This window comes from Gastrolobium bilobum, unplaced genomic scaffold (genome assembly GCF_033153095.1).
Source record: "Gastrolobium bilobum isolate Gb01-03AN ecotype WA unplaced genomic scaffold, APGP_CSIRO_Gbil_v1 utg2195, whole genome shotgun sequence".
Taxonomy (NCBI): Eukaryota; Viridiplantae; Streptophyta; class Magnoliopsida; order Fabales; family Fabaceae; genus Gastrolobium; species Gastrolobium bilobum.
In genome coordinates, this window is record NW_026895782.1 from 1,150,498 (window position 1) to 1,212,500 (window position 62,003).

General features: G+C 33.4%; 9 protein-coding genes across 15 annotated transcripts in view; 4 read left to right on the forward strand and 5 right to left on the reverse strand.

Annotated features, from left to right (window-relative positions):
- Window positions 1-1,283: 1,283 nt before the first annotated feature.
- On the reverse strand, window positions 1,284-6,646 carry LOC133295886 (AP-4 complex subunit mu-like). 2 transcript variants are annotated; one of them, XM_061494776.1, is made up of 14 exons: window positions 6,515-6,646; window positions 6,223-6,317; window positions 5,476-5,679; window positions 4,815-4,931; window positions 4,587-4,715; window positions 4,331-4,456; window position 4,198; window positions 3,860-3,954; window positions 3,659-3,763; window positions 3,487-3,581; window positions 2,355-2,442; window positions 2,151-2,211; window positions 1,993-2,066; window positions 1,284-1,645 (listed from the first exon to the last, which is right to left on the reverse strand). In XM_061494776.1, the coding sequence occupies exons 1-14, from the start codon at window positions 6,570-6,572 to the stop codon at window positions 1,547-1,549; spliced, it is 1,347 nt and encodes a 448-aa protein (XP_061350760.1). In that variant the 5' UTR covers window positions 6,573-6,646; the 3' UTR covers window positions 1,284-1,546. The 2 variants fall into 2 exon arrangements, with proteins under 2 accessions (XP_061350760.1, XP_061350759.1); XM_061494775.1 differs by lacking the exon at window position 4,198 and having other exon boundaries at window positions 1,285-1,645; window positions 4,345-4,456.
- Window positions 6,647-9,259: 2,613 nt separating this feature from the next.
- Window positions 9,260-11,905, forward strand: LOC133295956 (mitogen-activated protein kinase homolog NTF3). Of its 2 annotated transcripts, XM_061494894.1 has the most exons (3): window positions 9,260-9,635; window positions 10,029-10,454; window positions 10,889-11,905. In XM_061494894.1, exons 2-3 carry the CDS (start codon window positions 10,032-10,034, stop codon window positions 11,582-11,584), a joined length of 1,119 nt encoding a protein of 372 aa, XP_061350878.1. In that variant the 5' UTR covers window positions 9,260-9,635; window positions 10,029-10,031; the 3' UTR covers window positions 11,585-11,905. The 2 variants fall into 2 exon arrangements, with proteins under 2 accessions (XP_061350878.1, XP_061350879.1); XM_061494895.1 differs by lacking the exon at window positions 9,260-9,635 and having other exon boundaries at window positions 9,677-10,454.
- Window positions 11,906-25,967: 14,062 nt separating this feature from the next.
- On the forward strand, window positions 25,968-27,479 carry LOC133295894 (bZIP transcription factor 44-like). Its single transcript, XM_061494789.1, has one exon. The coding sequence runs from the start codon at window positions 26,640-26,642 to the stop codon at window positions 27,090-27,092; it is 453 nt and encodes a 150-aa protein (XP_061350773.1). The 5' UTR covers window positions 25,968-26,639; the 3' UTR covers window positions 27,093-27,479.
- On the forward strand, window positions 27,453-30,052 carry LOC133295843 (ethylene-responsive transcription factor ERN2-like). The gene is made up of 5 exons (XM_061494704.1): window positions 27,453-27,470; window positions 27,737-27,759; window positions 28,720-29,009; window positions 29,052-29,470; window positions 29,999-30,052. Exons 1-5 carry the CDS (start codon window positions 27,453-27,455, stop codon window positions 30,050-30,052), a joined length of 804 nt encoding a protein of 267 aa, XP_061350688.1.
- Window positions 30,053-32,746: 2,694 nt separating this feature from the next.
- On the forward strand, window positions 32,747-36,451 carry LOC133295925 (uncharacterized). Of its 3 annotated transcripts, none has more exons than XM_061494852.1 (5): window positions 32,747-32,952; window positions 33,866-33,936; window positions 34,050-34,385; window positions 35,194-35,225; window positions 35,334-36,451. In XM_061494852.1, exons 3-5 carry the CDS (start codon window positions 34,055-34,057, stop codon window positions 36,285-36,287), a joined length of 1,317 nt encoding a protein of 438 aa, XP_061350836.1. In that variant the 5' UTR covers window positions 32,747-32,952; window positions 33,866-33,936; window positions 34,050-34,054; the 3' UTR covers window positions 36,288-36,451. The 3 variants fall into 3 exon arrangements, with proteins under 3 accessions (XP_061350836.1, XP_061350837.1, XP_061350839.1); XM_061494853.1 differs by having other exon boundaries at window positions 33,869-33,936; XM_061494855.1 differs by lacking the exon at window positions 33,866-33,936.
- A 1,340-nt stretch (window positions 36,452-37,791) lies between these two features.
- On the reverse strand, window positions 37,792-42,483 carry LOC133295869 (26S proteasome regulatory subunit S10B homolog B-like). Of its 2 annotated transcripts, XM_061494736.1 has the most exons (10): window positions 42,316-42,483; window positions 41,548-41,667; window positions 41,032-41,168; window positions 40,722-40,883; window positions 40,465-40,551; window positions 40,301-40,387; window positions 40,081-40,218; window positions 38,400-38,591; window positions 38,224-38,322; window positions 37,797-38,111 (listed from the first exon to the last, which is right to left on the reverse strand). In XM_061494736.1, the coding sequence occupies exons 1-10, from the start codon at window positions 42,413-42,415 to the stop codon at window positions 38,037-38,039; spliced, it is 1,197 nt and encodes a 398-aa protein (XP_061350720.1). In that variant the 5' UTR covers window positions 42,416-42,483; the 3' UTR covers window positions 37,797-38,036. The 2 variants fall into 2 exon arrangements, with proteins under 2 accessions (XP_061350722.1, XP_061350720.1); XM_061494738.1 differs by lacking the exon at window positions 38,400-38,591 and having other exon boundaries at window positions 37,792-38,111.
- Window positions 42,484-45,300: 2,817 nt separating this feature from the next.
- On the reverse strand, window positions 45,301-50,000 carry LOC133295919 (uncharacterized). The gene is made up of 7 exons (XM_061494843.1): window positions 49,626-50,000; window positions 49,388-49,530; window positions 48,492-48,763; window positions 48,230-48,384; window positions 47,711-47,973; window positions 47,019-47,081; window positions 45,301-45,617 (listed from the first exon to the last, which is right to left on the reverse strand). Exons 1-7 carry the CDS (start codon window positions 49,861-49,863, stop codon window positions 45,369-45,371), a joined length of 1,383 nt encoding a protein of 460 aa, XP_061350827.1. The 5' UTR covers window positions 49,864-50,000; the 3' UTR covers window positions 45,301-45,368.
- Window positions 50,001-53,679: 3,679 nt separating this feature from the next.
- LOC133295844 (BEL1-like homeodomain protein 11) lies at window positions 53,680-55,959 on the reverse strand. The gene is made up of 5 exons (XM_061494705.1): window positions 55,920-55,959; window positions 54,848-55,701; window positions 54,379-54,758; window positions 54,216-54,276; window positions 53,680-54,024 (listed from the first exon to the last, which is right to left on the reverse strand). Exons 1-5 carry the CDS (start codon window positions 55,957-55,959, stop codon window positions 53,869-53,871), a joined length of 1,491 nt encoding a protein of 496 aa, XP_061350689.1. The 3' UTR covers window positions 53,680-53,868.
- A 1,714-nt stretch (window positions 55,960-57,673) lies between these two features.
- The window catches only part of LOC133295903 (BEL1-like homeodomain protein 7), a 4,827-nt gene continuing 497 nt past the window's right edge, over window positions 57,674-62,003 (reverse strand). Inside the window, exons 2-5 of one of the 2 annotated variants that reach the window (XM_061494809.1) lie at window positions 60,106-61,042; window positions 58,950-59,302; window positions 58,766-58,826; window positions 57,674-58,615 (exon numbers count right to left, since the gene is read on the reverse strand). In XM_061494809.1, the coding sequence (XP_061350793.1) occupies window positions 57,974-58,615; window positions 58,766-58,826; window positions 58,950-59,302; window positions 60,106-60,903 (1,854 nt within the window). In that variant the 5' untranslated portion in view covers window positions 60,904-61,042 and the 3' untranslated portion in view covers window positions 57,674-57,973. Of the gene's footprint in view, window positions 58,616-58,765; window positions 58,827-58,949; window positions 59,303-60,105; window positions 61,266-62,003 lie in introns of those variants that run through there. The other variant, XM_061494810.1, reaches the window with a different exon arrangement.

Below are 62,003 nucleotides of genomic sequence, written 5' to 3' on the forward strand. Positions count from 1 at the left end.
AGTTTATTATTATTATTATTTTTTGTATAGACTTACTTAGTTTATTATAGTCCCAGAGGATGCATTTAAATTCTCAAAGAAAAAAATAAAATAAAATAAAAAAAGTAAAGAGGTGCATTAGCAGATATGGACCACACCTGAAGGAGACAGCTACCACACCTGAAGGAGAAGGGACCAAGAGTCTTGCTTCTTTGCTTGGTGGTTTGGCGAGTGGGGACTACCATCAATTGTTGTGTCGCCGCAGTGTCATCTACTCTCCTCATTTTTTTGGAAATACAAATTATCTATGTTCTTGTTGGAAATATTGCAATCAATTACACGGAAGGAGGAAATAATTAAAAAAAAACACACACACACAAATTTACTCTGTTCATTCTAGTCATTTTCACTTCATCTCATATAATTATTATTTATGGATACAAGCTCAAACTACAGTCAAAAGAATCTAAGGCCCAAAATAATAGAAAACCTCTGCTGGTTTTTTGGGTACTATGAACCGACTAACCATTGGATGGACTAGGCATCACTGCTAATTATCAGGAATCATGCGCATAGAAAATTAATTAAACTGAATATCAGGCGGATAATGGCTACTATTCAGCTGAAGATTAATTCCATTCTTGATTTAAATCAAGTATATCCGCACGTAAATCAATCACCTTGACATTTTCAGTATTGATTAATTTCACCCGATTGCCATGAGTATACGCGATTCCTACTATAAATTAATACCAAACAGAGACACATGAACAGTTGCGGTACATGCCCCCAAATAAAAGGTCAAAAAACTTTGCCAGAACAACAAATCCAATCCTTCGTTACTTTTACTTCAAAGATGTATGAGCCAAACTTTATTGCAGACAAAAAACGGTGAACGCCATTTTATAAGATCTAGGTTGGCTGGCTTTACTCCACTTTTCAATATTAATCTTTAGTAGGCTTTCGCAATAAGACTTTCGCACCTCACTTTTTCCTAGTTTTACGACTTTCGGCTTTCTCTCACTTTTTCCTTTTTGAATTGTGGTTCGTAAGTTGACACACAAGGCCAAGGGAACCGAATTCCCGTCAAACCCAGCTCAGGTTCAATGGCATATATCTTCCAAAGAATAACTATAATTTAATCCATCACTGAGGCGGCTCACCACATCGTAAGACCACTGAGATTTAATAAAGTCTTTAATCATCTTAGTCTTTAGTGACTAACCATTCATCTCTAGAACCAACCAAATTACAAAACTTTACTATCACTGCCTTCCTCATAATTTATGTCTAATACATTTTCATTTTCATTAAAAATCACTAATTTTAAGAACTCCTATCACCTTTCCACTTAGCCAATTCATTATCTAGTGATAATCATCTTCTATTTTAGCGGTCAAGGGCCTGCCATCTTTTCACCTGATATGCTGCCAGACCCCAAATTTAATTACAAATCATTTGACTAAAAACAGTACATGTAATTTTCCTCGAATAATTCAGCAATACATGAACATAAATGAGTTGGAAAAACAAGTATCTTTTGAATTTGGACTTGCAGAAATTGGAATTACAACCGAGCAACGTATGAGTTTGCTTGGGTTACATATCTAACCCATCGATATGGATTGTGTGTTTTTGACGTCTTTGCTATTTGCAAGTACTTCACCTGCACCAACAAATGCCATCTTAGAACTATTTATGATGAGAGAGTACAAATAAACTAGAAAGAAAAACAAAATTTGCAGTAATAAAGAGGAAAGTTGAATCTAATCCTCGAATCATGAAGGGATAACACAGTTTCACTTTTAGCATCCAGTAACTCAGCTACAATAAAACCAACCAAGACATATAACATTTAATTTCTAGATTAACAGTATAATTGTGGCACTATATCATCAGAAAGATCGGGCACAATTTTCAACTAACACCTATAAAAGTCCAATACAGTCTATCTAGCTTTATTTAATAAATGTAAAAGAAAATGTAACTTCAAAAAAATCCTTAGCATTTTACCTGAAGCCTTGAAGCATTGTACATAGGTATAGTGAAAGTCATGCTAAGAGGCCCTGCTTCTTTCATGATATTTCCTGTGTTCATTACAAACACGATAATTCATTACAAAGAAGAATATCTTTTGACATTCAACCAAAACAGAACTATCAGCATTTTACCATGTAACTCCTGTGAAAATGTCAGCTTTGCTCGTAAAGTATGTTCAGATCCACCAACAACCTGTAAGAGGTGGACCAGTCTAGCTATTAGTAATACCCATACAAGCCTCAAATAACTAACTGAAGAATCCTTTATGAACATCAAATAAATCAGTGTTTTAAAACATATTCATTATTAATGGAAAAACAAAAGATCAATATTACCTTTTTTAGGCCCCATTCCAATCTTTTATTTGCTTCCTTAAAATCAGTTGTGTGTCCAACTGCTCCAGGTTCCAACTCAAAATTAACACTGAAAAATTGAAAATAAATTTACATAGAGGGTGTAAGAGCAAGTAATCAGGATGGTATTTTAACCATGCTAATGAATGGGCTTTTTAGCCTGGTCTGTCTAACAAATTAAAAACAAAAGGTAGCATGTTTGGTAAATCAGACTCCCGCCACCCCCATTTGCATCAAGAACAAATCAGCCTCTGGAATATATACACAGGCATAGTTCCCCTCCTTATCTCCTTGTCCCTCTTTTACACAGCCAGTCACCAGTGAGGCTGTGCCATTACTACCAAAATGGCATCAGTGTCAGTGCTAGTAACCTCTCTGCCATTTTTTTGTTTTTTGTTTTTTTTTTTTTTTCATTTTGCATGTTGAATGTTTCGAGTTCTGATTTATGATTGGAGACATTCAGCATTAGGCATTGAATTTTTATCTTGAATGCTGAGGTGTGGGAATACTGAGAGCTGGAAAAGGGATGGCTTACTAAGAACTGGTAAAGGCAAGGTATTAGAAGTCAATATGGTGAAAGTGGCTACTGTTTGTGTTTATATGCCATACTTGATTCTTAGTCCTCATATCTTTTCTTGTTCATAATCTCTCCTCCTGCATTCCACCAATGACAAGAAAATATCATAAGCAACCAAGCATGACAGAAAAGGAAACCTGTTGGCCGGTGATTTTCTGGTTTTGTGGTGAATTAGTTAGGTCTATCTTTTGTGATTAATGTAGTCCAGTTGCAAAAATGGAACAAACATCAGTTGCTTACTCACAGGTTGCAGTAATTTTGCTAACATACTCGTTTAACAAAATAATAATTAGAATAAAAAATTATGAGATACGCTATTTGCTAATACTTTAATTTTTGAAAAACATGATGATTTTTTCTTTCTATTATGTGTTTTCAATTTTTTTTATTTTTTTTGTAGGCAAGTTAAAAGCTATCTCATTTAACCCACCTAATATATGGGTCCTAGTTACTTAAATCCTAGCCCATTATTGATAGCTATACACTAAATTGTTCCTATCAACTCATGTATAATGATCATGAAGAAAATTCAAATACCGAGCTGTAAATGTTGGCAGTGGCATCTGTAACACAACGGAGTTAGCATTGATGCTTGAGTTGAATTCAGCTCGCACTTTAATGGTCACTTCAGCCTATGAAAAAATAGCAGGTCGTCAGAATGTGCTAAATAACAAGAAGATTTAGAAAATTAGAGAGAGGTCAAAACCACCTTGAGGGATCCTGTTTCTTCAATCAATGCATTAATACGAAAGGGTGGCTTAAATGGTTGAGTCATACGGTAATTCATGACGGGAAATTCACCATCTGGTGGTACCTATCGAACAATGGCATAGTAATTAGTCAAAGGACTCAAAATTATAACATGCTTTTGTATTATCAATATATGTAAGCTAATGTACTATGCACTTACCAATGACAAAGTTCGGTCAACGTCAAAACTATCAAGGTGTACAGACTCATGGAAGTTACAATCATCTAAAATCACAGCACCTGAACCTCTATAATCTGTTAAAGATGATAGAAAGAAATCAGGAAAGAATGAAAAGACAGCAAAAATTGATAGGGATATGAAAAACCAACTAATCAACAACACATGTCTCTTCAAGAAAATTATCCATTCATCAGTGAGTCAACCAACTAAGACTGACTAAAAACATCCCCTTATTGACACTAGACAACATAGAATGTTTTCAATATGTCAAGACTTTAAATATTCAATAGAATAAGAGAATAACAACAAAGGAGTACCCTATGTGTTACTTGATAGTCAATAATATATGTCAGACAACAGTCAACCACCAGAAAAAGCACATGGTAAGGAAACCATACATATCTTTTTTAGCATTTCGAGTTTCAATTTTCAAGGGGAACAAAATATAACATAGATTGACCTACCACTTGTTCCAATACTCAGGTCCTCATTAAGAGCAAGTCGAATCTCTGGGTTACCAGTAAGATAACTCTTCATTTGAATGGTGCCATCTATCTCACTAGTAAGTATAAATCCCTGTTTCCAACAATAAATTCATACCAAAATATTTCAAAATTTTGCAGCAGTATATGTATGACAAAAGGAAGAAAGACACCGTAGCAGATAACATGGAAAAACCATATCAAAAGTAGACTTAAATACTCACACTAGAGTTGAATGTAACACTTATTTTCTCAATTACATCAACGAAGATCTCCTCCCTCTTCCTACCACCAGGTTCATTAGCAACAACAGATTTTGTAATAGCTGTGCCTGGCATTCGTTTGGTCCCTTGCTGCAAATATAAGAGCTTAACAAGTCAATAAAACCGAGCATAACAACCAACGATATGCCTGCAGCAAGTAACTGACTGTCTGACTCTACAAATAATTACCATGAAAATGGAAGCAGGACCAAGGGGAGGCATCCGTGCAGCATCAATCATGATTGGTTCATTGAAAACATATGACTTCAAAAGCTCAGTGGAGGTTGTTTGCACATAACCAAAATCCTGGAACAAATGGATTTTAGTGTAACTAGATATATCAAACACAAAATGCTGCAGTTAGGGACAGAAAAAAATGAGCAAGCTTTAAAATGGTATGAAAAGAAATAAGCATAATTCAATTGTTTACAGTGATCAATTGATATGTTAAACAAGTAACAAATTCAGTTTCAGTTTTCACTTTAAAGAAAATGAATAACCCATATACCAAAGTTAGATTAAAAAAATGAAGCATTTTTACAAATTAGAAAGTTTCTCTGCCTCTCCAAATGTGACTAACAGGAAAAGATTACAAGAAAATTTTACAAAAGTGCACTTTCTTATCAATCTGTCACATCCTACATGGTGATTTGAAAATTGAAACTTGTTGATGAGAGAGTTGGCATAGCAAAGAAACACTAAAAGTATAAATTATCAAAAGCATTCAATGGTCCTGTGTTAGATTAACTGAGGTAAGCATGATTTGTTTGCCAACATGCCTACATGGTTATTTTCCGCAAGGAAACCATTCAAAAATCAGTTCAAGCAAGGAAGAATAGCAAATACTTACAATCACTTCATCCAGCAATTCATACACGAGCACAAAGTTCTTTCGAAATGAATCTTCATTAAGAACACCAAGGTAATCCTTGATGACACGTGCAATTCTTTGTAAAAGTTCCAAAACAAGAGAAGGGGAGACATTGACTCTAGTTGTAGCAACAAACAGCAATCCAGCAACCTTCACGTGGAAGTAGTTCACACCATCTACATTCTATAAAAAACAGACACAAGACATAAAATAAAACGATCAGGTTAAAAAACAGGGGAAAATATATTAAATCTAATACAAATTAATATTATTATTATTTCTTAAATATTCCTCCAGTTTTATCAGTCAATGATAAACTCTCTCTCTCACACACACACACACATACACACACACAAGAACAATCAACTCTCAAAAAGAAATGAAATGAGTCGAGTTCCTTTAAAATTTCAGTCATCACAAACGAGCCTTGAAAATCCTACATTTTTTTAGGAATAGAAAATTAATAGAATGACAATAGGTTGTAAGTTCAAATCTCTGCGCGAGCATGTAGGCCAAAAAATATAACTTTTCGAAAAATTTAGAAATAAGTATCAAAGATGGAAAGGGGGAAAGGAAAAAATAAAAATGCATTGATGGTAATCACATCATAAAAGATAAAACATAAGAAATGTAAATCAGTAATTGCTAAATGGCGAAGTGTTTGAAGTTTGCAGAAGAAATGTGAAAGGGAAACTGGATATTTGACATCATGAATGAAATACCTACAAAAACAGGTGGAGCATCTCCTTCAGCATCTTCTTTCCAGAATTTGACTTTTCGGAAAAATGTCTCAGCACTTCCTTTTTGTACTTCGCCGCGATCTGCATTTATTTAGTTTAACACAAACGACAGGAATAAGTTAAAATCCAACTGATATATGAATTAGTCACAAATGTTAGGGAGGTGCAGAGTGGATCAAATTTCATCAGAAACAAAAATAATTTGAAGTTCGAATTTATATATAGTTACGAAATTGAAGGATATGATGAAGAAATATTGGAGTGTTAATAATACTGACAGTCGCGGAAGACGATGTTGTCGCCTCTCTGTGAAAGCACGAAGAACTGAGATATCATCTTTGCTTTGTTTTGTTTTGTTTTGTTTTGGTGTTCAGTTCAACTCACTCTTTTACCTTTCGACCTCGTCTTTCCTTCTTCAACTCAACTCAGCTTCCTCTATCTTTACTTGATCCAAGCCCGTGGTTGAAGTGGGACCACACTTCCCAACAAACGCCTTGCCGTTCTGCCACGCACAACCCAGACGGCCCAGAAATTGGCAACTTTATATGACCCATGTCGTTTTTACATTTAAGGTTTAAATACATTTTTATGTTAGGAAATCTCCTTATTTTGTGAAAAAAATAAAATAAAATTCTTCTGCGACCAACTATAACCCTATATTTGGGGAAGTATTTTAGGGAGTTTATTGGATTAGGATTTTAAAAATTTATTTTAAGATTAAAAAATCTTATAAATTTTAAAAGATTATCCAGAACTGTAGTGGTTTTAAAGACTTTTTTTACCATCAAAATTTTATAATATTGAATTTTAAAGAATTTTAATAAAATTTATAAGATTTGAAAGGATAATATATAGATTTATAAGATTTTAAAAAATCATTTGAATTTATTTAAAATTAAAAGAGTCAATAAAAATAACAACGAAATGCGATGATATTAATAAAAAAATAAAACCTAATATAACATTCTCATTCAGTAACTTTATATCTTACTAAGTAGTAGCTTTCCACATATCTATATTAGCTCTTCATGCATTAATATCTTCTCATTTCTACTATTGGGTTTGACCAATGAGATAAAGATAATAAGAGCTGTACATATATGATTGTAAGACCCACATCATTATTTATTAAAATAATTTGAAATTTGTATATAAAACCTAAAGTTCTTGATAAAATTTTGTTTAAAATTTTTTACAATTGATCTTAGAAACTTTGGGATTTTTATTCTACGGGATGAGAGTTTTGTAACCATATATCATATGCATTTTTCAGTGAGTATTATAAGAAAATTTTGAATATGAATTTATGGGTTTTATTGTATGAAAGTTTATAAAATTTCTTAAATTATTTTCAATCGATATATTGAAACGTTAAGTTGCTTTGAGGCTTTTGAATGACAAGTTTTTAATGATCTATTGACACAAAAATTGTTTGAAATCGTTTCCTATAGTTAAGGAATTTCATTCATGAATGTATTGTTACGAAACATAAGTTTCATATTTTGAAAGTTTTAATCTTTATTTAAATTGATCTTGTTTCATTGATATAAAACGAAAATTGGTTTGTAGAGTTTTTGTTCGTATGTTGTTTTCCCACCGTTTTATGTTGTTTTTGATACAAAAATCACATATTTTTGTGCCATGAAAAATCATAACCATAGCTTGAGAATTTGTATTTAAACTTTCAAAAACTCTCAAAAATCTGCTGTTTCTGAGATAAATTAGATTAGAATCTTGTTGTATTGGTATTTCTGGGTTGTTTTGTAATAATAATAGCTCAAAAATCTGTCATTTTTGAGCTTTAATGAAACTCTCATGACGGAACCTGATTTCGAGCGGGTCGATCTGTCGGAGAAAGAAGAAGACAATACAACAGAAAAAATCTCAATAAATCATAGGGGTTGGGGTGAGATTATGAAAGAGACATCTTATTTATATTTCTCACTAAAAGGTCTCACGAAATTCATACCATAGAAAATTCATTAAAATCGTCAGATTTTTGAATACCACAAAATTATTTTTCTATTGTTTAAAATCCTGATTGAATACCATCGAATACTTTGTAACTTTTTTTTAATCATTTAAAATCCTAATTGAATATCAATGAATTTTTTGGTCCAAAAATAATCCTTTAAAATCTCAATTCAATATACCTCCATTAAATTAAAAAAAACAATAACAAATTTTTAAATAGTCGCGTGGGAATTTTCTTGTTTTTGCCTTTACTTTTGCTGTAGAGACCAAGGGGTGGGAGAGGAGACATAGGTATTGATCGCGTAAAAATATACAGTTGCGATCATACCAGCACTAATGCACTGAATTATATCATAATTCAGAATTAAGTGTGTTTGGACAAAAGTAATATCTAGGATGAATTATCTAGAAAGTCCTTGTGTTGCATCTCTTTTTTTATACGGGAAAAACTACTCTTATGTTGCATGTGATAACTTTTTTTTTATACGTCCTTCGATAACTGTGCCACCTTTTTCTTCTTCTTTTTTTCAGATGGTGGAGCCCACAACACACGAGATTAATAAAACCCTTTTTATATTTTGAAAAATAAAGCTACAAAAAAAGGATATATTTTAAATTAAAAATACAATAACAGATTTTTAAATAGATAATATAATTAAAAAAGCTATACTCTCAAATAAAATTATTTAAATTTATTAAATAAGAGTACATTTTTATATAGTAAATACTTGATGTGGAGTCGTACCATTATCCATTAAGATAAATTATTCAAAAATACTTTTAGTGTATTAAAAAATTAAAGCTGCCATTCTAACGTCGTGTCTACGCTACGTTTTCTATCGGGTAAATCTTCAATAATTTGTATTATTTTATTTTATTCATGTGACGTTTTAAGATTTTAATGAATACATCAATTATAAAAAAAAAATAAGTTAAATAAAAATCAAGTGGTAGAACAAACAACTTATTATCAGTATATTATTTCATTATTGTATTAATAATAAAAAAACAAGCAGCCAAAAACGAGTATCACGAAAAAGGACGAGGGAAGAAACAAAACAAAGAGAGAAGAAAAAGAAATATCAAGAGGGTAAGTGGTAGTGCTATGTGTGGGTAATGGAGCAAAACGCGGGTGTGACTTTGTTGTGAGAGATGCATTACCTTTGAGAAACTCCAAATATCCGTTGCTCTCTGGTTTTGTCGTGACAACGTAAGGAATCTTGATCGCTGAGAAAACCTATGCAGCCCCGAAGAGATCAAACATGCCCAACACATAACCCATTCAAACGTGTTAAAATCTGCTTTTCCACTCAACTTCACTAAGGAATCGACCCTTCCCTGAAGCAATTTTGTGCCTATGAAATCAGATTCTTCGGCTGAACTTGCATAGCTACAAGGATAAAGCTTTGTTTTTTCACATAAAAGGTAATCCTTTTCTTTTAAATCCCTTCTACATTTGGAAATAGAGTGGCTTTTTCTCTTTTTTTTTTCTTTTTTTTTTGGGGCTTAATTAATGATTACCCTGGAGTGCCTCTGCTTTTAATTCTGTTATTATAAATATATGCTACAGATCTCTACATGGTCTCATCTCAAGATAAATTAAATAAAATTTTGGATTTGGATCTAGGTGTTTAATGGTAGGTCATTTATGTTATGGAGCTTTTAAGTCTCGTTGAATTGTATTAATTAAAATTATTATAGTCAGGACCGAAGGGGATGCTAATATGCTACTTTGATTCTTTCGACTACCCACTTACACGAAAACTTTCTGAATTGTGATTGGTTCAAAGTCTTGTACTTGTTGATGTTAATTTGCAGGGAATGGCTACTCCTGTTGAGCCTCCGAATGGGATCAGAACTGAAGGAAAGCATTATTATTCCATGTGGCAAACCCTGTTTGAGATTGATACAAAATACGTGCCCATCAAGCCTATTGGTCGAGGAGCATATGGAATTGTGTGCTCTTCTGTCAATAGAGAAACCAATGAAAAAGTTGCAATCAAGAAGATACAGAATGCCTTTGAAAATCGTGTTGATGCACTGAGAACTTTGCGTGAACTGAAACTTCTTCGCCACCTTCACCATGAAAATGTTATTGCTTTAAAAGACATCATGATGCCCGTTTATAGAAACAGTTTCAAGGATGTCTATCTGGTTTATGAACTCATGGACACGGATTTGCATCAGATTATTAAGTCTTCTCAAGCACTATCTAATGATCACTGTCAATATTTCCTCTTTCAGGTATGAATCTTTGGCCCATTATTAGGGTCACTGAGTATTGTTATATTGGCTTCAAATATGCCTTTTTTTTTTCTACGTGGTGTTCATAATGCTTACTTTCGATGCAAGTTTAGTATTCTAAAGTTGACACTAAGCAAAAAAAAAAAAAAACATTTGTGGAACTCATTTGTAAGTTCGTGATAGTCTTGCATTGGTAAAATCCAACTAATATGTCAAGATTTGTAAGCTTACAAACTTGTGGACTCTCCACATTTTAAAAATGTTTTTTTTTTCTGATGCATTTTACCATACTATCTTTTAGATCTCCCTGGATTTTCTGAACCTGTAGTTTTTCCTGAAGAACTTGCATCAATCATGATTTGGTACATTTGTAGGACTCTCTGATCATGCTTTGTTGATCATTGCATTTACCAATTGAAAGTTCTTTGTTGCAGCTGCTTCGGGGCTTGAAATATCTTCACTCAGCTAACATCCTTCACCGTGACTTGAAACCTGGGAATCTTCTAATTAATGCAAACTGTGACCTGAAAATATGTGATTTTGGGTTAGCACGCACTAACTGCAGCAAGAACCAGTTCATGACTGAGTATGTTGTCACTCGGTGGTATAGGGCACCAGAGCTCCTACTCTGCTGTGACAACTATGGGACATCTATTGATGTATGGTCTGTGGGATGCATCTTTGCAGAGCTTCTTGGGCGAAAACCTATTTTCCCTGGTTCAGAGTGTCTCAACCAGCTGAAACTGATTATCAACATCCTTGGTAGTCAAAGGGAGGAGGATATTGAATTCATTGATAATCCAAAGGCAAAGAAGTATATCAAATCACTTCCATATTCTCCTGGAACCCCCTTCTCCCGACTCTACCCTAACGCGCATCCATTGGCAATTGATCTGTTGACAAAGATGCTTGTTTTCGATCCAACAAAGAGGATTAGTGTCACTGAAGCGCTTCAACACCCATACATGGCCCCTCTGTATGATCCTAATAGTGACCCTCCAGCCATCATTCCAATTGATCTTGACATTGACGAGGATCTAGGGGAAGAGATGATAAGGGAGATGATGTGGAAGGAAATGCTTCATTACCATCCCGAATCTACCATGGAAAATGCAGAGTTGTGCTCGTAATCTTACTTTCTTTGTTTTTAAGTTCCCTTTTGTTGGTGCCAAGAGAGTTCTAATATCATAGCTTGCTTCAAATAACTAGGAGGGCTTTGTCATCAATGAGCTCAATATATGCTCTGTTTTCTCTTAGTTGAGAGCAGAGAAAAACAGCAAAAAGGTGGTCATCCTGAAAAATCATGTATAACTGTGTTTTGCTGGTGATGCATGATAGTTTTTAACCGCCATGTTGAGAGATTGATTATATCTTTAGCTCGGTGTTGTAGCTGCCTCGTTTGAGTTTGTATATAAACATGTCTTTTGTCTTTCATAAACCATTTTGTAAATAAAGTCTAATGTTTATCAATAATGTATTATTATTTGAAGTACAGTTTTTTTTCTTTTCTGCAATGTGTACATCACTTGTGTATGTGAGGGCTCAAAAAATGATCTACTTTGGCTTTGAGCAGAAATGTAAGGAGCCCTTGGTATATAAAACTTCTTGGTTGCCTCGGCTGAAAGAGATTTTTGGTAAATTAGAAAAGTCCAACCTCAGTAATCAAAACATCTGATGAACTTGTAACTTCTTTCCATGCCCTCTAAAATTAATATTCGCTCGTGGTATGAGCAAGTCCCTTAACTGCAAGTTTAACCTTGCCACTTAGCTATCGTTTGTGGGTGGTGAGGAACTTGTGACAGTATTCCTACTTTGACACTAACACCGCTTAGCAATCCAGTTCTCGTAAGACACATAAATTATTGAGTAAATGCACTTAACAATTCCTTGATTTATGTTAATATGCAATAATGGCAAATTTTTTAAATGGGGTAACAAGATATTATACTTTGGTGCTTGAGTGAGTGATGAAAAACATAGATACAAAGTCCAAGGAGTATATCTACCTCAGCTTACTAAAGGACGAGTTTAATTACCAACTTTGGGATTTGAGTAAGAGAAAAATTGTAAGAAGTCGAGATGTATGTTCTTTGAGGATGAGACCATTAAGGACATCAAGAGGTCTAAGGTTCAAATTGTTTCTCACTTGGACCTCATATTATCCTTCAATCAAGATGAATTGGGGGAGAGTCGGTAAGGTCAATAATATTGTTGCGAATGTTAGTCATGGAAATGATGAGCCACCGACACAAGAACAAGATGAGTTGGCTGAGGCAGTGCAAAACTACGAGCAATAACCTTAAGCTCAACCTCAAACTCGACAATCTAGCCGAAGATATTTTGCTGACGAATACACTATTGTAACAGAAAAAGGGAACCTCAAAGCTACAATGAAGCAATGACAAGTAATAAGAAGGAAGAATGAGAAAAAACCATGCAAGACGGGATGCAATCCTTGCATAAGAATCACACCTTTGGCATGGTCGTATTACAAAATGGTTGGGAGCTTTAAAGAATAAATGAGTTTACAACTCAAAGTTACGGAGAGCAACCCAAACCCGAGTTACAAAACTCGAATTGTTGTGAAAGGATATATGATAACTTCTCCATAAATATTTTTTTTATTCTGATTTGTTAAAATTGATTTATTTTTCAGTTTCACGAAATGATCCCATTGCTTGGGAATATAGCTTGGAAAAAATTAAAAATAAATGACTTTTTTATTTTTTTAATTCCCTAGCAACTTATTTATTAAAAATAAACATTGTAGAAGATGTTATTAACATTAAATATATACTACTTGTTAAAAATGCTATTTGTGGTCAATTAGACTTTAACGGACCTACCTCAGGCTCACTCTGCAGTGAGAATCAACTTAAGTTCTAGATTTTATAATATGCAAAACATGCAAGTCCAAAAGGACAAATTTTATTTTTATTTTTTGCTTTTTTAGTTTTTCTTTCTTTGACAAAGTGAAATATGATAAGAAGAGAGAAGTTATTAAAGCATTTTATAATTTATTACAAATAAATACTTAAATGCTAATAACATTTGAATATAATGATAAAAAAATAATATTTGTGTAAAAAATGATAGCTTGGACTTTAAAAGATATAATCGTTAGAAAAATTATATTAATCACAAAATATTCAAATAATTAGTATATAAAAATATCTGATGAATAAATATTAATATCTTATCAATTAATAAATATATAGTTGCAGGTCCTTGTATTGTAATAGCTTAGTTGACTCTTGATTACTATTTTTTATGTTAAGTTGAAGTTTTCTTTTCTTTTCTTATTTATATTTTTTTAATACATTTAAAATTTTATTTTAAAAAAATCCGAGGGCGCTACCCTCGAACCCCCTCCACTAAATATGCAGATATAAATAAAATTTTCTGAATCTGCCACTGCATATACCCAAGGAGAAAAGAAGCAAGCTTGACAGTAAATTAGAGAAATGCATTTTCGTTGGGAATAAGGATGACATCAAATGGTACAAGTTGTGGAATCCTGATACTCAAAGTGTAACATACAACAGAGATGTTGTGTTCAAGGAATCTAAGTCAAATGAGATTTTTCTGAAAGCTTTTGAAGAGCTACAAACTGTGGAGTTAGATATGAGTTTGAAAGATGACGCAATACAGTCATATATCGGAGTGAAAAGTTCAAATTCTGAAGTTGCTGAACATAACGTGGTTGAAGATGAATATTTTGAAACTGAGGTTGAAGTTGAAGCACCAGTGTTGAGACGGTCCGCAAAGGAAAAAAGACTATCTGAGAGGTATACACCTGAAAACTATATCCTATGTGCTAGTGATGATAGTTGTGCCCCGAATATTACAGGTGATGATCCAATCATTGTAAGACAAGTTAGGAACTCAGAGGATGCCAAACAGTTGGAAGAAGCCATGAAAGATGAGATAAAGTCTCTGGTGAAAAATCAAACTTGGAGTTTGGTGAAGCTACCTATAGACCGAAAGGTGATTGGTTGCAAATGGGTGTTCAAGAAAAAGGTTGGTGCCAATGCATAAATTGAGCGATACAAGACTTGTTTGGTTGCGAAGGAATACTCACAAACAAAATGAGTTGACTATGGTGAGGTGCTCTCACCTGTTGCAAAGTTGAATTCCATAAGACTCATTTTATCTGTGGCAGTTGCATATGATCTTAAGGTGGAGTAGCTGGATATGAAGACTGTGTTCCTTCATGGTGATTTGAAGGAGGATATTTTCATGAAGCAACCAGAGGGATTTGCTGTAAGAGGTCAAAAGGACCTAGTCTTCAAGCTGCATAAATACCTATATGACCTGAAGCAGTCCTCAAAGATGTGGTACCTATAGTTTGACATCTATATGGTGAAGCTTGGCTTTGATCGTTGTGATGTTGATCATTGTGTCTATGTAAAAAGGTTAGAAGTTGATTTTGTTTTAATAACTTTGTATATTGATGACATTCTACTTGTTGGAAACAATTTGAATATGATCAGCACTATCAAATGACTGTTGGCAAAGCAGTTTGAAATGGAAGATTTAGGCGCTGCAAATGTGTTCATCAGAATATAGATCAAGAGGGAACGTGACAAAGAAAGGTTATGGCTGAATCAACGGAAGTACATAGAAGATGTGCTAAAGAAATTCAAAATGACTAACTGTAAATCAGTGTTGGCTCCCATGTCTACCGGTTCCAAGTTGTCGGCTGATCAGTGTCCTAAGATTGAAGAAGAAGAAGAAAATATGACATCAGTTCCTTATACAAGTGTAGTTGGAAGTTTGATGTATGCCATGATTTGTGCTCGTCTAGATATTGCTCAAGCAGTGAGAGTATCTGGTAGGTATATGTCCAAGCCAGGAAAGGAGCATTGGACGGTGGTGAAACATGTGTACCGTTATCTTTGTAGTATATTTGACCTTAGGTTATGCTATGAAGGCGTGAAATCTCTAGGGGGTAGACGTTATTACAACCGAGATGCTTTTTGGATGTTGATTAGGGAGATAACATTGATAGTAGTCTACAAGTGGATATGTTTTTTCCTTATTCGACGGAGCTATCAGCTAGATGAGTAAAAGGCAGTGCATGATTACTTTATCTACTACAGAGGCTGAGTACATGGCCTTGACACATGTTGTTAAGGAGGCTATTTTTTTGCGGAGGTTGTGCAAAGAGTTTGGCTTTGCACAATGAGAGGTGATCGTTGGGTGTGACAGTCAAAACGCATTTTCTTGGCCAAAGAACCCAGGTTTCCATGCGAGACTTACAGTACCATTTCATCAGAGAGAAAATTGAAGACAATGTTGTATTACTGGAGAAGGTTAACACAAAGGCAGTGCTGACTTTCTGACCAAGGCAGTGATTTCAAAGAAGTTTGAATGGTGTACAGTTGCATTGACACTAAAGAAGTATGTGTAGCATTCACCAAGTAGTTTGTGTTTAAGCTTATGAATAGATGTTGTTAGTATTTTCTAAATCTTATTTACATTCTCTTGTAAACTGAGTTACTTATGACGAGTGTAGTGAAATAAATATAGTATAAACAAATTGAATATAGCCTACATTAAATGAAGTAAGATAAACCATTGTCTCTATTTTTTTTTCCCTCCCTTCCTCTTTTATGTTTTCTCAATTTGTGTGTGAAGTTTCAACACCTTTGCTGTACTCGACTTTCGGGTTTAGAATCTTGCACTTCATTTTGTGAGATTCCCATTTTGGAGGGGACCACTTTAGCCTTTTACATCGCCAGCTACAAAAATATCAGAAACACTAACCCAACTTCACACTTCATCAACAATAATTGAGATGAACCTTTATATTTATGGCAATCCCCGTGATGGTGAAATTCTTCTAATATTAGTCTTGGTGTTTGTTTTCTTGGATATGTAAGATAATCATAAGCATAACAAGAAAGACACAGCTTTCTAGCCTCTTCAAAACTGAAAGGTTCGTACGTGGAAGAAAATTCGGTAGTGTTTGATTGAAGGTTTATTTTGGGATTGATGGAAAAGTATAAGTGGATATTGGAAAATACCACGTTTGGTTCAGGTTTTTTCAAAAAATACCAGGCAAATAGGATAGATGAGAAAATGACTTTTGTGTTGATTTTTGGATGAAATTCACTGTTACAGAATACCACTTGAAATGTGGTATTTTGAGATAACTGGAGAAGTGAAAAAATAGGTGTACAGTTTCTCCCGAACATAAATTTTGCATATTTAAATAAATTTCCCTGGTAATATTTGGGTCAACCAAACAACTTTTTTTACATTTTTCTACCAAACTTATTTTCCAACTATTTCCCTATCAATTACATTTTTCTTAGTAAAAAAAATTTCTCTCCGATCAAACAATACCTTCAAGCCAAATATGAAATCTGGAATTAGATTTCCAACAGTCACTATACTTTTGTTGGCCATTTAATGGTCGATATTGTACGTACTAGAACAATTGGCTATCAATAGTGTCCAAAACCCTTAAAAAACATTTTATTAGACAGTAAAATATCAATAATATATAATTCAAGTTTGATGAATGTGAAAAATTGGACGACGAACTGTACCGTGCTGTTCTTTTTAAAAATGTAGAGGATTTTTCAACAACAACAAAAGTAAAAGAAATGTAGAGGTCTTCATTCCCATGGTATATATTATAGGGTTTTATTAATCTCATGTTAAAGGAGATAGTTATCTCATGTTATAGAGACAAACTAGTGGGCTCCACCACCTGAAAAAATAAAAGAAAAGAAAAGAAAAAGATGACACAGTTATCGAAGGGTGTGTAGGAGAGAAAACTTATGTCATGTGACATAAGAATAGTTTTTCCCTATATTATATGATCTTCCTTCATGCTAGTGTAATATATAGATATATCAAAGTTTCATTTTTAAATAAATTTTTATGGGATAAGATTTTTACAAAAATTAGTTAGATCAAAGGATCACATCAGTAAATCGTTAATGCTCGTGAAATTTTAAACTAAAGAGAAATTATTTTATATTTTTTTTTTTATAAAATTATCCTCCTAAACAATTAAATAGAAGTGGGAAATTTTTAAGTTATGCAATAAAAATCATTATTGAAATTAAATGGAAAATAATCGGGGCATAAATAATTGAATTTGATAAGATATTTTATACTTATAAAGTATTTTAATTTATTGATAATAAAAAACATAATCATCCATCTAAATTGACCTCTACAGAAGTCTCCAACTAGTGAAGCCATTATGATTTAATTAATACGTTGAGGAATTTGAATAATTCACGAGAGACCATAGTTTGTTTTTTTTCATTTTATTTAAATATTCCCCATCGAGTAATCATGTAATGTAACAAACATATTTGATGTTAACATTTGATGTTTTAAAAGCCCTTCCCCGAAGTCATTGTCTGATAACAAGGATAAACAAAATTACAAAATTCGTGAAACGTGAGCTGTAAAGGGTCAAAAAGTTTTTTTTTTTTTTTTTTTTTTTTTTTTTTTTTTTTTTTGAAAAAGAGCAACCATTAAGTTCATGCCTAAATCATAAGTATTATTAATTTAGTTTGTAAAAAATTAAAATTAACATTAATTTATTCTTTCAGTAATAAAAAATAATACTAACCTAATATAATCTTATAATTTATGCATAAAAAGATAATTTTAATAAAATTTTTAGAAACTAATATATATATATATATATATATATATATATATATATATATATATATATCAAATGTCTTTCCGATACTCAAGTGATATCAAAGGATTTAATTACATCATTTTATTTATGTCTTGCTAATTTGTTCTGCCTTCCCTTTTACTTAGGGCTGGCAATATGGGCCGGCCCGCCCCGGCCCGTTTTGACAAAATGGGTTAAAAGGAGTAACCCGGCCCGTTTTATGAGTGGGCAGGCGGGCTACGGGCCAGCCCGCCTAAAATAAAAAATATATAAAAATAAAATACAAAAAATTAAATTCTGCATAAAATCACATAAAAAATCTGCATAAAAGCATACAAAAATCTGCATAAAATCCTAATGTGCTTATGAAACCAAGAAGATCAGTGTTTAATAATCTGCATATAAATATGCATCTTTCATTCCAAAAATAATAATAAAAAAATAAAATCATATCAGGATAAAATAGAGTAACAAAACAAGTAACAAAGTGTTGTATGAGCAGTCCACAACAATTCAAAAAAGCCACTTGAATGCAGAGAAATCTAAGATACGGAGCTACATAACAATTGGGTAACCTAAAAAAAAAAAAAAAAAAAAAAGGACTTGGCGGGCTAGCCCGCCCCGTGGCGGGCTGACCCATATGGGCTGGCGGGTTTGGCGGGCTGGTGGGTTGAAAAACTCAACCCAGCCCGCCCCATTTGGCAGGCGGGACGGGCCAGCCCGGCGGGCTCAGCCCATTTTGCCGGCCCTACTTTTACTTTACGATAAAGGTAGTGATGATGTAGGACTGTCCGTAAGCATGTAACTAAACTTTTATTTTGGAACTTGGAAGCGAAGGAGGGAAGAAATGCCCAATCAAATGAACGGTTGTTAGAGAATAATTAAAAGTGATCATAAGATCACTAGTTTAATCCTCAGAGTCTATTATTTTTGAGTGAAATTAAAAAATAAACAAAAAGTAGATTAAAAAATTAAGTCTATGCAATATTCATACTTCAAATCTAAAAAACTCTCGTGTAAGAGGATGTATTAAAAAATAATATAAGTCAATAAAAAAATCTTCATCTAACACAATTTTGTATTGAAATGATTCTTTAGCACGGTTAAGCTTAGAAATTAAGTTAGGTTACTAATCCCCGTGAAAAAAGCAATGGAAGACGTCAAAGAAAGCCAGCCAATAAGGTAATTTGCTTTGTTTTATCTCGATGAAAAAAAGGTTATTTGGTGCTCAAATATATTTATTATCTTTCTCGTTCAGCCTAGGATAGTTCAATTATTTCTTTGCACCTCGCAGGTCGCACAACCACCGAATATATATCATACTTTTTTTGGGAAACGTTTTTCTCACATTGCATGAGATAAATTATCTCATGAGACGCATAAAAAAATAAATAAAATTTACTAAAAAGAGGGAGAGAGAAAAAACTAAATCTTATTTACTTTTTTGTGTGTTACATTAGATAATTTATTCTCATCCAACCTGAAAAAAACATATCCCATCTTTTTATAGTAATTGCCCATCTTATTTAAACAGTGCAACCATTGTTTTGGCCTCGATGTACTTGGCATTCACTGTTCCCTTTAATTTGTTTTTTTTACCATATAAGACTTAATTTTTATTAATTTATCGACCTATAAACAGTTTTTAAAAATCCGGCTCGGCTATCGACTCGGCTGAAGTCAAGGGTCACGGGTTCAATCGGGGGATCACGAGATCACTGCGGTAACCTGATTTTATATATTAAAAAAATATAAATTGTTTTGTCTGGAAGATAGAGATGTCCAACCGGTAGCTGATATATTTTATATACGATCTAGGTGTCCTCTCTTAGGTGTCTATGAATGAGATACCTTTGATGGTAGGCAGATTACTATGCACAATAATAATCGACATAGTCAAAACGTGAGGTGTGTGCACAGTGATAAGCTAAGAGAGAGGGTTTAGAGTGTGTGTACTTTATTGGTTTAACCCCTTATTTATAGATGGTTACTTGATAGGAGTATACTTCTGGGCCTCTCAGGAATATTGGGGGGCCCAAGTCCAACTGCTTAGCTGTCTGGATAAGATTGTTATTAATAGAAAATTTCTTTCCTTTTGTGTTGTCCTTTATTAGTCCTTCTAAAATATGGGCATTTGTCAGGTCCATAACATAAATATATATATCCTATATGAAAATATTAAAAAACAAATCACCAATCATCAAAGATTGAAAATATACTTAACATAATTTTCCAATTACAACCACAAGTTAATATTACACAACCTAATTAAAGTATCAAGATACCAAAGTACAAAACTCATATTCTAATGATACCAAAGTATCAAGATACCACAAGTCTAGGTCGCTGGGAGAGAAGAGAACGATTAGATTTAGGTTTGTAAGTATTTTTATTTTATTTTAATAAAACGACATTGTTTCATAGAATTTTCTTTAAAAAAAAACATGCAGTGATCCCCTCTGACCCGGGAGTCACTGAAACCGGTCAGGTTTTGGGGGTCGATGTGCATATAAGGTCCATCTTATGACTCTAACCCTCAGAAGGGAGGGGTCATGGTTGACCCGGGTCAACCCGGGAGACGAGGTAGGGTTTTAAAATACTGCCTATAACCATTCAATTATAACTGTTGTCTTAAATCTTATAAAAATTAAACATTAAAAAAGTAATGTATAAAAAATATATAATCAAATGTTTATTATTTTCATATATTTTAAGTACATATCATATTAATATTAATTAATTTTAAAATAATGTAATTTAAATTTTTATGATAAATTTTTTTAATGTAATTGTGTTTTTCAATATAAAATTATTCAATAAAAAATATTTAATGGCATGGACATTAAGCAGCATGAAATACATAATCTAAAGCCTAATTAATAGTTTTAAAAGATGTACATAAAAACAGGCAAAGAGGATACGGTTCATTATAATATAATTCAATAAAATGACAGATCTACTAATGAGGTCATTCGTGACATTTGAATCCCCAAATTTGCTCTTTACTTTTAGCATGCGAAACCATCACTCACAAATCACTACAAAAAGCAAGGTTGCTATTTCAATTTATGACGCAACAGTCATCTTTATTAATAAAAATGTATATCTATTGTACGACCTCTATGGTTTTAATTTGAGAATCTATTAAAAAATCCAAAATCGTTAAAAGAGAGAGTTAAATATGGAGTCAATAAAATTTTATAACCAACAATCCAAATATCCAATGTTGAACAATTTTGTGGAAACAAACATAGTAAAGGACGTCTATTACTTGGGATTGGAAAGTTTTTTCAGTAGTCCATGAGTACGGAGAACCTACATACTTTTCCTAAAGAGATAAAAATTTAGGACATATAAAAAAAATAAAAATAAAGATAGAGATTCAAATAAGATAAAAAGATCATTTTAAAAAAAAGGTATACTGAGTTAAGTATTCTCCAAATAACAAAAAAAAATCCCGTGGGAGTGGTTCGTTCGGATATTAGTATATAACTACTTTAAAGTACATAAATGCCAGAAGGAATTTGTTAATTTTATATTGTTGAAAATATCTTATCTTATGTCATTGGTCCCTTTAATTTTATCTTCACATATTTCTCTATATGACATCACGAAAATAATTTTCTTTCATTTATTACGCAAAGTGTGTTTACCCTCAGGAATCTGTCCTTGTTGTTCGTTTTTTATTTTTCTTTGGGCCTTGGGGCCCAATCCTTAAAGGTTTGTGATGTATTTTTAGAAGCATGTTAAGTGACGTGTTTCGTGTCTAGTTGGCGTCATGTTGATACGGGACAGCCACAATGGCAACTTACTATGATGGACATGGGCATAATTAAGATATTCTTAGGTATATTCAATGCAAGTTGCTTACTCTCATCGTGTATCTTTACATACTATGGAAATTGTGGCGCATTAATTATATGATTTATTGTTGTTTTCACTATTCATACACCGATAATTATTCGTATAATAAGATCAAATAATAATATACATAATTAACTAAACAACACGTATTTAACTATATAATACAAGAGAAGTAACTTACACCTAATCTAACCCATATATTAGTCTACTAAAAAAAAAACAATATATTAAACTAACATATATTTTTTAAAATAATGACATGTATTACTATTAACTTTTTAAAATTAACTACGGATATCTTTTTAAATTTATTTTTTTAAGTGTTTCTTTTTAAATTAATGTATTTTTTTTAAGTTTAAAATTTCTTAACCAAAGAATAATGACTTAAAAGAATTTTACATTAAAAAGTGGATAATGATTAGATTTTTTTAAATTCATAATCATCTTCTAATATCCGACTCTCTCTTTTTTGTAGTACTAGTAATACATTCAGTGGTGGGTCCAGATTTTTTTTTTTTATGTCTGCATATTTAGTTGCGGAGTTCGGGGGCAACGCTCCCCAGAATTGTTTTTTTGTAAAGAAAGTTTAAATTAACGCTTGAACCCGTTCATAATCTAGTTACTTCCTTAACAAGCTGCAGGCAATAGTTTGACTAATCATTTGCCCTCTAAATCTTATCAATCCTCCAAAACAAATATGAGAATATACTCCAATACATCCATATATCATCATTCTATTTTATAGTGGTAAATAAAAAAGTTAACACTACATGTACAGAAGGCAAGCAAAATCACAGTGAAGACCTCGTCTCTAGATATTAATTTCTTTGAGAATGTCGGACTTGCAATCAATCCTCTTTTTTTATAAAAATGAAAAAGTAAACAAAGGATGACGAGAGCATGTGAATGGGTACGTGACAGGGGAGGAATAATAAATTTTCTCTCTAATCAATTTGCGTTGCTACTTTGTTTTAATCATCTCCGTACGTTGCTAACTAATATAAGAATAAATATCTTTTTTGGTCCCTAACAAAAAATTTGGTCCCACTTTAGTCCATTATAAATAAAACATTAGTCACCTGGTCCCTATGAAATTCAAAGTAGACCCATTTTAATCTTTATGAGGAACTAATGTAAGTTTTTTTTTTAAATTTGTGAGGGACCATGATTTAACCTAAATTGATTCACTTTGAATTTTTTAAGGACTTCAAGACTAATTTTTTTGTAAAAGACTAAAATGGAGATCATATTTTTTGTTAGGGATTTAAAAAGACATTTACTCCTAATATAAATATTAAATCAAGAAAAAAATAAGTACATGCAACCAAAAAAAAAACTAAATCCAAAATTTTTATGTCCACATTGGCGGACATTTGCCCCAACTTGGATCCGCCAGTGAATACATTAGATCACCAGAAAAAAAAAAAAAAAAAAAACCTCATCTTCGCGGCGTTTCAGTTTTGGTGTTGGATTTCTTGCATTCGAGTTTTCGCCACCAACGAAATCAAAGCAAATAATTTTTTTTAATAAAAACATTTAATTCTGAGAAAGGAAACTATTTACAAATTGAATAACTAATTAAATGAACTTTAGGTTGAACTCACGTCACATGCTACTATGCTAGGCTGTAGTTCTCTTAATTTGAAAATTGTTCAACTAAGTCACCAACCCTCTTCTCGTGTGACGAAGGATGACCAAATTAGCTTTTTTAATTTTTATGACTTGTCTATAGACTCTATACCACCTCCATTCTTACATCAATTTATTATTTACCAATTTAGGTGGGAAATTTAGATTTTTTTTTTAATTCTTAAAGTGACTTTTTTACCCGTCTACTGTAGTTTTTTTTTATTATTATTAATTTAGTATAATTTTAATTTTTTTTCTTCAAATGATACAAATTGTATATAATCACTTTCAAGTATAGATTTTGTTAGCAAATTTTTTTGTAACAAATTGTTGTTCTTATGTTATATATGACTTAAATAATATGTGTTTTTAATATAATATGGCTAAAGGCGTGGTTATATGTTACCATCTAAGCAAATTTTTAAAATATTATATGCCTATAATTATATTCACGAGTCACAACTTATTAAAATTATTATAATGACTTTTGAGTGTGACTATAAGCCATAAATTATCTTAAGTCGGAGATGACTTTATTTAAAATAATTTATAAAAAAATGTTAAAAAATTGACCTCTACATTTAAAAAATAAGACTTTGATTAATGGATTTGGTATTTGTTATTTTAAATGACATAAGTTATGTCATTTTAAGAGAGAGAGATAGACACAGAAAAATAGAAATTATGGGAGAGAGAAAATGAGTGATTTTTTTAATTTAAAATTCAAATTTTTTGTGTCAGTATCTCTCTTAAAATGATATAACTTTCTGTCATTTAAAATGACAAACACTTTTCTCTTGGTTTTCGAGATTTAAAACGAAAAGTAAAATTTGTTTAATTAATTATTCTTTTATTTGATTGTTTTGAAAATTCGTTTTTTTATAATTGATTTTTTTTTAAATAGAACACAATTTAATTGTTTTTATTTTCATAGGTGTGTTTTACTCAAATTCAAAGTAACACCAATATTGACGCTGCCACCATTACCAAAGCCATCATCGCCACCTTTGAAATTGTGATTGCCGTCGTTGTCGGAATTACCACTATCGCCCCCTGTCACCATGCTACAAAAATATCATCGAACTTATAAAATTTCATTTTTTTTAAAAACTCATCAAACAAGTTTTATAATAATTTTGTTCAATAAAATGATTTCATGAAACATTAAAAAAAAATAGATTCAAACGGGCTCTAAATTTTGACAATTGTTTACAATTTATTATTTTGATAAATTAAAATAAAATCACAAAATAAAATAAAAATAATCCAAATGTCTAAAAGAACCTCTAAAAAAACCATGCTCAAACACACTATTTTGCAGAAAAACACCTCCACTTAACGTCAGGATGAAAGAGAGGAGAATAAAATTTAAAATGTACTGTCATATTAAGATACAAATTTAAGTCATTTTAAGTTAATCGATTATACTTTGATTACTTTTTATGTTCTCTCATTTACAATATTTTCTCTTTTTCTCTTCTTCTCGTCTAATGGAAGAAAAAATATAAAAAATCATGAAATATATATTAAAATACAGTCATTTCATTTAATATAATACAAAATTATCTTTAAAAAATCATTTTTCTTGTATTGTAATTTATTTATTGAAAAAATATTTATCCTTAAAGGATATAATGTTGTGTCATTTTAGATTATAACAGTTGATTTTTGTCAATCAACGATTATAATTTATTATGTCAAATTAATTAATAATAAGTTTGACTCAATAAATTATAACCGTTAATTGACAAAAATTAATAATTAAAATTTAAAATAACACAACCATTATATCTTTTAAATGGACAAACTTTTTTCCTTTTATTTATAGGTTAAATGATTGTGACATAATTTTGTGTCATTTTTAATGAACCTATGTTATTTTGGTGTGTTTTAGGTATTTTTTACATTTATTTTTTTTATAAAATTAGAAAAAAAAAACGCAAAAACACACCAAAAAAATATAATTTTATTAAAAATAACACAAAATTATATCATTTAAAATTGGGATTTGTATCTATCATGTCACATGACACAAAAAATTTCTTACATACACAACATTTTGTGGGGCCCGCACTTTTTAAAGCAAAAAAAAAAAAACTAAGGCACGCAAAACGAATCTCTATAACATTACACAATCACTTTTCGTACTATAACTCTTATAAAATCCTTTAAAATTATAAACAATTTTTTCCTTTATTTATTTACAATTAAATTCGTCTCGACCTCACATTGCCAATCGTTTCTATCTTCGTTCCTGTTCTTCTATTCTTCGAGGAGATTCCGATGCTTTTTGCTTTTTGCTTTTTCCCCCCATTTTCTATTCTTAATTTACTTTATTTTTTCCTTTGTTTAGTATATATTTTCTTTCACTGTCTGTCTGTCCTCGTTAACCTGTTTTATAAATTGGTCCTCCAATTACCTATTCTTCTTCCCCTTCCCCTTCTCCTCTCTTCTGTTCAACCCCTTTTGTTCCTCTAGATTTCCTCTTCTACCCTCTCCCTGAAGCTTAGGCTTTGTTTTTCTTTGGTGGGAGTGGTTAGTTCTTAATTTTGACCCAAAACCCATTTGGTAATCTATTGAATATTGGTGGATTTCTTTGCAGGAATCAAAGGCATATTTTTAAAAAAAAAAAGTTTCTTTCTTTGAATCTTGATGCTGATGATAATATCTCTCTATGTTAATGTTTGACCTTCATGTCTCCCGTTCTCTGTGAAATCCTTCGTTCCGGGTTTATGATAAATTCCTCCTTCAGGCGCAGGACCCACTTGGTTCAATCATTCTCTGTTGTGTTCCTCTACTGGTTCTATGTTTTTTCATTGTTCTGCAGTTTAGTATTATATATGATTATATAACTTAGTAATAATTTAGCTCAATCCGGTGTTTTTTTGTTAGTGTTTCTGGGTCCTGCGTCTTGATTAAAATTTTGTCAAGCTATTTTTAATCTTTGTTTTGGAAGTTAAATAATCTCCCAGAAGACCACAAGACAAGTAACTTACTAAGTGTCTTTGGTCTTGGGACTTGTGGTGTAATATTTCATGGCCTCATCCAGTGGAAACTCCTCTATGTGCACCAAAATTCAGAGCTCTGGGTCTGAAGAGGATTTGCAGCTCATGATGGATCAAAGAAAAAACAAGAGGAAGCAATCGAATCGGGAATCAGCAAGAAGATCTCGGATGAGAAAACAGAATCATTTAGATGATATGATGAGGGAGGTGTCTCGGCTCACAAAGGACAAGAGTGAAATCATCACGAGCATAAAGGTCACAACACAGCAATATCTGAATGTTGAGGCAGAGAATTCCATTTTGAGGGCCCAGATGACGGAGCTTAGCCAAAGACTTGAATCACTTAATGATATCATCAACCTCATCAACGCAACCACTAGCTCCTATGAAAGGGATTGCTACCAATCAAGTGCACAAAATTTCTTCAATATGCTTTCTCTTAATGAACCCATTACGGCTTCTGCAGGCTTTTTTCAGTGGTGAATTCTCTCAGGCCTTCTTCAATATGACAAATAAAATAATAATAATAATAATAATAATAATAAGTGTTTGTCCATGCTTGTTTGTAAGGGAATTGCTACGTGGTGGAATCAATGAGTGAGTAAATTTGTATGTATTAGTACAGTACAGTACCTAGGGTGAGGCAATATTTAGTGGGAGATAGATAAACAGAACTGTGAAGTGCTTAATGAAAATGACGTAGTGACCTGGTCCCATGGGTGTCAATGACTCAATGTTATGTAAAAAAGAGGGTTCTTTTCTTTTTTATGGCAAAAAAAAAAAAGAAAAAGAAGAATTCGGTGTATGTGTAACCTCTGCTTGTATATGTTATTAATGTATTGTATGGAGTGCTTGCTTAATGTAAAAAATGGTACTTGTTATGGATATGTGTATGTGTAACCTCTTCATGTGATAACTGTACATATCAATTAGATTTATAAAATGCATATGTATAATTTCTGACCTAGTGTGATTTGATTGAAAAATCGCACTTCTCAAAAACACTTTATTCAGCTTAAAGATAAATCCTTAAACATAGTAGGCAGCGCTCGAATGTTTAGTCTCTTTGAGATTTTGCTACTTATTACCATTAGATGCAAAAATATGCTTAAAAATTTAAAATAAAGAAACAAAAGTTAAAACTCTTAGGGTTTGAGCTAAATTAAAAAAAAAAAAAAAAAAACTAACAGCCTAAAAAATACAAAAAAAAAATAACAATTTAATTAATTATGTTACATATGACATCATCTAAATTAATTATTATTATTTTAAACTAACAAAATAAAAAATATAAAAAAAAATAACAATTTAACTAATTATATTACATATGACATCATCTAAAAAAATTTGCTCTGCGTGTCATATGTAATATAATTAATTAAATTGTTATTTTTTTAATGTTTTTTAGAAAAAGAAAATTAAACAAATGATTTTTTAGCCTGAAATAAAATTCGCTTTGCGGGTTACATGAATAATGTCTCCCTCACTTAGTTCATATGACGTTGTGTAAAAATAATGCATTTAAAATAATTATTTGATTAAAATACAGTGCATAATAATATTTTATTTTATCTTGAAATGGAGAAAAAACGCATTAAGAGTGAATTAATTGTGATGTTAATGTTTACCAACAAAAAAAAATTTGTTATGTTAGAGTAAATTAATAGTGAGACATTATGGTGTTCATTATATATTGTTTGGTTGAAGGTAAAATCACGATTTTGCCACATAATGCAGCAAATTGATCGGACGCAATCGAATTTGTGCTGTTGGGCCTAACAAGAGGACCCAATAGTGAGACTTTAGCTATGACATGTATTTGACTTTTTGACCCTTATAACTTTTTATTAAAATTTAATTACTAAATTGACCTTTATTATAAATTATTTCAAAAATTTAACCCCCTCAAAAAACATAACACCAATCTGTTACTGTTTGACCGTTGACCAACAGACCTACCGGGGTACACCCCTCCCTACCCGGGTATTTTTTGAAATTTTGTGCCTACCCGGGTAGGCAGGGACCCTAATATAGTTCTTGGGATCTTGAAAATTGTTTGAATTATTTACCCGGGTACAGAGGGGTGTACCCGGGTAGTTCTCAATAAGAGTACATTTGACACTGCTGAGGATGCAGCTCGTGCATATGACACTGCTGCTCGAGCTTTGCGTGGTGCTAATGCTAGGACCAACTTTGAATTGCGAGAGTCTGCAACCTCTGGTGCTACAAATAAGCGTGGTGGTGGTTCCAATTTCATTCCTGATAACATTGAACCCTTTTCTTTTGAGGATGTGAATGAGCCAGGGACAGATTCTGATGGCCTTCTTGGTGCACTCAAGGCTAAACTGAAGGAAGGAAGGTTTCCAATTCAATCTCGTTCTAATTGTGTGGTTCAATCTGGTATGTTTTCTAGATCAACTTAAAACTGCTCTGGGAAGAAAGAGTTATCATCATCAGCTACTGCTTTCTCTCCCATGAATGTTACTGCCAACAACAGCATTGTCCCTGGTTTAATGGTTACTACTTCATCAAACACTTCTGCTAAGAGTGTTCTTATCCCGAATATTCATGATCATGAAGGTGCTTTAATAATTACAAGCAGTGTTGGAGTCAACTCTAATCAACTTTGTCAAACCCCTCCTATGACATGGTCTACTGATATGATATATGCAGATGAGGGTCCATCAAATAGCAACAGGAATGGCCAAATGAATATGGGGAACATGCAATTACCTCTAGTTGGTGGAGAAACGGAAGGCTTTTGGACATTGGAACAGCAACAATTTGTGCAATGTGAGAACAACAGTTGGTTTAGTTCTAGTGTTTCTTGGGATCCTGTTGTATTATTGAGACTTACCCGGGTACACCACTCCGTACCCGGGTAAATAATTCAAGCAATTTTCAAGATCCCAAGAACTATACCCGGGTACACCCCTTCCTACCCGGGTAGGCACAAAATTTCAAAAAATACCCGGGTAGGGAGGGGTGTACCCGGGTAGGCCTGTTGGTCAACGGTCAAACAGGGGCAGATTAGTGTTATGTTTTTTGAGGAGGTTAAATTTTTGAAATAGTTTAAAATGAAGATCAATTTGGTAATTAATTATTAAATAAGAGTTATAGTGGTCAAAAAGCCCATGTATTTCGCCAAAATATTGCAAAGTGACTGCTGCTTGCAATAACATAATTTGCATATAAAAAAAAGGAAAAAATACCGTCACGTTACGTCACGTTACGTCACGCCCCACTAATAAACTTGTACATTTTTTAACTTAAAAAAATGTTAATCATAACGCATTGTTGTCAAAAATCAACTAAAAGCATAGACACATACGTCTTTATCGAAGTTATACGTGTTAAAATGTAACTAAAAATACTTCTCAATAAAACAGGTAAAAATGCCATGTAAAGATGGTAGTAAGGCAAGATTTTATGTTTTTCCTTAGATACAAAATATTTTAATGTTTTGGAACATTTTTTTTTTTGTTTCTCAACCGATTCATCATTCGGACTACATCCGGTTCGAGCGCTTGTGGAACCCTATTAAGGGTGGTAGTTTTCCTAAATTCTCTTTTTTATTCCCAATATTCGAACTCGAGACCTTTAGTTAAAGGACCCGGACTCCTTACCATCTGTGCTAAGAGTATTTGGTTTATCTAGATTAATATACCAAAATTAAAGTTTATTACAGTACTCATACTCCTTATAAAGACTAATATAATCTGGTATAAATTAGAATTACAAATATACTTTTTTTTCAACTCCTAAAAACAACTTCGTTTTGAATTCACTGGAAATAAGTTATTTCTATTGACTAGTGATACAATAAACCCTTAAACGCATGCGTGAAATATCAAGTACTTGCTTGTACTAACTTAGAGTGGCTCTTTGACCAAAAGGTTTTTTTTTATCCTTTTAATTTTCTTATGTGATATTTGATTCTCGGTATTTATTAATGGGAGTCTTTTAGTATTGTGGGGGAATTCCAACGGCATTGAGTGTCACGACCACCCTCGGGCACTCACACGATTGTGCCAAGTGGCACAATCTCGTTACAATAAAATTTTAGAATGCCATAACTTTTGAATCAGATATCCAAATAAGATATATACTTTTTATTTCACATAACTTTTTGAGATCTACACAATGACACCTCATTTGACATATTTTATCTTTTACAAACATAGTTCAAATTTGTAAAAATGGTACCACAGTCACAAACATATTTTAAATTTGTATTTGAAGTATTTTGATGAGTTTGATGAATATATATATATATATGGAAAAATATTTCTCCAGTTACTAAAGATAAAATTATCTCCGGTGAACTCAAAACGACGTCGTTTTAGAGTTATAAAATTAAAAAATTATAATGATAAAGACTAATATAACCCTGTAATAAATTATAATTACAAAAATATCTTGATTTCTGTCCCGAAATGAAGTCGTTTTGGGCTCACCGGAGATAACTTATTTCCATTGACTGGAGAAATCCTTTACCCATATATATATATATATGGGAAAAATATTTCTGCAATTATTGCAGATAAGTTATCTGCATTTACTTCCAAAACGACGTCGTTTTGGGATTGAAAAATTAAATAATTATAATTATAAAGACTATAATAACCCTGAAATAAATTAAAAATACAAAACACCATGATTTTTGCCCCAAAATGACGTCGTATTAGGCTTACTGCTGATAACTTATCTGCATTAACTGCAGAAAAAGCGAACCATATATATATATATATATATATATATATATATATATGGTTTACATTTTTGCAGCTGTTGTACGTGCAACAATCAAATACTTGTCATATATATATATATTTGAAAGCATTAAATACGGGGAATCATAACCATACAAAAGATGGAAGCATTAAATGTGGGGAATCATAACCATACACATGTCGTTGTTGTACGTAAAGCGACTGCAGAAATGATTTTACCACACACACACACATATATATATAAGGTAAAATCGTATCTAAAGTTGTTGTACATGTAGCAATAACATATGTATGATTATATGATTCCCCACATTAAATGTTTTAACCTATGTATATGGAAAATTTGTCACTGTTTCACGTAAAACGGCTGTAGAAAAATTGAACCTCATATATATATAGGGTTTAGGGTTGAGATTTTAATTCATTGAATTTTTTTTCTGTTAGAGTTGTAGTTGACAATAGTTAATTTCAAAATTTATTTTTGTGAAGAAAATAAAACAAAGAAAAAGTGGGAGAAAAAATGGAGAACCCCAACAGTAGGGAAAGAAGGAACAGAGCAGGGATAGGATAACATGCTGGCCATGCTCGTCTATCCCTGCTGTGTTCCTTCTTTCCCTGCTGGCATGAAGAGGTAGAAACCCTTGGTTTGTTTAGCTTCCTTGACTTTCAAATCAGTTTTGTGCGAGACAATAGTTAAAATTTGTCCAACATGTTATCATCTATCCCTGCTCTGTGGGTTCTTCATTTTTGCTCCCACTTTTTCTTTGTAGTACATTTATTGTGATTGTGGTACCATTGTTACAAATTCGGACTATATTTATGAGAGATAAAATATACCAAATGAGATGTTATTGCATATATCTCGAAAAGTCATGCGAAATAAAAAATATATTTAATTTGGATTCTCAAGTCAAGAGTTATGAACTTTTAAAATTTTACAATAACAGGACTGTCTACGTTAATGAGATTGTGCGACTTGCATAATTGTGTGAGTGCCGAAAGGGGGTCCACATTCACTAAAAAAAAATTATGTAAGTGTCGTAGAGAGGGAGAGGGTCATGGCACTTAGTCTAGTTAAGATTTTTTATGACACTAAAGACTCCTATTAATAAATACCGAGAAACAAATACTAAATAAGAAAATTAAAGAGGTGAAAATCTTTGTTTGGTCAAAATAACATGTATCCTGCTAGTCGTAATTTAAGTTTGGATTTAGACCATTGAGCCAATGGTTTTCTCATGGTCAGAGTTATTATTATTGACCTTATTAAAAGTTAAAAGTTAAAACTGCATTTTCCTTTTTTCTTTTTTATTTAAAAAAACAAACATAAATGCACGCAGAAGAAGAGGGAAAAAAGGTGGGAAGGAAAGAGACAAAAAAAATAAAGCGGGGAAGAAAACATGTTATTCAGCGTTCCCTTTCCCACTGTCTGTGACATAACTCCGTGATAACAGTCGAAGCTAAAGTCCGAAGCCTTAAACAGAGACGGCGTTACAAAAAGCAGCGTACACTGCGCATGACCACTATGAAGACGAAGCCGAAGCCGAAAATGACGACTTCGAAATGATTTCCCCTTTTTTCTCTGAAACTCTCTGTTTTGAATTGAAGAGGTAACATTCCTCCATGCCTCATCCTCAATCTTCTCTCTCTCTATTTTTAGCATTTATGTGTTAATGAATAGGTCTTCAGAATGCTTCAAAACCCTAACTTATTTTGTTTATTCTAACCTATTGCCAAAAATACTGCCTCATTTTGTGCATTGCTGGATCATTTCTCATTGGTTGTGTTACGAGAACACGGGATTCGGGTCATGGTAGACAAAATTTGCAATCCTTTCTGTTTTTTTTTTTCCTTAAATTTTTTTTTGGACGGTTTTATTAATAAATTTTTTTATTTTCATTTTCTACTTTTTGAGTGTTTCATGGGTTTTTGATAAGACAGAACCGAGCAATTCTCAGTATTGGGTCTAGAGTGCATTTCTGTGCTGCGCTTTCAACTTAGCGAGTGTAAATATTGAAATTCCTTTTGAAGTGGCCGAGTTAGGCTCTTAACTGTTGTTGTTGCTAATATCTTTTGCAATATCTTTTTCCATGATTGGTGGCAATTAGAAAGTTTTCGTGTCTGTCTAGGAACATTTTCCATGGCTGTCATTATTTTACCACACACTGTTTTGTGCATTAGAGATTTTCGTACGAGGGGTCGAGTGGGATGCAAGTTTTGGTTTGGGACTTGTGCTTTTTATAACACTCCGTATGGATATAGAATTCTCAGTTAGTTAGCCCAAACGTTAATGAGTGAATTCTGTAAAGTTAACCCTCCCTTCACTTGTGTAATAGAAGTGCTTTTTTAACAATTGAATATTATGATGTCATGTTCATTCCTCACTGAATTAATTTATTCGTTTGCATCAGAAATGAGACGATTAGTGTGTGCTTTATTTAGAGCTTTGGCCTGTGGATTGGTTTTAAAGTACCTTACCAGCAACATCAATTGAATTAACTTTTCTTTTTATTTTTTCTTCAGAAGGAGGTAGGAGTACATATTCTCGTTGGAAATTTGAGGTGGTTTTTGAGTTATCTACTGTAACGTCCCTGGTATATAATTGGATGTGTTTTTTTCATTAGCTGTTTTTTTAACTTAACTATACAGTACTTAGTAATTAGTCTTTGTATCTGCTAGTTAGATTGATTGTTGTGTATGTCAGCAGTTATCATGGGATCAGCTTGTTGTGTTGCTGCAAAGGATCACACTCTTCCCAACAGAACTGGAGGTGAAAGTTTACATAGAAATGTTGCATGTTCACCATCTTGGAGCTTTCGATGGGATAGTTGGGGCCGTGTTACTGGTGAAATCGAGAATCCTTCCTTCAACACATCTCACAGAGTCAGCAGAAATGTTAGCATGGAGTTAAAAGGGTCTTTGAGTTCTGAAAGAGGTAATTTATCTGATGGTGGGAGCACCCTGGAGATTTCTGTAACACCTATGTCTCAGAAGTCCCCTGTTCATGATCAGTTGGTTGTAAATCAGATGACTCCTTCTTCAGGTAAATGTTAACTCTGTCATTCTTTTATTGAATGTACTAGAGGCATTAGCGTATGACAGTGATCTTTTTAGACTATCCCATTGTTTGAAAGTAGTTTTAATGCTGGATTAATTCTTTTGGCAATCATTTTTTAAATTACTAAGCTCAATTTTGTCTTTCCAACTGCGGGATTGGGGGAAATTTTGGTTAGGCTTTCTGCCTGAATCCAATATTGGGCTTTTGTTCTATTGTACCTTTACTTATTAATAAGGATTCATGATAGTGTCTAGAGGTTTCTCTGGCCTTTTCAGGCTGGTTATTGAGACTTTGCTCTCTTAGTGAGTAGGGGTTGAGGCAAGGATTAATTTAAGGGTGGCTTGAACATCAACAGGGCTCTTGTTCTTCATTTTTTATGGTGGGGCTGCCCACTGAAAATCCAACAAAGGGGCTTAAAAGCTCCATTATCAAGCATTGCTTGTTCTAGATTTGTTTTCTTTTGAAAAATGAAAAAACCTGCTTTTCCTATCTTTAGCTCATGTCTAGATTTTTCATTTTTTTATAATCTTATTTTGAATGCAAGGGATCTTTATCTTTCAAATGATTATTCTTTAAGTAATGTATTGCCTTGTTCTTCGCCTTTCTTCTGCTGTTTGTTTCCCATCGGGTTTTGAGGTTTTCTAATTTGGTTTGCTGTTTTGAATGGTTACATATGTTGTTTCTGGACATTCGTACGATTATGCTCTCTTTTATGCACTATGGTTCCATGGTTACTGTGTTTTTTTGTCTGGGCATTGATTTTTTTTCTTCGTCCTCTATGTGCTTGTCGCAGATCTATCCATGTCAAGTAATTGTTCTACAATGGTGAGTTTGAACTGCTGAATTTTGTAAAGATGATTTGCTCAATATCTGATTTATAAGCCTTTTATTGTAGCACCAGCCTCACTCTTTAATCTATATGTTTGTCTTTAGGTGAAGAATCTTGTAGAATCACCAGAAATTGCAGAATCTTCAATACCAAATCTTTTATTTTCAATACCTTCAGTTTACTCAACCCCTACAACAGATCCCATTCCTAATCATAATTATCACAATCTTCCTAATTCAATGGCATCAAGATGGGCTCATCGATCTCCAGGACACCCACTGTTGAGACAAATTTCTGATAGTCAAATCCTGGGTCTGAAATCACCTGACAACTCAATTTCTGAGGGAAGGCCATCATTTGTACTCTCTACATGCAGCAATGACATGGCAACTGGATCCCAGTGTGGGTCATCTGATGGCTGGTCTATGCGCACCTTTTCTGAGCTGGTGGCCTCTTCTCAAAAGGAACGGTGGTCTTTTGACAGTGAGTACTTAGGTTCAGGTCGTCTCAAGATAAGTGGAACTAGTAGCAGGTTCTCGTATTCCCCCTCCATGGATTTACAATCTTGTGGGGCTTGCTCCAGGCTCTTGAATGAGAGATCTGCATGGGGCAACCAGAAATTTATTGGCAGCAGTAACCTCTCAGTTGTTGCTGTACTTGTCTGTGGTCATGTGTATCATGCAGAATGCTTGGAGACTATGACACCAGAAGCTGATAGTTATGATCCAGCTTGTCCAATTTGTATGGTTGGGGAGAAGCACTTGTCGAAGTTGTCCAAAAAAGGTATTAGGGCCGAATCAGAGATGAAATCCAAGAACCACAGGATATCCAAAAACCGAGTAGTTGATAGCTACATTGATGGTGGGTTAGATGTTTTTGATCGCCAAAAAGATATAGTTTCAAAGATGGAGCCTAGCTCCAGTGCAAGGAGTTCATTTGGAAAGCCGAAACCGTTCTTGAGGAGGCATTTTTCACTGGGATCCAAGTGGAACCGATCCCTGTCGGATAATGATTCTGCCAGGAAGAAAAGCTTCTGGGCAAGATACCGTAAAGATTGAGTTCCCCTAGTCATAGCTGTTAGATGCAACTGCTCTCTAATTACACCACCAGTTTAGAATTTAATATTTTCTATGTTGTCTAGCTTTACTAATAATTTTAGATTTATTTTGACTTGTCACTAGAAATTCCCACCATGTTGATGTGGTTCATGGTTCATATTACGTTTGGCAAACTCACAGCCTACGCACCCACTAAGATAAAGATAAAGATAAAGATAAAAATAATATATATATATATTGCCAATAAAGTTTATGGGAAATGTGAATATAATGTTCTAGCATGCAATATAGGTAATATTGTAGACTCAAAAAAATGTGGGACTTACTTCAAAAAAATTTCTCTCCCCTAAATAACATGGGCCCCATATTTTTTTGAGTCTACAAGAGGACCTATGTTGCATACTACAACATTATATTCATATTTCTCAAAGTTTATATACCAGAAGTTTTTCTCATTAAGTAATCTTAAAACAAGATAATAAAATATGGAAAATGATACAAATTTATATCATTTAAAATGACAAACACTTTTTTTTTTTTTGGTACATTGCCAGGAGGTATCCCGTTTGGGCTAGCCCCTCATTGTAACAGTGGGTGCACTAAGCTTCGCAAGCGGAGAAAGGACGAGACTAATCCCCCAACCGAAGATTTTTTGACTTATCCTCTGGCCCCCAAAGATTTTCCAAGAAACTGCTTGAAGCAGAGTTTGATCCCTGCACCAAGCAATCCCTTGGGAGCTCAGCTGCCAACTGAGCTACCCTTGGGGGTTAAATGACAAACACTTAACACAAATAAGATATGAGGAAAAAAAATAGTTACAAAACCGGCCATAATGATACTGTCGTAGTGTATTATAATTTCTCCAATTTCGGTTCCTCAAATCAAAAATCAATTTCTCATAGAAAAATTTTGGCATCTATTTTTTTTATAATCAATACCGATAAGAATTCAACACATAATCTAATGATACGCCTATCCAAATTTCTCGCCACTAGAACAAATCTAATGGCTTTTCACTTCTATTTTTTAAATTCAAGAAAAATCAAGACCCAAATTAATTTTACCATTTCCCCTCTCAATTGACACGGACGCAAAAAAACTTGCTTTAATAACTGAACCTATTATACGCGTATAATTTTTTTAAAAAAGTAACTGAACAAACACTATTTTATTGTTTAAAAATTTTAAGTAATTTTTTATTTAAAATATATATAATATAAGAATAAGTTATAATTACCACAAATTTTTCTTATCACCTCTTACCGTCAATCTTGTTATCTTTGAATCATAATCAAATAAATTGACTTACTTAATATTATTTTATAATCAACTGATTTAATTTTAATTCAACGATAATAAGATTGGTAATAATAAGTAATAAAAAATAAAAAAGATAATAAATATAACCAACCCTATAATATGATAATATTAAATAATAAACTTATTTATAGATCTATAACAGGTTTTATAAAAACACTTTTTTTAAACCTAAACCTTTTCCGTTTTATTAAATATAAATAAAACACCTAGCAACCAACACAATACAATAAATATGTGAGCCGATGGTTCTATAAAAAAAAAAAAAAAAAAAACTTTAATACAATTGAGTTGGGGCAAGCATTCAATAGAACATCCTTTTACCGTTTAAGAAGTTATCCCCCCAATTTTACAATTCGGATAGTACAAGTGATAGCCCAAAGATGCACTGCCTAAATATCCATGGCTCTCAAAAGAATTTTGCAATAGATTCTATTCTTTTCCAAAATCAGCATTGTAGTGTGCACTGGATTCAAGTTTCTTTGCCTCATTCAGTTTCCTAACAGCCTGAAACCAAAATAAGAAATCAAATTATTGTCCCTGTAAGTGACAAGGAGAAGTAGACCTGAGTGATGATTAATAAAGGGAAAAAAAATTGCTTCCTAAACAAAGAGCTCACCTTCATAAAATCGTCGTGGATCACATAATCACGCTCAGCACGAATTGCTGACATTCCAGCTTCTGTGCAGACATTTCTAAGATCGGCCCCATTAAATCCCTGGGCAATTTGCAACAGATAATACATCAGATATGCACCCATTGTTAGTAAAATTAACCCAAACCATCTGGACTCACCTCTGCAAGCTTCACAACAGCTTCATAATCTATTTCACCATGCTTAGCTATTCCGGCGGCATGAATCTTAAGAATTTCCATCCTTGACTGTTCATTCGGCAATGGAATTTCTATTTTTCTATCCAATCTCCCAGGACGTAGGAGAGCAGGGTCAAGTACATCAGGTCGGTTTGTTGCCATTATCATTTTAACCTACAAAAGAAACACAGGAAGCAATGTCATTATCAATTTACTATTAGAGATTTGCTGAACGGTCATTTATAGAAAAATCAATCACCATATCCATAAGAGTACATTCATTAGAAAAGGTTAGTGCTTTTACATTTTTTTATTTGAATTATATCATATAGTAAAAGAAGTCCACCCTAAAATATTTCCCAGTACCATTTTTGCGATGTGTTTAAAGTCTTAATCCCGAAACCCGTCCCGAGTCGAACTAGTTGCGAAGTGATGAACCGATTGAAATATCTCCAAATATATATATATATATATATATTCCATTTCTTTAAAGATGCATGTAAAAAGTTGATTTTAAACATTATAACTTATAACTTCATTATTACCAAAGTGAAAATGGTCATGAAGTAGAAGCTTATTCATTTGTTTGATAAATGGTAAGCACATAATTCATTTGTAAACGTTACCATCCATGACACACCCATTTTACAATTGCACCTTTGGAAGTTCAAAGACATCAGAAAAAATTCAAAATATGACAGTACGTAACAGTCACCGTCTGAAAGTGATAAGATATATGAATTGCATTTAACATATAGGTTTACCTGCCTGTCCACTGGTCAATGCCCCCCCGCCCCCAACACACACACACACACACCCCACAAAAAAAAGGGAAAAGGAGAAAACAGAAGTAGAATAAAGGTTATTATCCTTTTAATTAGCTACAAAGGAGCAAGTGTTTCAAAAAGCCAAGTAACTTTCCATTTGCATCTTTAGAAGTTCAAGACATCAGCAAAATTTATGAACCTCAACAGCTATAATGCATAGATACCCCAAAACTGGACATGTATCAGTCTCATATGTGTATCCGACACCAATACTCATACAATACAGCTGATTTTGTATTATTGGTGTATCCATTTTTTTATTACCTATCGCGCCTCAAAGCATATTCTCACTTTTGAAATCTCATCCATTCTGGAAAAAATTCCGGGATATATAAGTCCAGTCATCACCAATTTATTCCCTCAAAGCATATTCTCACTTGCAATCTCATCCTTCTCAAAATCATCGTACAAAGCATCAAAATTTCACCCTCACCACAAGCAAGGGAGAGGGAGAACACTTGGACTCGAATTGCAATGAATGCAAGTTGTTTTTAATTTTTCACTGTATAAATATAAATATTTTATTTAATATATATTGCTGTACCCATATCTTAATTTTTTTAAAAATTATTGTATTTGCGTATCTTATTGCATCGATAAGGAAAAATAATATACCATCTAGAAGTGTAAGATATATGAATTGTATATACCGTGCATGCTTACTACAGATCCAACACTCAACACCTCCACTAAAAAATAAAACTACAAATAGAAGACAACAGAAGAATAGAGTTCCTCATCCTAGGAATTTGCTACAAGGCATCATGTTTTTCTAAAGGTCAAGTATGATGGCTATTTTTAAATCAAGTAAAATGGGATTATGGAATAAAACATACCTTCCCAAGTTGATCAAACCCATCAAGTTGATTAAGCAGCTCCATTAGGGTTCTCTGAATCTCGCGATCTGCACTTGTTCCTTCACTGAAACGGCGACCACCAATGGCATCGATCTCATCCATAAAAATTATGCAGGGCTAAACAAACAAGGTGGAGATTTAGAACTATTTTCAATTTGTATATATAAATCGATAGGAAGACAACTAAACACAATCTCACCTGGTGATCACGTGCATACCCAAACATCTCTCTTATTAACCTGGCACTTTCTCCAATGTATTTATCAATTATGGCACTTGAAACAACCTACATCAGAATGAAGGTAAAGTAAAATTATTTTATACTGAAGAACACTTCAAAACACAGAGAGTTGATATTCTGACCTTTAAGAAGTTAGCATCTATATTACTGGCAATTGCCCGAGCTAACAATGTTTTACCAGTACCAGGAGGCCCATAAAGGAGAACACCCTGAAAGATGAGAATTGAGAAGATGTTGATCAAATGCAAAATTTAAAAGTAATACTATCTAAAATACGCTTCCACCAAAAAAGTAGAGATTTAGATGACAATGCTGGTAACAATAAAGATTTACACTAATAGAGTTCAGGTACTAGAAAGTGCAGTGAAAAGGTAATCACCTTAGGAGGTTTAATTCCAACTCGAACAAAGAGTTCAGGGTTCATCAGAGGTAATTCAATTGATTCCCTCAATTCCCTGATCTGATCAGATAAGCCACCAACAGCTGAGTAACTGACATTACCGGGATCTTCGTGCAGCATATTGTAAACTACTGGATCAACCTGGCAACTCAAATGATAGACAATAGTGACCAGCAGGAATGGAAAAGTAGCATATGATTTTCAAAAATAAACCAAATTAGGTAGCCGAACAAGACACAAACACCTTCATCAAATAAAAATATGAAAAAAAAAAAACTTTATAACTTACCTCGCGAGGAAGGGCGCGCATTATGGTGAGTGTTGTCATGTCAAGAACCACTCTGGTTCCGGAAGTAAGTTTTTCCTTGTCTACTTTACTGCGGCAGCCAACCACATACCTGGGACCACTGCTTGCTTTAACAATCACTGACATAACAAAAAAAAATAAAAATTCTATAACCATTGACTGACTGCTGAATTCATATCAATCAACAAAACAGATAGGATAATATATTGGGTAGCTAGGGCAGGTATTTGAATTATAAAAATATATATCAAGAATCATTGAAGCACACGTTTGATATTCATAAAAAATAGAATAATAGCACAAGGATAAAGTTTAAGGGAAAAAAACGGATGCCAAAAAAAAAGTTCTGCAAATAATCTCAATATATTATAACACATTATGCAGGTAATCCAAGTATCCAAAAGAGACAACCTAATATAGATATAGAGATGATAAGAAGAATGAAGATGTTCAATGATACATCATTCAAATATGAAATGAAAAGGGTAGAATAATTACATCGTTCATTGTCAAGAGGCCTGAGAACTTCGCCGATGATCTGCCCAACACTTTGAAGAGACTTCAAATCATCTTCTGTTTTATTGAACTCCTTCTTTGAAGCACGCAAATTCTCCCTCACTGCAATTTGAGTTTTTAAGTCAAAGTCGCCATTCTCCTCCATAAGGATTCCATCATTTGTTAAAAAGAAAGGAAGAAAGAAATCGGGCCAAAATAAAGAAGAAAGTGAATGAGAATTATTGTTTATTATTAAAATCATAAGCTAAATGAGACGATTAAGGAATTTCCATTTTTTGAATGGTAAAGCGCATGCTAAAAGCAGATTGTGGATCAGCCATTAGCAGCTTTAATCAGATGCTATGCCCCTTTGTCTCTGACTAAGAAATGTATCAATATTTAATTGCTCAACTAGGAATATAACTATTTCACCAAAAGAATCACAGTGAGGCTTCTAAGTGATTTTGACAACAGATCCACTTGATAACCTTACCCTAATTTCCAGAAAAAGATGTAAAATCATCAAGACCACATTTTTCCTAGGTCAGGCTCTCGAATAAACCAGGAATATTTTTCTCAGAATCTTTTTTAAACCTAATCAAACTAACATGCTAGTATTGTCTGATGTCAAGCGAATCTAGGGTTACAAAAGCCCAAGAGCACAAACCCTAAAACTGGGATTTTTCAGAATAGATGAAAATTAGAAGTAAGAAGAAATTCTAGACATTATTACAACGGACAGAAAATCGATGGTGAAATTAAGAGACCAACCGGATCGCACTCTGGATTCCAATTCCTTGTGCTGAAGGAGTTTCTTTCGATACTCCGCCGCCACATTACGGCGTCGTACTGCATCTTCTGCGTCCGACATCGTTGTGCCGCTTCGAAATCCCAGAAACGGAAGGTTGAGGTTGTACAAACTCAGAACACTAGAACAGATTCGAGCGACTTGGAAACCTTAAACTACCAAGTCCGGTACTTCTAATTTATAATGTTTGGTTTCTTTTTGAAAATAATGATTTTTTTTTGTTTGGAAACAAAAAACAAATTTTAATAAATGTAGGGTTTTATTAATCTCATATTAAAGGATAAATTATCTCTTGTCATATAGACAAATTTGTGGGCTCCACAATTTAGAAAAGAAAAAGATAGCACAATTATAAAAGAATGTGTAAATTAAAAATTTAATACATGTAACATAAGAGTAATTTTTCCGGTAAAGGTATGTTTTTAACATTAGACAACAGTTATCAAAATAAAGAATCCGGATATATCTTTTTTTTTTTTGGTAACAGAACCCGGCTATATCTTAATAAAGAAATATTTAGATAAATAATCTAACAAAGATATCTATCTCTTCAAATTAAGGATTTAATTAAATTAAATCAATCTAGTATTTAAGTAGAAGATTACGAATAAATTTTTTTGATAATTAATTTAATTGAAAATATGAATAAAATATTCTATCTATTTTTTTTTCTATCTATCACTCTTCAACATAATTAGTTTAGAATTTCATTAGGAGACATAAATGATAAAAATAGTTGAGATTTCAATATAACGGTGTTAGAGAGTTTAACTCCGGTACTTCTAATTTATAATGTATGGTTTTTTGTGTGTGAAAATAATGAAGGTTTTTTTTTTTTCCCAAGGTATCCTCCAGCCGAAGATTAATTCTTTCGAGGCGGAAGATCACATTAAGTGGGTAAACCTCTCCCAACAAAGCCATCTCCATACTCACGGTCAGGAATCGAACCACTGTCAGCATGCTTAAGAAACTCAACTATCTACTAACTGTGCTGGACTTTGTTGGTAATAATATATGTTTTTAACATTGGACAAAAGTGATAAAAAAAAAAGAATTAACAGAATCCGGCTATATCTTAATAAATAAATATTTGAAAAAACAAAGATAAATAATATAACAAAAGTATCTATCTCTTCAAATTAAGGATTAGTTATAATTAAATAGAAGATTACGATAAAAAAATTGAAAATTAAATTTAAATTATAGAGATAGATTATTCTTCCTATCTCTTTTTTTTCAACCTTTTTCTATCACTCTCCAATACTGTTAGATTAGAATCTCAATTATCTTTATTATTTCTCTCTCCTATTAAAATTCAGATCTAACGGTATTGGAGAGTGATAGACAAAAGTGAGTAGAAAAAGAAGTAAGTAAAATAACCTATCTTTATATTTTAAATTAAATTAAAATCAATTTTTTTTTATCGTAATCTTCTATTTAATTACTAGATTGATTTAATTATAATTAATCCTTAGTTTGAAGAGATAGATACATTTATATTTGTTTTTACAAAATTATTGGGAAAAAAAATTAATATATTGCAATTTAAATAAATAATTACGAATATAAAGTTATTTTTATACTATTTACGGATTTATTTCAGGATGTCACGCCAAATGAATTAGGTGTGACCATTCACGCCTAAGTTAGGCGTGAATCACAAGACACTCACGCCTAACTTAGGCGGGATTCGTATGATGTTGACATGTGGCACAAAAATTAATAGTTTAATTGTAAAACTTTGAAATATCATAACTTTTAACTCGGGTATCCGAATTAGGTAAATTTTTTTGATTCCATGTAACTTTTTGATATCTACGCAATGACATCTCATTTGACATATTTTATCTCTCGCAAGCACAATTCAAATTTGCAACAATGGTACTGTAAGAGCATTTAAATCCAGAAGCCTCCTAGTTCTTTTCGAATCAACACGAAACACAATCTTTTTTTTTTTAATCTTGAAATTATACTATTATAGACGCCGAAAAATGTATTATTACAAATAGGGCAGTAAATGTATTAGGTCGGCCTACAGAGTAGTGGCGGAGCCACATATAGCTTGGGTGTGGCCTCGACTTGGGCTAAATTTTAACAAATTATACTTATTATATATAATTATATAATTAATTATAATTTGACCGGGGTTAAAATTATAATTTGATCCGAGCTACAATTTGTAATTTGGCTCTATCTAAAATTGAAAATATTTTTGGTGAAAGATTTGGATAAGTTATACTAGGTTATGTTTCAATTTCCACTTCTATAAATAAAATAAAATATTTTTAGTAAAATTAAAAAATATTTAATAAAATTATAACTTAGCCTGTTCAGTTGCTTTATTTTTAATATAATTTAAATATATTATGATATGAACAAATTAAAATTACAAAAATTAAATACACGTACTTTTTTAGCCTGGACTCAAATTGGAGCCGGGCTCCGCCATTGCTGCAGGAGCCTACGACCTAGCCTATATTAGGACAGACTTGATCTGTTATAAATAATAAAATAAAACAGACTTAAATTTTTTTAAATATCTATTTAGAAAACTGGCAATGGTAAAATAATTGGCAGCATGAAAGTGCTTATTTATTCTTTTTCTTTTTCTTTTTTGTTAAAAAACAATTTAAGGAAAGAAAACGCTATACCATTCCAAGGCCAGCCATGCTACAAGTTTTTGCGGGAACTTACCGTGTTAATTGCATATAATCTAATTTCACCTATTTCCACAAAAAAATCTCTTTTACCATGCCACCGCCGAGTATACCTCTTTAGTAAGGTTAGCTATTATTATCTTCCACTTCAATTTTATTTTTAATGTTATTATTAAGATGGTACACATTTTGATGGTATAAATCAAGTAATTCAAACCAGAGAAAAGAAGCGTTCAGAGCGAGGAAAAGACATGGTACAAAGGACACTCCGTACACGAATTCATTCTCACTGAACCCTTTTTTTTTTTAACTGTGGAATCAATTTACAAATTAACAGTAAGGTACCTAAGCTGGTTAATTTAATTCTGCCTAGCCTTCCGTAAAACTTCCTTCAGAACCAATGCAATTCTATGTGCCATATGGTGCTCCAGAAACCTCTCCTTCACTCTCTCATACCCTTTCTTTCCCATAGTCAGCCTCTTCTCAACATGAGTAGCCAATTTCACAATGTTATTTGCAAGAGGTGTCACACCTTCTTTCCCAACAGGATGCAGCAAACCGGTTGTCCCATTTACCACAATCTCCGTGGTGCCCCCAGCAGCAGTGCCCTGGGAATATTTATAATTGAAAATAAAAGTTACAAGCTCAAATATAAATGCATAAACATATTATCAATTGCATAGATTCCCAAACTGCAGTAACCAAGTTGTAACAGTCTGATGGCAAAAAATTGGTTATTGTTTTTGCAGCAAGAAACAAATAATGAATATGCTACTATATATGTACGATAATAAATTTCAAATCAAAAGCTTTGTCATCATCTCATTCATAATTAATCATCAATATCATCAACGGAAAACATCTACCCAAACTAAAATGTCTTATACTCTAATTGAAATTACAAGGAATTGATTATAGTCAGAAGCAGCTCAATTAAACTTTGCAACTAACATATGAACAGAAGCTGTATCATCTGACTCCCAACAACTATGACAGTATTCTGTATCTCATTCACGTTAGCAAAGCATTGGCTGCATATTTTAGCTTCCTATGAATAAATATTTCTTCCTCGATATCTCCGCCATGATTTCAATAATAGTAGAAGCATACCTTAAACAACTGGGACAACTAGAGGGGGAAGGTAGAGAGGATTGAGCAAATGGGAAGGAAAATAAGGGAACAAAGGTTGACATATTCAAAAGAACATCGCAAAGGGTGAAGAGGAGCATTCAAGTTGCTGAACAGTTATCCTTTTTTCTTAAAAAATCACCAAAAGAAAATTCGGAGTGCCAATAACTCAAATGGACCCACAAAAAAGTTAAGAACTGAAAATTCTCACTAAGGATGTAGCAGATGAGCATACATAAGAAGGAAACTGAGATTTGGAAAAATAATTGAAATTTATTTTACATGTGAGGTTAGCATTCAAAAATGCCTGCAAAAATGAAATAACTTTTTCAGTTTTTTGTTTCTGTTTTTCTTTTCAATTTTTTGGGGGAGGGGTAAGGAACCAAAACAACAAAAAGATAAACAGAAACATAGAAGACATTAAAGATAAATGAATAAACGAAGCACAGTATCATACAACAAACTGGATGCTGAGCAGACAATCAGCACCAATTAAACACAACAACATATATATATATATATATTTATATATATATATATATATATATATATATATATATATATATATATATTAACATCAGCATCAGCTTCAGCTTCAACCCAAGCTAATTGGGGTCGGTGGTAGATGAACCCAATGATAAATAAGAGGAGATTAAAAAAATAAAATAAGATAAAAATAAAAATAAAAATAAAATAACTCTGTCTATGCTTGCATGCATGGCCTGTCCCAAGTCAGGATAAAGGAGGAGGGTTGGCGTCAGGTGTAGCGAGCCGGCCGAAAAAAACAGCTATATTTATGAGATGAACCCATATATATATATATATATATAAGGAAAGGCCATTTTGACAAGGCAACTTTTAAAATGTAGTAAAGGAGATACCAGTACAGGCAGGCGAAATGCCATTGCTTCAATGGTTATCCTTCCAAAACATTCTCCCCGTGCCTGATTTTAAGAGAAGCACATTCGTGAATGAAGTCCAAAAACCAAAATAATACTATAAACAGAATTTAAACACAATTAATAATATCTATCTTCTGGTCCCTTAATGAACTTTGTCTTAACACATTATGGAAGTCAAACAAATCAATTTACACGTAAGAATCTGAAAGGCCAAACAGTCAGACTGGCAAAACAGAACCAATAGGGTTGTCAGTCCAACATAATATTTTATGGATTTAAATCTATATTTAATTAAAAAAATAAATTATAAGGTTTGCTATTAGAATGTAAAGAGTTCGGGGGCTATGGCCCCCTTGAGTAAATCTTAAGTAATCCAGTAGTACATATTCCCTTACTAAAATTAGAAATAAGTAAATTCATGTGGCATCAAAAATAAATAAATCGGTAGAGTAAATAGAGTTAGGTGCGTCACGTTTTTCTAATTTTAGCGGGTGTAGTGTAGCATTGAGTTTTCAGTCTCACAGGAGTGCTGAAAATTTATCCGGCCCTCATAATCTACAATGTAGTCCTGCCACTTAAGTCATATAGCAACTCTCACTTTGCCAAAAAATAGAATGTAATATATATTCTGTTTCATAATCAACTCAGCAGTGTATATTATCAGAATATACCTGAGAATTCTGAACAAGAACATCAATAGAAGCCAGGTAGGGAGCCACTGCCAGGGTTTTATTAACAAAATGAACGCGGTCCTGGATTTTTTTCTCCATAACAAACTTGCGCAGTTCCATTTCAAACTTTGTCTGACCATTCATATCACTCCCTACTACAACAGCATGCAAAGATGGCAACTGGAGTTTCTTCTCCTGAATAAGTTGCAGGCTTTCATAAAAGGAGCGAAGAAATAGATCCTGCCCTTTACCACGTGAAACACCTGCAATTATATGACCCTGGAGCTCAAAATATAGACTGGTAAAAGGATGGTCAAAATGAACGGATAGGGTGTGAAGACTACACAAAGGGAAGGATTAAATTGGCATGCACAACTTAAGAAAAGAGAAATTACAAGCTAAAAGATGTTAATCAGGTAATAAGCTTGCCAGTAGCAGATCATGCTTTAGATTGGATAAAACTAGTCTAATGAGAACTAGAAATGAGTACGGTAGTGATCATTAAGGAAGAGATCATACTATTTATGATGGCAAAAAGTAGATCATCATTTCTCACTCCAAGAGATTCCCGAACATGTTCACGAAGAACCCTCTTTGCTACACTATCTTCAGCAACTTCCATAAGTTCCTTGCTATTTCCTAGATGTACAACATAAGTCTCAGGCATTTTAATCCTACAAAGTTGGATCAAAGCATACAGTTAGAAACATGACTGAATTTATAGTTGTTACACAGAACAGGTAGCTGTAAAAAAATCTATCAAATGATGTTGGAACCATACCCTAAACGCTCCCTAGTCCTATTCTTCCAGTACTCTGCAGTTGTATGTGAATCAATCATGGCACCTGCAACAAAAGGGAGGTGCTTAACATATTCCACTTTGAAATAATGCCCTCGCATTTCATGAATCCACCACAAAACCTTTGGAAGAACATGGGAAACTTTTTCCTTGAGAACGGCATCCAGCCACTTTCCAGCTACAGCAGTATTAAGAATGACTAGATCAGCTTTAAGAGCTGTATCTATAGCCTTTTCACCTTTGGCAGGCAGGACCTATCAGGAGCCAAAACAGGTGAAAAAAAAGGCTGCACTTAGAAGTCCAATAATACATGGATATAAAACGGTGGTCTAGCCATTCCTTACAGATTGGACTGACGTCCAACTCAATAAAGAAACAGATGAAAAGGCTGAAGAAAAAGAATTCCTCTGTTTATAAAATATTTGAAGAAATCAATGCTATATTGATTACATGGAAAGATATTTCAACAAGCTTACAACAGCATATCCATCCTGCAGCCTCTCTAGCTGTAAAATGTCCCAATTTATGTTATTAAGTTACTGGGAGTTGCAGATCAATTAGTCATTCACTTTCATTGGAGGTATGCTATTTGCAGACTTAATCATGCACACTGTTTTACACTTGCAAACATGGAAAAACCCAAGTTGCTGAACCCACGTAATTTTTATTTTAAACAGTATTAATTTGACAGTCACCACGTAGGACTTGTAATTGCAATTTTCTAAATTGTTGTGAATTAAAAGTGAACAGACAAATAGGCATATTATTAATTAAAGTTTGACTTGAACATGCAATTGGGAGTGGTGAATAGTCACAAGACTCACGACCTGTAAACTAAATTACATATCGAGCATTCACTTTGAGGGAAAGAAAATCACCTGGACTCCTCTGTCCAACATTTTACTTTCCAAACTATAAATCACGTTGTCAGGTTCTGCAGGTTTCTGATTGGTGATCCAAACAACATCAGAACCAACGCTCCTTAACAGAAACGCTAACTCCATTAGCAGCAAAGGTCCGCCTGCAAGTGAATCCAATGCATATTCTCTTTTATCATCAAACGGGAAAAAAAGAAAGAAAAAAAAAAAAAGAGATTTGATTTGTGATATAAAGAACCTGAAAGAGTGAGCTCGTGCGAAACCATAAGAACAAGCTTAGACTTCATTAAATCTAGGGGACTGGAACTTGGAACGGAGGAGAGTATCTGATCGTGTTGTGCTCCAAAATGCTTAGTGTTGCAGGAATCAGAATTGCTGGGTCTCATGAACAGCACCATCAATGTTGAGACAGACAAGAATGTCAGTAACATTAGCGTCCACCTCTGCTTCGGCATTGCCATTGAATGCTTCGCCATTCTTCCCAGTTTTTTCAATCTCTAATTTCGCATTCTATTTCTTTCTTTCTTTCTTTTTCTAGGGTTTCCGCTCAATCTTTCGATATCGAACTCTAATTGCAAACATGGTTGTAACCTGGTTTAGCATCTTCTCTCTCTCAGTCCCACATTTGACATTCCAATCAATCGAGATATCACAAATTATCTACTCACCATGATCGGACAAAGAAATGTATGGGCCTGGAACTCTCTACAATGCAATTCAAAACCCCTTGAGACTGGGCTTAAATCTAAAGCATTCAGCCCAAACCAATTTAAAATCAAAATAACACTATCTAATTTATAAAATGTATATTAGAAAACATATTAAAAATTATAAAAAGTATATAATTAATGTAAAAGAATATAAATTTAAAGAATGATATATGTTATTTTAAAAAATAATAGAATTAAAATTTTAGTTTTTAAAAAATATACTCTAATTTAATGTATTGAGATGAGTATATATTTTCAAGGGACAATGTATATCGAGCATTCACTCTTGCATCGACTTCTTTGATATATATATATATTTAAATATGAGAAAAATTATTCTGATGCTATATGAGATAATTTTTTTCTTTTATACACCCTTCGATAATTGTGTTATATTTTTTTTTTTCAGATGGTGAAGCCCACAAATTTATCTTTATGACATGAGTTAACATAAGATTAATAAAACGCTAAAAATATACTAGTACTCAAAAGATCAAGCGACCCACTCGTGTTTTGTTTTTGACATTGGCACTCGTAGTACTTCCTCCACGACAGCATGATGCACACTTCATTTTATTGTATGGCATAAATAAGATATTTTTGAACCTCAAACCCTTTTTATGTTGAAAATGAATTGATTTTCTTAACAAAAAAAGAAAAAAAGAATTGACCTTATATTAACCTGATGAAGATTCAAGACTACAAGTCCCAAAAGTTTCACGGTGGTTTATGAATTTAATTAGATTGCTTTTCCTATTAGGGTCTAATTACTTCAACTAGCAACTAATCGTAAGATTACAGCCTACATTATTACAAAAAATAAATAAAAAGATTACAGCCTACATTATATTAGACATAAGGAGGATATTTAGTTTTAGAGATGCCTGAATAAATTGCATCTTGAAAGGCAAGTTCAATGTACATGTAACTATAAATATGACTAAGTTTCACCATCCATTTTCTTAGTAGTGTTGAAATATTTAAGTGCGATGGTGTGTGACATTAATTGATAATAAGATAGGTGAAAATGATATAAGTGGAAGATACATGAAACCTAATAACTTAAGATTTTGAATTAAGAGGTGTCAATTTTATTTATTGTAGATAAGCTAATTTAGTTCATTAAAAATATAATCCCCAACCATATGTGCTCCCCAAACACATGTAACTTTAAGGAGACAGCATAAGGCAGGAGTTGAGATTCAAATACTATACTATGACAGCCTTTATGTGCAGCAAGAGCCTCTTTGTTTCGCCTTTTTAAAAAAATAATTTTTATTTCTTCTTTATTTTAAAAGTATTTTTTACAAAAGTTAAATTTTTTTATATTTTTATAAAAATATTTAGTTTTTGAAAAAAATATTTGACTTTTGACTTTTGTTTTTTTTAGGAGTTAAAACTTTTAACTTCTGAAAAAAGTAAATTTTTAACTTTTTTTGTGACTTCTGCTTTTTTAAAAGCAGATATCCAATTGAACTAAAAATGAAATTTTTTTTTTTTTTTTTTTAAAAGAAGCTTTTGAAAAAAAAAAAACCATCCAAAGAGTCCGTAAAACCTGTTGTCACGTTACCAAATTAATCTTCAATATCGCAAATTCCAAGCCCTTTTCAAGTCAATGACCAAAAGTATGAATAAAGTGATCAAGGCTATATTCGCCAAGAGACTCTCAGTTCTATAGTACTTCCATCATATTTGGAGGCACCATTACATATTTGAGTAACCCAACATGAAGAAAGAGAGGGTTCCGCACAATACTTTATATATATATATATATATATATATATATATATATATATATAGGAAAACATTTTCTCCTTTTAAAGGAGAATTTTTTTTTTCATGTTAGTGACTCAAAGCATAAGTGGGTCTCACCTTGAATTTTTTTCTCTTTCCACTATTTTGTGGGACCCACTTATGCTATGGGTCATTAACATGAGAAAAATTTTCTCCTTTAAAAGGAGAAAATGTTTTCCCATATATATATATATAGGGGCAGGATCATCTTATACCGATGTAAGAATAATAAATCTTACACCAAATTTTAACTATTGATTTTATGCATCTAACGGTTAAGATTTATTAGGTCTCACTCATTAATTAATTTTTAATTTTCAACCATTAGATGCACGGAAATCAACGGTTAAGATTTGGTGTAAGATTTATTATTCTTACACCGGTGTAAGTTGATCCTATCCGCTGGGCGGAGCATATGGTTGCCCGGTTGGTTAAATGCCATTAATGAGAATAGTAATTCTCTATTCTTAACAATAGGGCCCGGAGACTTCTTGGTTCATCATGCCATTGCTCTTGGTTTACATACAACAACATTGATCTTAGTAAAAGGTGCTTTGGATGCGCTCTCTTTTCATCGAGATTAGGTTGGTGTGAAATATCTATGATACGATAGATTCAATAATGGAATCGCCTTAAAGCATTCCATCTTACTCATCTCCGGCCGAAAAGCTTGTTTAATTCAGCCTCTGGAACATACACTTTGAATTTGAAAGAAAGGGTTCGAAAACATATTTATTCTGATTCGGGGGGGGGGGGAATGATCTGAACGAGCCGCACATACACCATAGTACACGTTCCTCGACGCTGAGGGCATCCCTGAAGGGCGGGGGATTTCGTGACATTTCGGATTGGCTGTCTTGTCTTCCTAATAAGTTGTTTCATAGTTGGCATGGCTAGTCGTATACTATATATATATATATATATATATATATATATATATATATATATATGAGACAGGATCCTTTGACACCGGTGTCAAAAAAAAAAGTTTGACACCGTATCTGTGAGCCGTTATATTAAAAAAAATAAACGATTCTGATTTGTAAGCATGTTACACCATTGTTTTTTTTTAATCTAACGGCTCTTAGATGAGGTGTCAAACTTTTCCTTTGACACCGGTGTCAAAGGATCCTGCCTCTATATATATATATATATATATATATATATATATATATATATATATATATATATATATATATACAAATACTTTTAGGAATTAAGCTTAATACGTATCAGTTTGGCAGAAAAGCTTACCCTCACCTTATTATTTTATTTAGCTATTATTACAGATGGATTTGATGACCGAATAAATTGTTGGGGAAACATAACTTCTTTAAAGATTTCTATACAATTTAGGACAAACGAGACTAAAATTTTATATTTTCACAAATAGAGTCAAACTCGAGAAAAGTTTATAATAAGTAACATGCCAAGTTAAAGTTGATTTTTAAAAGAACAAACATAACTATTTAAATTGTTAACAGTTTTCCATCCCCATTATCAGTTTAAGAATTTTGTTAGACAAAAATAAGAACTTTAAATGGCTATCACCTACCTCGTTTTCTTCCACTAATTTGATTTTTAACACAAAATAAGAACAAATCTTACGAAAATGGCTATCTCAATGATTACAAAAAGAGGAAACATGATATGATTATACGGGAGAGCTACTGAAACAGATTGCGAATTTGTGATAAAGCTATCTTCTCATCCATTGCTTTTTCCAATCAACTGGTATCAATTGCAAACCTGACATAACTACAAGTAAATCCTCAACATGTTTTAAAAGGCTGATAGCTGGTTACTAATCTAAAGAACACATGTCATGATTTTCGAAAACTAGAATTTCACCTGAAGTCCTATTGGCTCATCTTGTTATGTTACATAATGATTCTCTCCTGATTTTGGAGAAAGGGGCAACCATTTCAAGGCCCATTAATATCAACCAATCTTTTTTTTTTCTTTGGTGGTTTTAATTCAATCTTCCACACAATCTGTGGTATCTTCCCTCGCCAAGTAGTTGTTAGCAGGCGGGTTGGAGTCTTCTGAAGAGTCTCCGAACTCTTCTTTGTACATTTCTTCTATCATTGGTTTCCATAGCCGTACCCGAGCATTTATGAACCAATTTGAGACCTGAAGCAACAATAAATACTCTAACATGAGTACCATAACTAGGAAAAAGAGAAAATGAAGTCAATGGGGTTAGTCCAGTGATGAGGGGTGTGAGTAATTATGTAATAGGGTGTGTGTATCCAAAAGAAAAAAGAAAAAAGAAAAAAAGAGAAAATGGAAAAGGGGTGAAGTTTTTGGATATAAGAAATTACTTGGTTCTTAGTTAAACCTGTCTGGGATGCCAGCATTAACTTTTCAGAATCATTAGGATAACTGCAGGAATAAGATATCAAATTAGCATTTCTGTAAGGCAGGAAATGACTGAAGTGCAAAGAAAACAAGAACCTAATTTTGATAAGCTTAGTAGCAGCTTACGGGTGGAGAAAGTGCTCAAATAGCCAAGAACGAAGAATTGCTACAGAGGTCTCAGGCAACCCTCTGATGGGTCTCCATACTTGCCGTTGGTTTTGGATCACCCCAAGATGTTGGAGAGACATTCTACTCTGTCTAGAATCTCTATCAAACAAGCTTAGTTGAGATAATCCGCTATTGATTTTAGGCAAATCCTGAAAGAGTTTTCTTTTCTCCACATTTATTTGTGACAATATGGAATCTCTCAAGCTGCAGAAATGCCTAGACATGGCCTGAAGTGCCAAAGCAGTGTAACACTTTGCAGCTCCCAGACCTGTTATCATTTCAAATGATGACACCACTTCTTCCATTTGATGGTAATATTTCTCATATCTGCCCTCAACCTGAAAATTGAGTACAACGAAAGAAAGAGATCAATTTAGAGTCTAAATGCCATCCAAGTTAGTGAAAAAAACTGGCAGTAAGGACCAACCTCATCCAACAAAGTAATCAACTTTGCAATTTTCATTTGATGTTCATGTTTGTCAGCCAATAAAGGTCCATTATTCCGCAACTCTGCTTTTAACTCTGAGGAGAGTGTTCTACTCCCATGAAATAACTTCTCCCCATATTTTTCATTGATGCTATCAACCATGTTTCCGCCAATATCAACAAGATCTTGAAGAAGGGACTGTGCTGGTTTGAGGTATCTTGAGTTCCCAATGACAGCAGCAAAAGAATCTGCTCCATAAGAGGTGGAAAGAGAACGGTTCAATGAGGTAGAAGAAGAAGCAAAAGTGCCACTGGTGAAAAAGTAGTCACTAGTTAGATGCTCCACTGCTGGATTACAAGCTTCCCGTGCCTCTTGTCCAGACATGAAGTAATTGGGGTTAATGAGACCCGGATTTAAGGATCGATGCTTGTATTCATCAGAAGGAACAAGCATGTGAGAGCCCAAAGAAAGGGAGAGGCCTTGAGGTTGGTGATTGCTCTCATTAGCTGCTCCAAGAAGATCCATCAAATGCCTTGTGTGGCTGATCTCAGAGCCCTCAGCAGCTATTACAGGAGCTTGCACAAGGTGCACTGATCTTGTTATTCTATCTCCAATAGATTGAATGCTTGGAAATGCTCCCAGGGCTTCAGGAAATGCATTGTTGCTCCTTAAGGAAGAGCCATAAGCATCGAGGTCTTGGTTCTCAAATTGGTTTTGATGGGTTATGGAGTTGGACATAATGAGCTTGTGAGATATACTACTTGTTTTGTAATGGGTCTTGTCTTGTGACTGGGGAATTAAAAAGGAACCCAAACTATGCTGGTGGTAGTAAACAAGTTCTTCTCCTTGTCTAACTAACAAAGTGAAGAACAGAACCTATTGGAAATTTGAGGCATGTGAGTTGTGACTCTCCACTACAGTGAAAGAGAAGAAACATAAATCCCATATCATTCTGATTTCTAAAAAAGACAAAATGAGGAAATGGAACATCCAAGGGAAATGAACACTGTTTTTAACGTACTGAAGAAACTATTTGAGTAAAAAGCTATCTGAAGAAATGACTTAATAATACACGGAAGTGGAGAATCCGTACTATGTCGCAGAAAGCCCATCGATTTTCAGCTGTGGATTCATTGGCAAGGATAATCAGTGGTCACAATCAACTCCCAAGTTTCAAATTTGAAGGCTGTACACTTTAAAAAACCAAAGCCATTGATCCCGGGGAAAATGCAGCTCCAGTATTCAGTAAGAAAGTGTGAATACTCTAAACTGCCAAAATCACAGAGAAGATTTATTTATTTGGAGAAGGTTTCAAGACAAGCTAAGAAGAGGTGTTAAAGAGACCGGACTTGTAAAGAGCATAAATAAAAATTAACAACTTGAAAACAGGACAAGGTTGAAGAACTGTTTTTTACCCATTAACTCAAACTACTTATTGGCACAGTAAAGATGCAAAGGAAAGAGATTTACTGAAAGGCAAGACACAGATAACTATGTTAGATAAATTTTTCTGATATGTGAAGAAACAAGTACAATTAACATGGAAATTCCTTATATTGAAAGTAAATTTTTGTAAAAAATAAAATAAAGTTGCATGATAGAATAATTTTAAAACTTTAAAAAAAAAATTTGCATTGATATTTTATCCACAAAAAAGGGTGCAAATTCAAGGCACTTGGCAAGTGGACCTGAAGCCACACCTTTATAGCTATTGAAGTTTCACGTTTCAAGTTTCAACAATGATGCAAATATGCCTTCCATAATAAATTCAATGAAAAATTACAATAATTTTGGTTCTCTTTTCCCAGCAGATCTATATCAATCTCTACCCTCAGACCTATGAATGAGTCTATGACACAGTTCTGGCCTTTCTTAAAGAAGCCAAGTTAATTGGCTATGTTATAAAACATAGAAAATGACAGAAAAAAAAACTGGTCCCCAACTTTTCCTGACTATAAACAAGAAGCAAAAGCATCAACCTTCCAGCTTTACTCCCTGCAGTTATTTTTTTTGGGGAGACTCAAAAAGCAGCTCGAAACAGTGTGAATCTCTTTCCCTCTCATCACAGGAGAGGAGAAGAGCCCTCCATAGGTTAAACTGTTGTGTTCATTATATTGTGGTCATCTGCAAAAAGAGGAGAAAAGTGGGCTATCTTTTGCACACTCCCAGTTCTAGGATTGTCAGTTTGCGAGGCTGTATAAATAATAAGGATGGAATATCTAACTTTTTTGCTGTTAGGGTCTTGTGAGCATGCATAGGGATGTTGAAAGGACACTGATTATCACAATTTGTGAAGGGAGATAAATAAAATAGAATAGAGAGAGAGAGAGAGAGAGAGTGAGGTGCTGTGTTTGGTCTGATGTGTTGATTAGACTTATTATGGGGAGCGTATTGGTCCCTTTTGGATGCCTTAGTAATGATTGCGATCTTTGTTCCTTTGGGGTCCTCCAGTTGTCATTTTCTCCTTTCGTAACTTTGGTCTGTTAAAGGCCGCATACCTAGATCAGAGCCCCTCCTTTTCATCTTATTTCTATACAAAATACATTATTTATTCAACCAAGATTAAAATGCCCTTTGTTCCCAAATATAATACAATTTTGTGCATCTTCAAAGCCAAAAAACATTTCACCAATCTTCATAGGTTCAATCAATTTTTTTTTAAAAAAAGAAGAGGGATACGATTTTATTTCTGGCAAGAAAGGGTTGCTTCCATGCAAGTTATGAAGAATCATCATTCATCAATGACACAGACAAAGGTGTGCACATGGACCACACGACATGCCGTGAATTTACTAAACAAGAGTCAATATAGTCGCATCGTATATGTTTTTATTTTAAAACAAGATTCCCTTATTCAACATAATGCACAAAGATGTGTTCTTTATCCTAACAAAAATTACCTGCACATACAACCAATCATCTGTAAAATTATTACAAGCGAATATCTACACATATCTACCTGTATATTTTGTACGGTTTGTAATTTACGTAACTTTATGAACAATAATGGGCAACAAGAATGAACAAAGAAAGTAGCAGCATAGGCTTTCTCTTTCCGCTTTATATATGGTGGTACACCTTTTGCAGCAGAGATCCCTTAAAATCATCAAATATTTTTGCTAGATTTCATACGACAAACTCATGCAAAAGATGAGGATTTCCAATCCTGTGTTGTTGCTTTCCTGAATCTGTGAAATGATAATCTAGCAAATCAGTCTCTGGGGAAGAAGCCAATGTCTGATTACGTCTTTTATGTATGGCATCATCGGACATGGTAAATCCATCGCTTTCACAGTTCCTCAATTCCAATGCAAGTGAGACGTGGCCACCCACAGTAATGTTACCCAACTCTGATATATCATATGTAACAGGAGTAGAAGTCATTATTAGGCTGCCATCACCGTTCTGGTTGTTTGGCATAGGTTCGCTCGAATAAAGATCATTGTTCATGCTAAACCTTTGGTTACCCTGCAATTTCCTTGTTCCAGAATCCGTCACATTTTCTCTGTCCAATTCAGTAGTGGAGGAGGCATGTTCTGACTTCAACCCATGAAGTTGCCCCGGTTGGACACTATCAACAGTTATTAAATTCTCCTGTGACTCTTCCCATTTATTATCAGACGCTTGAACATCATCTCTTTTACCTATGATCATATTTTCAGAAGAAAGATTGCAGTTCATCTCCGATTCACCAAACTCTTCTTTGTACATTTCCTCAACCATTGGCTTCCAAAGACGCACCCGTGCATTGATGAACCAATTTGCCACCTGATATGAACACCATAATAAAGATTAGCAACCACGGAACAGGACTGAAACTTAGGTTGTCAATAACTTAACGCTGAATCCCAATCAGAAACGGAATTTCAATGAAAACAATGTGGTAACTGGTAAGTACAGAAAAATTAATTATTGTACCTGGTTCCTGGTCAAGCCTGTTTGTCTCGCTAGCATAATTTTCTCTGAATCCTTGGGGTAACTGGTGTCAATAATCAAATGAAAGTTGAAAATGAATTTTATTAAAAGAACATAAGCAGAATTTAGTATAATACCATTAATTGGAAAGGAAAAAAATAAATAAGTACAGCGTGACATCACGTACGGATGAAGAAAATGCTCAAAGAGCCAAGCACGGAGTATTGAAACAGAGCTTTCAGGAAGTCCCCTCTGAGGCCTCCAAGCTTGTCGCATTACACCAAGTTGTTGAAGGGCCTTTTGCTGTCTAAGCTGCTGATCCACATAGCGAAGACGGGGTATTCCCTCTTGTTCCCCAAGTCCCCTTTGTGCCACTTGAATTTGGCCACTGATAGCATCACGCAAACAGCGAAAGTGGCGAGAAATTGTTCGCAAAGCAAGTGTAGTATATGGTTCTGCTGCTCCACACCCAGCAACCATATCGAAAGATGACACCACAATCTGCATCTGATGGCAATACTGTCTGTATCTTTTATCAACCTACCACCAGCACAAAGAAAGGATTACGGAGTCAGTCATTGGCCAACACTATCATTATCATAACTACCTGCGTTTTCAATATTTAAGCATACCGTTCAAAAAACTAGAGCAACTTATATATAGACATTGATATAATTGTAGAGTAGTATTGTATCCTCATAAATTCATAATTAATCCTCTTTCAAATTATTTGATATTACATGAGAAATTATAAACTATTTGTGAATATTAACCATATAATAAGTGGCTTTATTGGTGGTGTACTTTCTCAATCTGATGTGACAGCTAACCTTTCGAAATCAATTCACTGCACTGTTACTGATTAAGGCAATTGGAATCTCTGCAAACCGTGACAGTATCGCAGGTACACCAGAGCTCTTTCAAATAGTGTAAAAGCAGAGAGGTTTTAAAAGAAAAACAAAAACACACACATAAACTCTCATGGAGAGGAGTAACAGATAAGAAAATAACTTGTAGTATCTGAAAATTTGTTTTATATAATCTTTCGTGAGGTATCAATTTTTTCTATTACTACTGAATTATCACTCTAATTACCATTGGATTAGAAAAAAAATTGAATGAAGAGAGAGAAAAAAAACAACTTCTGAATCTAATAGTAATTAGAGTGATAGTAGAAAAAATTGCTATTATGAATATCCTACCTCATCTTTCATATGTTATTCAACTGATACATGAAAGAACAAAAAATCAAACATTGAAACAAAAGCATTTTCTACAAGGTAATTGCAAACAGGCTAAACCAATTATGTCAATGGAATAAAAACAAACTGTGTTAAGTTTACCTCATCCAACATGGACAAAAGCTTTGTCTTCTTGTCCAACAAATTCTGCCGTTCTCCAGCTGATAGTTCACAAGAAGGATTGCCAGTAGAACCATTAGGGCCTGAAGATATTTGCATAGATTGACTGGTAGATTTTCCATCAGAATCTTTGGAGCCATCTAATCCAATGTCACGCAAGTTATCTTGTTTTTCCATGCCATGTTGCTTAAAAGCCTTTCGGACATTAACTATTTCATCAAGTAACTCCTGTACCGCCTTAAGGTATTGGGAGTTAAGGACACTATTTGAAAAACCTGTTGATCCTTGCAGGCATGGATCAGAGTGGATTTCTTTAAGACTGATTGAGGGGTGCGGGTTGTAAAAACCCTCCTTTTTGATAATGTCATGAAAGCCTCCAGAAGACGCAGATGCCATGCATTCAGCACTTCTCATTATCGATATAAGACCAGGGTCGGGATACTGGTATTGAAACGAAGGGACAGATGCAGTAGAAGGCATGAGGGTCCCGAGACTAAGAGATAAGCCCTGACACTGTATATTTTGCTCATTATCTACAATTCCCATTTGTGTCCTTGCAACAACATGGGAATCTCCAGCAAAAGAGTTGCACGCTGGATCACCAGTTGCAGTATTGGAATGCCCATCAATAGACTGCATAGTCACTGTGTCACCCATTGCTGTGAAAAACTTCACCTCATTTTGTCCTCCTACAGATTCGCTATAGTTATGAGGTAACAGAGAACTCCCGGACAACATCTCTGCATAGGACCCCGAAGAAAAGGCTTGGTTGGGATACATTGTAAGATTAACAGTTGGAAATAAGAAGCTGATTTCTGGTTTCTTCACTTTAGAGTCAGCTGGACATCTCTCTTTCACTACTTATATTTGGTAAACAAGTAGTGATGATGAGCTCAGGATATAACATTCCTCCGCTATTCTGTTCAGTGAGATAAGAATGATATTCAATCAAAAGCTCATTGAATTAGGTGTTACAGAAGATTTTAAACCAGACAGAAAACTTATAAAATACAAGGCCCGTGAACCCAAAGGAAAAGAATACATTGTAATAAAGCAAACGCACCACAATATATGCAATGTCCGAGACTTAAAATATGCGTAAGCATATAACACGGACAATTCAACTTCACCCATCAACTACAAAGCATTGATTTATACGACATAAAGAAATGGAGTGGTTTGGCCAGTATTCAACATTACATTATTTCCATTTGGCAGATTTGGTTTTAGAGATTTTTGTACCAACAGTTACGCGTGAAAATTTTACATTATTTCCATTTGGCAGATTTGGTTTTAGAGATTTTTGTACCAACAGTTACGCGTGAAAATTCCTCCAAGATGCACAAGAATAAAATTTATTTTTCGTGTCAATGTTCAAACCCAAAATCACTACCCAACGAAGAACTTACCCGAAAAACCCCCAATGTTTCGGGTCTAAACATTCTTCCAAACAAGTGCAAGGCAATCTAGTATTGTTATATTTTAATTACCATATCATCAGTTCAAATCATCGCACAAACTCGCTTCCTTACTAGTGTTTGGCCTTCTTCGGTCTTTGAAATAAAGAAGAATAATAGGCTAATGTGGCACTCAGTCGTTAAAAGGTCAGCAAATTCTCATGGGATGGATGAAAGAAGCAGAAAAAATATCTGATGAAACGCAAAAAAGAAGAAACAAAAGCAGATCCCATACTTTCATCATGAGCTGAGTATAGATTGGAAAAGGGAAAAATGGAGGCAGCAGAAAATTATCGGAATTACGAATTTGACAAACAAAGACAAGGCACAGAAAACCAACCAAACATGAAATAAAAATCCCACAATTCCACTTGTCCAGAATACAGAGCTTCCTAAACAAAAATAAAAATAAAAATGGCTCAA

Excerpts from the sequence above, each read along its gene's own strand:
- LOC133295956 (XM_061494894.1), top strand. The coding sequence starts at position 10,032 with ATGGCTACTCCTGTTGAGCCTCCGAATGGGATCAGAACTGAAGGAAAG. Across the intron at positions 10,455-10,888 it reads GTCAATATTTCCTCTTTCAG|CTGCTTCGGGGCTTGAAATA; the intron begins GTATGAATCTTT and ends TCTTTGTTGCAG.
- LOC133295919 (XM_061494843.1), bottom strand. The coding sequence starts at position 49,863 with ATGGCGAAGCATTCAATGGCAATGCCGAAGCAGAGGTGGACGCTAATG. Across the intron at positions 49,531-49,625 it reads GCACGAGCTCACTCTTTCAG|GCGGACCTTTGCTGCTAATG; the intron begins GTTCTTTATATC and ends ATTCACTTGCAG. Across the intron at positions 48,764-49,387 it reads TGTTGGACAGAGGAGTCCAG|GTCCTGCCTGCCAAAGGTGA; the intron begins GTGATTTTCTTT and ends GGCTCCTGATAG.
- LOC133295925 (XM_061494852.1), top strand. The coding sequence starts at position 34,055 with ATGGGATCAGCTTGTTGTGTTGCTGCAAAGGATCACACTCTTCCCAAC. Across the intron at positions 34,386-35,193 it reads TCAGATGACTCCTTCTTCAG|ATCTATCCATGTCAAGTAAT; the intron begins GTAAATGTTAAC and ends TGCTTGTCGCAG. Across the intron at positions 35,226-35,333 it reads CAAGTAATTGTTCTACAATG|GTGAAGAATCTTGTAGAATC; the intron begins GTGAGTTTGAAC and ends GTTTGTCTTTAG.
- LOC133295894 (XM_061494789.1), top strand. The coding sequence starts at position 26,640 with ATGGCCTCATCCAGTGGAAACTCCTCTATGTGCACCAAAATTCAGAGC.
- LOC133295843 (XM_061494704.1), top strand. Across the intron at positions 27,760-28,719 it reads CAAAAGTTAAAACTCTTAGG|TACATTTGACACTGCTGAGG; the intron begins GTTTGAGCTAAA and ends TCTCAATAAGAG. Across the intron at positions 29,010-29,051 it reads TAATTGTGTGGTTCAATCTG|AGTTATCATCATCAGCTACT; the intron begins GTATGTTTTCTA and ends CTGGGAAGAAAG.
- LOC133295844 (XM_061494705.1), bottom strand. The coding sequence starts at position 55,959 with ATGGGCTTTCTGCGACATAGTACGGATTCTCCACTTCCGT. Across the intron at positions 54,277-54,378 it reads TTTGAGCACTTTCTCCACCC|TTATCCTAATGATTCTGAAA; the intron begins GTAAGCTGCTAC and ends TTATTCCTGCAG. Across the intron at positions 54,025-54,215 it reads CAGGTTTAACTAAGAACCAA|GTCTCAAATTGGTTCATAAA; the intron begins GTAATTTCTTAT and ends TTGTTGCTTCAG.
- LOC133295869 (XM_061494736.1), bottom strand. The coding sequence starts at position 42,415 with ATGTCGGACGCAGAAGATGCAGTACGACGCCGTAATGTGGCGGCGGAG. Across the intron at positions 40,552-40,721 it reads TTGGAATTAAACCTCCTAAG|GGTGTTCTCCTTTATGGGCC; the intron begins GTGATTACCTTT and ends CTCATCTTTCAG. Across the intron at positions 38,323-38,399 it reads CTGTTGTGAAGCTTGCAGAG|GGATTTAATGGGGCCGATCT; the intron begins GTGAGTCCAGAT and ends CAAATTGCCCAG.
- LOC133295886 (XM_061494776.1), bottom strand. The coding sequence starts at position 6,572 with ATGATATCTCAGTTCTTCGTGCTTTCACAGAGAGGCGACAACATCGTC. Across the intron at positions 5,680-6,222 it reads GAGATGCTCCACCTGTTTTT|AATGTAGATGGTGTGAACTA; the intron begins GTAGGTATTTCA and ends TGTTTTTTATAG. Across the intron at positions 4,457-4,586 it reads GTGTTACATTCAACTCTAGT|GGATTTATACTTACTAGTGA; the intron begins GTGAGTATTTAA and ends TGTTGGAAACAG.